The 70468-nt window shown below is 53.3% G+C and overlaps 3 protein-coding genes across 3 annotated transcripts; 2 read left to right on the forward strand and 1 right to left on the reverse strand.

Annotated features, from left to right (window-relative positions):
- Positions 1 to 3411: 3411 nt before the first annotated feature.
- Positions 3412 to 4389, reverse strand: LOC308228531 (olfactory receptor 14A16-like; the record flags this gene model as incomplete). The annotated part of the gene is made up of 1 exon (XM_080631912.1): positions 3412 to 4389. The coding sequence occupies one exon, from the start codon at positions 4387 to 4389 to the stop codon at positions 3412 to 3414; it is 978 nt and encodes a 325-aa protein (XP_080488038.1).
- A 17164-nt stretch (positions 4390 to 21553) lies between these two features.
- LOC308228532 (olfactory receptor 14A16-like) lies at positions 21554 to 22531 on the forward strand (the record flags this gene model as incomplete). Its single annotated transcript, XM_080631913.1, has 1 exon — positions 21554 to 22531. One exon carries the CDS (start codon positions 21554 to 21556, stop codon positions 22529 to 22531), a length of 978 nt encoding a protein of 325 aa, XP_080488039.1.
- Positions 22532 to 67562: 45031 nt separating this feature from the next.
- LOC308228533 (olfactory receptor 14A16-like) lies at positions 67563 to 68540 on the forward strand (the record flags this gene model as incomplete). Its single annotated transcript, XM_080631914.1, has 1 exon — positions 67563 to 68540. One exon carries the CDS (start codon positions 67563 to 67565, stop codon positions 68538 to 68540), a length of 978 nt encoding a protein of 325 aa, XP_080488040.1.
- Between the last annotated feature and the right edge of the window lie 1928 nt (positions 68541 to 70468).

Below are 70468 nucleotides of genomic sequence, written 5' to 3' on the forward strand. Positions count from 1 at the left end.
CATGGGAGAGCAGTGGGAAAAGGGAATGGTCTGGATTGAGAACTTCCTGGCAAGAGCCAGAAGGAAAGGTGGTGTCCTTGGGTGCAAGGTACCCCATGCTGTGGGGACAGGGCACCCCATCTGGGACAGCTTCCTGCCTGTAGCACCCTCTCTGCTGTGCACACCCCTCTCTCTGCCCACACTCACAAGTGTCTCACAGAAGCTTTGCACTTCCCCTGCAGCAGTGACCCCTCACTGCAGGAGGTTCCTGCATTCTCCAGGCTCAGGGATGGATCCTGCATTCCAGGCAAGTTTGGGTAGTGCAGGAGAGGCAGACAGGAAGGTCGGCTCATGGGGCATGAGGAGCAGTGTTCAGGCACCCCCAGCAGTGGGCATTCCCCATGTGCCACGCTGAGGCATGTTCCCATGAGGGAAACTTCTCAGACAGCCTCTGGTTTGTCCAGGCTCTGCAGCCACACTCCAGGAACACCTCCTCCTCCTCCACCTACAGACATCAACTGCTCTCCATTGCTGGGCTCCGTCCTGCTTGTAAGGATTGGTTAAAGCCCTGAACCATCACCTTGCTTCTTGCTGACTTCCCTCCACCCTCCCTCACCTCCCTGCACACTGCTCATTGCCACCAGTAACTCCCTGAAGAGTTAAGAAGCTCTCCAGGCTTTCCTCAGGGGGTGACCATGTTTCTCCATTGACCATTGATGGATCCATGGAGTGCCAGGTGTGAGGTTCCTGCAGAGGCAGAGCTGCCCCTGGGCAGAGCCCTGCTGCCGGGAGGGGTGTGCAGGGCAGAGCTGAGCACACAGCCCATGGGATGGGCTCTGGGAGCACTGAGAGGGAGCAGAGCTGGGCCCAGAGCAGCAGCTCCTGGCAGGGACAGCTCCAGGCAGCAGAGACATGGGCAGGGAGTGGGGGGAAAGGGCAGCCCCGGCCTGGGGAGGGTGCGTTCAGGCAGCTCTCTTGGTGCCTGGCACTGGAGGTGGCTGCTGGCCATGCTCTGCTGGGCACAGTCCTTTGCTTCTCCCCATGAGAGCTCCGTGATCTGCCCTTTGAAACCGTGCTGCCCTGCTCTCAGCACAGGACAGGTGTTTGTGGGGGTTCTTCAGATCAATTTGTGTGTGAAGGCATCTTACAGACACTGCAAGTGAAAGCAGAGGGCAAATGGGAAAGGACTGATGGACACTGCAGCTCTCCTGGCTCTGCACTAATCTGCAAAAAGCTGAGACCTTCTCCCTGTTTCAATACTCTTCAGGTTTTCAGTCATACAGAGAATGTGTTATAACACACCCCCAAAAAAAGAAAACTCATCAGTGTTAAACCAGTAAATAAATAACACAGTCAAAGTGACTCTAAGGCCATGCTGAGCCTCTCTTGTGCAGACCAGACTCACCTGAGTCATGAGTACATGCAGAGAACTTTACGATCAAGTTGGATTTCATCTGACATCCCTTGTGAACATCAGAGCTGGACAAAGCACTGCTTCACACATAAGATGACTCCAAACCAACCTGGCCTTGAACACTGCTGGGAATGGGGCAGCCACAGATCCTCTGGGCACCCTGTGCCAGTGTTCCACCACCCTCAAATAGAAAAAATTCCTCCAAATGCCCAAGCTAAATCTCCCTTTTTTCAGCTTAAATCCATTCTCCCTCCTCCTGTCACTGCACACCCTTCTAAAAAGCCCCTCTCCAGATTTCTCGTAGGCCCTGTTTAGCTATGGGCAGATCCTAAGATGTCTCCCTGGAACCTTCTCTTCTCCAGGCTGAACACCCCCATCTCTCTCAGCCTGCCTTCATCGGAGACGTGCTCCAGCCCTTAGAGCACAGCAGTTAATGGCTGGACTCGATGTTCTCAAGGGTCTTTTCAAATGAAAGGATTCTGGGATTTCCTCTGACATCCCTTGTGAACGTCAGAGCTGGGCAAAGCACAGCTTCAGAGCAAACCTGACTCCCATCCAACCTGGCCTTGAACACGGCCAGCCATGGGGCAGCCACAGCTTCTCTGGGCTCCCTCTGTGAGCACCTCAGCACCCTCACAGGGAAAAACTTCCTCCAAATGTCCAAGCTAAATCTCCCTTTTTTAAGCTAAGGCCATTCCCCCTTGTCCTGTCACTGCACACCCTTGTAGAAAGCCCCTCTCCAGATTTCTTGTAGGCCCTGACTAAGCTTGGGCAGATTGCTAAGATGTCTCCCTGGAGCCTTCTCTTCTCCAGGCTCGGCACCCTCAGCTCTCTCAGCTGTCACGATTGGAGATGTGCTCCAGCCCTTGGAGCATCTTTGTGACCCTTCATAAGCCCATTATTGTAAGATCATAAGAGATCAGAGGTTGGAAGGGACCCCAGGAGGTCTCAAGTCCAACCTGTCAGGAACAGGGTCAGGGAAAGTGGTTCAAGGCTTGATTCAGTCTGAGTTGGAAATCCCCAAGGCCAGAGACTGCACAGCCTCTCTGGGTGCCCTGATGCAGCACTTGCCTGAGCCTATGGGAACAAGGTTTCCTTATGTCCTGGCTCAACCTCTCCTCTGTCACTATCCCCCATTGCCTTTTGTCCTCCCACCAGGCACCATGGTGAGGAGCCTGGCTCTGTATTCTCCATGTCCTCCTTGCCGGTACAGGCAGCCAGTCCCCAACAGCCTTCCCTTCCCAAGATCTCAGGTCCCCATCAGCCTTCCCTTCTCTGGGATGGACAAGCCCAGCTCCCCCAGCCTCTCCCCACAGGCACCGTGCTCCAGTCCCTGCCTGTCCTCAGGGCCCGTTTTTAAACCCACTCCTGCTTGCCAATAGCATTCCTGAATTGGGGATCTGAAACCTGGATGGAGTATTCCAGCGCATCCCTTCCCTTGTTCTCCTGCCGTGCTCCTGGTCATACAGCCCGCCATGCTGCTGTCCTCCCTTGCTGCCAGGGCACACGCTGCCTCCTGTCCAGCTCCTGCCCACCCAGCCCTTTCCCATGGGCTGCTCCCAGCCAGGCAGCCCCAGCCTGGGCCATTGCAGGGGAGTCCCCTGCAGGGACTCCTGTGTCCCCTGCTCTCCTGCCCAGGACACCCTGAGAGCTCTGCAGCCCCCCCATGCCATCCCATCTCCCCACACCAGCACAACAGCCCCGGCCCTTGGGCTCCTCAAGAGCTCTTCCTGCTCCAGGCACACAGCAGCCATCCCAGAGCTGGAGCAGCCAGAAAGCTGATTTCATTCCCCTTCATTCCTGCCATGGGAGCACATAGCACAGAGAGAAGTTGCTGCAGGATCATTTATTGAACTCAAATACTGTGACAGCCCCCTCTGACACAAAGTCTGTGGGTCACACAACACGAGCGGCTACTTAAGCAGGAGGAGATGAAAACTGACATTTCTATGAACACAACATCATCAAAAATTGAAACAGGAAAACAACTGTAAAGCAGCCAAGACAGACTTGGCCTGTCAGGACCTACAATGGAAGCGTTTTGGAGAGGACAGCAGGCAGCGTATGGCTGCTGAAACACATCCAGTCAGCAGCTTCCTCACAGCATCCTTGAGCTCCTGGTTCCTCAGGCTGTAGATGAGGGGGTTCACTGCTGGAGGCACCACCGAGTACAGCACTGACAGCACCAGATCCAGGGATGGGGAGGAGATGGAGGGGGGCTTCCAATAGGCAAAGGTACCAGTGCTGACAAAGAGGGAGAGCATGGCCAGGTGAGGGAGGCACGTGGAAAAGGCTTTGTGGCGTCCCTGCTCAGAGGGGATCCTCAGCACAGCCCTGAAGATCTGCACATAGGACCCCACAATGAACACAAAACAGCCAATAGCAATCAGGGCACTAAGCACAACAAGTCCAACTTCCCCGAGGTAGGAATGTGAGCAGGAGAGCTTGAGGATCTGGGGGATTTCACAGAAGAACTGCTCCACAGCATTGCCTCGGCAGAGGGGCAGTGAAAATGTATTGGCTGTGTGCAGCAGAGCAGTGAGAAACCCAGCGCCCCAGGCAGCTGCTGCCATGTGGACACAAGCTCTGCTGCCCAGGAGGCTCCCGTAGTGCAGGGGCTTGCAGATGGCCACGTAGCGGTCGTAGGACATGGTGGTGAGGAGAAAATACTCTGCTGACATGAAAAAGAGAAAGAAAAAGATCTGTGCAGCACAACCTGGGTAGGAGATGGCCCTGGTGTCCCAGAGGGAATTGGCCATGGATTTGGGGACAGTGGTGGAGATGCAGCCCAGGTCCAGCAGGGAGAGGTTGAGGAGGAAGAAGTACATGGGGGTGTGGAGGTGCTGGTCGCAGGCTGTGCTGGTGATGATGAGGCCGTTGCCCAGGAGCGCAGCCAGGAAGATGCCCAGGAAGAGCCAGAAGTGCCAGAGCTGCAGCTCCCGCCTGGCTGCGAATGGCAGGAGGAGGAAGTGGGTGATGGAGCTGCCGTTGGACATCTGCTGCCTCTGGGCATGGGGCACTGTCACAGGAGAAAAAGGCAGTGACAGGTTAGGACAGGAGGGATGTCAGATATAGAAGTTCAATTTACACACTCACGACTCTGAACACTTCCAGGCTACAGAAGAGAGGCTCAGTGTGAGTTGGTTGTGATTATCTCTGAGGTTGGTTGGTTTGTTTGTTTTCCCAGTGTCACAGCTGACAAGTGACATTTTAGGGATAAATTTGCTAAGAAGTATTTTGAAGGCAACTATGAAGAGTCTGAGCATGGGACAGACAAAAGGGCTCAGCTGTCTGTGGGTTCGTGCCTACTCAAATTGCTGCAGAGTCCATCAGTCTGGTTCTCAGCTGCCCTGCACTTTCTAGAGGGACAGTCAGCTCCTTGCCCAGCAGAGCATGGCCAGCAGCCACCTCCAGTGCCAGACACCAAGAGAGCTGCCTGAACGCACCCTCCCCAGGCCTGGGCTGCCCTTTCCCCCCACTCCCTGCCCATGTCTCTGCCGCCTGGAGCTGTCCCTGCCAGGAGCTGCTGCTCTGGGCCCAGCTCTGCTCCCTCTCAGTGCTCCCAGAGCCCATCCCATGGGCTGTGTGCTCAGCTCTGCCCTGCACACCCCTCCCGGCAGCAGGGCTCTGCCCAGGGGCAGCTCTGCCTCTGCAGGGGCTCAGCAGCAGCTCACACAAGTCCTGACAAGACTCTCGGTGCCTTCTCCAAAGCAGAGAAGGAAATTCCCAGCTCCCACTGCCCAACCTGCCCACCAGGAGTGGAAAACATCAGAGCTCAGGATCCTTCCCTATCAGGCAATCTCTGCCTCAGTGTCTTTCAGAAGGACCCTCTGCAAACGTGCTCAGAGTGATGTGGAGCTGTGAGCAGCCCTGACCCACACAGCACCCTCTCCAGTGCACAAGAACACTTCTACTGCCCTGCCAGGGGTTGTTGCTTACCTCCAGCGCCTCTCCCCCAGCGCCGTGGGGAGCTCCCGGGCAGGCTGAGTGCTGACCCTGGCAGGCAGCAGAGTCCCTGCCCCTGCACACAGCCCCTGGGCTGCAGGCACCCTGCTCGCAAGGACAGCGCTGGGCACCCCTGCCTGCACACCCACATTCACAGCCTGCAGCCAGCCCCGGGACAAGGGACCTGCCTTGTCCTGTCCCTCGCATGGTGCAGAGGGAAGCCCTGCTCTGCAGCACATCCTGCTCCTTATCTGCACAGAGAAACCAAGAGAGTCCTCCTGACAGATCCCATGGACTGTCCGAGGCAGCAGCTTGAGGAGATCCCTCCAGGAACTGCAGCTGCATTGCCCTGCACCCAGACCCTTACCATGCACAGGGCTGGGAAGGTTTCTCCTGCAGGGAGCTCTCAGCATCCTCCACTGCCAAGTGCCTTTAAGCTCTCTGAGGCTCGCAGGTCTCCCCTTGGTCCCAGCTCATCAGGAGAGGCCCAGCCCAAGGTGGCTCTGCCTCTGTCCCACTGGGCTCCCTCCATGGCTCCCTGGAGCTCTAGAGGAACCCCATGGTTAACAGCCTGAAGCAAGCACTGCTGTTCCCTCCCTCAGCTGGCAGACACACTGCCTGCCTGCAGTGTCATTGCTCTGCTGAGAGATGGAGTTTGGTGTAAACAAAGTTTCTCAGAATTACAGAGTCATTTAGATTCAAAAAGACCCGTAAGATCAACTCTTAACTCTATTAACCAAACACTGTCATGTCCACCACTGACCCATGTCAACAAGTGCCACATCTCCATGTCTTTTAAAGGCCTCCAGGAATGGTGACACAACCACTTCTGTGGGCAGCCTGTTTCTTGTCCCATCATTAGGACAGACAGACAAAGACAGGCTGGGATCTCCTTTACCCTTGCTGATGGAGTGGATTCCCCCTGGTTAGCTGAGGCATCTCCTCCTCAGTCTGTAGGCCTGGGACTGGAAGGGGACTCAGCTCCCTCCCACGAACACCACAAACCCACAGGAGGTAGGATTCCTCCTGCCTCTGGTCAGGTCTTCCTTGAAAAGGCACCTACATGAGGGAGCTCTTTGTCTCAGCATTAACATTGACGGGGGCCAGGAGTGAGGTGTCTGGGTGCAAATCTCTGGTGACATTTGGCATTACAGGGCTGGTCAAAGTTACATGCAAGTTATAGAGACAGGCCAAAGATACGTGCAGGCTGATATAGAGACAAGACAATATCGTTGGGAATATTCTTGTAAGTGCTCAGAGGCATCAGGCATCAGTTGCTATCAGTGATGCCAGGTCTGTCCTTTCTGCCACCCTTTAGCTGCAGGCATTGAGTGAACACAAAGTACATCACTGCAGGGTCTTTACTCACTCCCTTGATGATTCAACTAAGGAACAGCCCAAGCATTTTAACTGTGTCCTTGGCTACCTCTGGCTTTCAGAGACAGCATCCTTTATGCACAGCGATGGGTCACAGCAAATCCCAGACAAGCTCAAAGAGGAATTGAAGAGCACCAGGATGAGATGCTCCTACTTCAGGAACAGTTAAAGAAGAAACAAGGTAACACAGGACCACCACTAAATAAAGCAAGAGTACATGCAGGTAGATCTCAGATAGCCTATCTCCTCTTTGCCTCAGTTACCACCAGCAAGATCTCTCAGGACTTTGTGCTTTGAGAAAGGACCCTGGATGGGAAAGGGGAGCAACCAGCACTGGATGGGGATCAAGTCAGGGGTTAGGGTCTTTGCAGACTACACCCTTACCTGTCCATGAGACCAAAGGGGCAGCATCCAAGGTGCTGAGAGAATGTTTTTCACCAGGACCTGCTGGTCTGTTGCTGTCCCAGGAAAAAAATGCACTGGACTCTGTGAGGCATCATTTAAAATGCTGTTCCCTAGATCTAGCTCTGTAAGGAGAGAATTGTACAGGTAGTCTCATGTCCCTTTGACGGCTGGAACCCCAAGAGGTGTAGCATGGAGACAAGAAGGATGAGGAGGGTGGATGCCCCCTGCATGAAGGGGAAACTTGGATTTCTGGAGGTCCTCTGTGTGACAGGGAACAGGTTGGGTTGGCTTTTGTGACTGAGGATCAGAGGAGTGGATAAGAGGGACATTGTGCTCCCAGTTACAAACTACTTGCTCAGGGAGGGGAAACAGAAAAGGAATTTTGTCAGCACCTGAGGAAGCCTCCAGGCTAATGAGCAGGTACCTTGCAAGTAATTGCCCTGGCAGTCCCTGGCCATGCAAAGCAACAGGGTGCAACAGTGTGGAGGGTCTTGGCACAACCGGTTAACACAGGTGCAGGGCAGGCCAGCAAGGGTGATGCTCCCCTGGAAAAGCTGGTCAGGATGTGATCATCAGTGTCAGCCTTGGCTGTCATGAGCATGCAATAGTGGGGACTCAGATGCTAAAGGGCATGAGGAAGGCCAGCAGCAGAGAACAGGCTCTGGACTCACTTGCGGACCATTCCAGGAGTTTCCATGGGAAGCGGCTCTGATGGTGAAGGAGCATGAGCAAGTCTGATAAGGATCCCTGAGCCTGGAATACCTGGAGGGCTTCCAAGGTCCTCCAGGGCTTTTGCCACCTTTCTGAATGCTGGTCAGGCTCCTGAGGGCTTCAGCACAGTTCCAGAGCACCTGCGCATTCTGGAATGGCCGGTGTTATTCCGCAGCCTTGCCAGAGCCTGCTGAGGCCTCTGCCTCCATCTAGAATGCTTGAGGAGATTCTGCAGGGTTGGTGCAGACTGCCAGGGCCCTGCCATGTTCTGCAGTGTTGGGTGTCCTTCCAAGCGTGCTGGTGGAAGCACTTCCATGGGCATTGCTGGAACCTTCCAGTTTCCCAGCAGGGCCTTTGCCGCCTTCCAGCAGCCCCGATGTGCTGCCGCGGTGCCGTGGTTTAAGTCCAGTCAGTAATTCAGAACCACGTAGTCGCTCGCTCACTCCCTCCCCTTCTTCCCCCCTGCTCTTCGAGGGATGGGAAGGAGAATCAAAAAAATGTAACTCCCACAGGTTGAGATAAGAACAGTCCAGTACCTAAGGAATAACACAAACCACCGCCACTACCACCAGTAATAATAATAGAATCATAGAATCGTAGAATCATAGAATAGTTAGTGTTGGAAAGGACCTTAAAATCATCTAGTTCCAACCCCCATGCCACAGGAAGGGACACCTCCCACTAAACCATGCCACCCAAGGCCTCATCCAACCTGGCCTTGAACACCGCCAAGGATGGAGCATTCACAACCTCCCTGGGCAACCCATTCCAGTGCCTCACCACCCTCTCAGTAAAGAATTTCTTCCTTAGAGACAAACTAAATTTCTCTGTTTAAGTTTTAACCCATTGCCTCTTGTCCTATCACTACAGTCCCTAATGAAGAGTCCATCCCCAGCATCCTTATAGCCCTCCTTCAGATACGGGAAGGCCGGGGTAAGATCTGCACACAGCCTTCTCTTCTCCAGGCTGAACAGCCCCAACTTTCTCAGCCTCTCTCCATACGGGAGGTGCTCCAGTCCCCTGATCATCCTCATGGCCCTCCTCTAGACTTGTTCCAACAGTTCCATGTCCTTTTTATGTTGAGGACACCAGAACTGCACACAATATTCCAAGTGAGGTCTCACGAGAGCAGAGTAGAGGGGCAGGATCACCTCCTTCATCCTGCTCGCCACGCTCACCTTGATGCAGCCCAGGATACGCTTGGCTTTCTGGGCTGCAAGCTCAAGCTGAAGCCGGCTCATGTTCATTTTCTCATCAACCAACACCCCCAAGTCTTTCTCCACAGAGCTGCTCTGGATCTCTTCTCTGCCCAACCTGTAGCTGTGCCTGGGATTGATCCCACCCAGGTGTAGGACCTTGCATGGTTAAACTTCATGAGGTTGGCATCAGCCCACCTCACAAGCGTGTCAAGATCGCTCTGGATGGCATCCCTTCCCTCCAGCGTATCAACTGAACCACACAGCTTGGTGTCATTGGCAAGTTTGCTGAGGGCGCACTCAATCCCACTGTCCATGTCATCAACAAAGATGTTGAACAAGGTCGGTCCCAACACCCATCCCTGAGGGACACCACTTGTTACTGGTCTCCAGCCGGACACTGAGACATTGACCACAACTCTTTGCGTGCAACAATCCAGCCAGTTCTTTATCCACCGAGTGGTCCACCTATCAAATTGATGTCTCTGATACAGAGCTTTAGCTTATGTACAGGGGGTTTGTACAGGGGGGTTAAAAGAATTTTGCTTGCTTAACAAAAGTACTGCCTGCTCATACTCATTCATCGAACACCTATCATGCTTACCATGCAGTACCAGAACATAAGGTATATATATATATATATATGTATATACAGATGTACACAGTAATGTCTCCCATAGCTGTTCTTCCTTTAACCCTGAACACAAACTCTCTGTTGACTGCTCACCTGTCTGCAGACAGAGTTCCATGCTCTCTCCAGCCATCACTGGACCCCCACACTGAGCGTGGGCTATTGAAGGAGCCAGAGCCCTGCAGGAACCAGTGCAGAGGAGAGCCCTCCCTCGGGAGGCTGCATCTCCCGTGCCTGCCCTGCGCATCCAGGTACGGGTTCTTTGACTTTGCAATCCTCTTTTAGTGTTGCCTTGAAACACATGGTGGGTGCGTGCTCTAAAGGGAGGAGAAGCTGTCAGGAGATGTGCTGGTGCCATCCCAGCTGTAGGAGCAGGGGCTGGGTGAGGAGGAGGCGCTGGGCTTGTTCCTGTGCTTGGAGCTGAGCTCTGCCTGCAGAGGTGCTGGGGGCGAAGCAGGAGCCTTCTGTGTGCAGGAGCTGCTGGTGTCAGAGGTGCTGAGAAGGTGTCAGGGCAGGAGAACTTCTACCTCCCAGTCAGAGCCTGCTGCCTCGGACAGTCCATGGGATCTGTCAGGGGGACTTTCTTGGGTTCTCTATGTCGATAACGCGGAGGATGATGTTCTGCAGAGCAGGGCTTCCCTCTGCACCATGTGATGGCCATTGTAAGGCAGGCCTTTGTCCCGGGGCTGGCTGCATGGTGTGAATGTGGGTGTGCAGCCAGGGGTGCCCAGCGCTGTCCTTGCGAGCAGGGTCGCTGCAGCCTAGGGGCTGTGTGCAGGGGCAGGGACTCTGCTGCCTGCCAGGGTCAGCGCTCAGCTATGAGGATGAAAGGCACGGACCCAGACGTAGAGTACAAGCTGGATCATTTATTGCAAAGCTTACAGGGTATTTGTATCCTTCCAAGCAATTAGCCAAGCACATCTGTGTTTGCCTTGCGATTACATCAGGCGAAAGGTCTCTCAACATCCTCTTTCCAGTTCCGACGTCCTTGTTCCTTGCCAGTTCCAACATCTTCCAAGTACCAGTCAGGGATGGGTCACTCCTCATTGCCTGCTGTAGTTCCTCCTTCCCATGATCTCTGACAGTTTCGATGCATTCCAACCCCCACACTCAGCCTGCCCGGGAGCTCCCCACAGCGCTGGGGGAGAAGCTCGGGGGGAAGGAACAACACCTGGCAGGAAAGGAAATGTGTTCTTGTGCACTGGAGAAGGTGCTGTGTGAGTCAGGGCTGCTCAGAGCTCCACATCACTCTGAGTTCAGAGGGTCCTTCTGAAAGACACTGAGGCAGCGATTGCCTGATAGGGAAGGATCCTGAGCTCTGATGTTTTCCACTCTTGGTGGGCAGGTTGGGCAGTGGGAGCTGGGAATTTCCTTCTCTGCTTTGGAGAAGGCACCGAGAGTCTTGTCAGGACTTGTGTGAGCTGCTGCTGAGCCCCTGCAGAGGCAGAGCTGCCCCTGGGCAGAGCCCTGCTGCCGGGAGGGGTGTGCAGGGCAGAGCTGAGCACACAGCCCATGGGATGGGCTCTGGGAGCACTGAGAGGGAGCAGAGCTGGGCCCAGAGCAGCAGCTCCTGGCAGGGACAGCTCCAGGCGGCAGAGACATGGGCAGGGAGTGGGGGGAAAGTGCAGCCCAGGCCTGGGGAGGGTGCGTTCAGGCAGCTCTCTTGGTGTCTGGCACTGGAGGTGGCTGCTGGCCATGCTCTGCTGGGCACAGTCCTTTGCTTCTCCCCATGACAGCTCCGTGATCTGCCCTTTGAAACATTGCTCCCTTGCTCTCAGCACAGGATGGTTGGTTGTTCTTAAGATCAATTTGTGTGTGAAGGCAACTTAAAGGCAGTGCAAGTGTAAGCAGTGGTCGAATGGGAAAGGACTCTTAGTGGCTCTGCACTAAGCTAGAAAGAGCTGAGAACTTCCGACTGTATAAATACTCTTCCGATTTTCAGTCATCCGTAGAATATTTTATACACCTAAGGAAAAATATCAGCAGTGTTATACTGGTAAATAAATAACACAGACAAAAGGATTTTTGATGAGAAAATGAACATGAGCCAGCTGTGTGCAGTCGCTTGGAGTATTGTGTGCAGTTCTGGTGTCCTCAACATAAAAAGGACATGGAACTGTTGGAACAAGTCCAGAGGAGTGCCACGAGAATGATCAGAGTACTGGAGCACCTCCTATATAAAGGTAGGCTGAGAAAGTTGGGGCTGTTCAGCCTGGAAAAGAGAAGGCTGCGTGGAGACCTCAGAGCAGCCTTCCAGTATCTGAAGGGGGCCTTAAGTATGCTGGAGAGGGCCTCTTCACTAGGGACTGTAGTGATAGGACAAGGGGTAACATGCTCAAACATAAACAGGGGAAGTTTAGATTGGATCTAAGGAGGAAGTTCTTTACTGTGAGGGTGGTGAGGCACTGGAATGGGTTGCCCAAGGCACACAGTATCACAGTATCACAGTATGTTAGAGATTGGAAGGGACCTCAAAAGATCATCTAGTCCAATCCCCCTGCCAGAGCAGGAACACCTAGATGAGGTTACACAGGAATGTGTCCAGGCGGGTTTTGAATGTCTCCAGAGAAGGAGACTCCACAACCCCCCTGGGCAGCCTGTTCCAGTGTTCTGTCACCCTCACTGAGGAGAAGTTTCTTCTCAAGTTTAAGTGGAACCTCTTGTGTTCCAGTTTGTACCCATTACCCCTTGCCCTATCATTGTTTGCCATTGAGAAGAGCCTGGCTCCATCCTCGTGACACTCCCCCTTTATATATTTATATACACTAATAAGGTCCCCCCGCAGTCTCCTCTTCTCCAAACTATAGAGACCCAGCTCCCTCAGCCTTTCCTCATAAGGGAGATGCTCCACTCCCTTCATCATCTTAGTTGCCCTGCGCTGGACTCTCTCCAGCAGGTCCCTGTCCTTCTTGAACTGAGGGGCCCAGAACTGGACACAATATTCCAGGTGCGGTCTCACCAGGGCAGAGTAGAGGGGAAGGAGGATCTCTCTCGACCTACTGACCACCCCCCTTCTAATACACCACAGGATGCCATTGGCCTTCTTGGCCACAAGGGCACAGTGTTGGCTCATGGTCATCCTGCCATCCACTAGGACCCCCAGGTCCCTCTCCCCTACACTACTCTCTAACAGGTCGTTCCCCAACCTATATTGGAACCTGGGGTTGTTCCTGCCCAGATGCAGGACTCTACACTTTCCCTTGTTATATTTCATCAAGTTTCTCCCTGCCCAACTCTCCAGCCTGTCCAGGTCTCGCTGGATGGCAGCACAGCCTTCTGGCGTGTCAGCCACTCCTCCCAGCTTAGTGTCATCAGCAAACTTGCTGACAGTACACTCAATTCCCTCATCTAAATCATTGATGAATATATTAAATAATACTGGTCCCAGTACTGACCCTTGAGGCACTCCACTAGATACAGGCCTCCAACTAGACCCCGCCCCATAGACTACAACTCTCTGGCTTCTGTCCTTCAGCCAGTTTGCAGTCCACCTCACTACCTGATCATCCAGACCACACTTCCTCAGTTTAGCTATGAGGATGCTGTGGGAGACTGTGTCAAATGCTTTGCTAAAGTCAAGGTAGACCACATCCACCGCTCTGCCATCATCCATCCACCGTATTATTTCCTCATAAAAGGCTATGAGGTTGCTCAAGCATGACTTCCCCTTGGTAAAGCCATGTTGACTGCCCCTCATAACCCTCCTATCCTTGACATGCCTTATGATGGCATCAAGGATAAGGTGTTCCATCACTTTCCCAGGGATGGAGGTGAGGCTGACCGGTTTATAGTTACCCGGGTCCTCCTTCTTGCCCTTTTTGAAGACTGGAGTGACATTTGCTTTCCTCCAGTCCTCAGGCACCTCTCCCGTTTCCCAAGACTTGGTAAAGATGATGGAGAGTGGTCTAGCAATGACTTCCGCCAGTTCCCTCAGCACCCGTGGGTGCATCCCATCTGGACCCATGGATTTATGGATGTCCAGATTGCTCAACTGGTCCCTAACCCATTCCTCATTGACTAATGCAAACTGCTCCAGTGACCTGACTTCATCTGAGGTCTCAGGAGTACAGGGCTCTTCAGGACTGCCTCCGGCAGATTAGACTGAGACAAAGAAGGCATTCAATAACTCTGCCATCTCTGTATCTTCTGTCACCAGGGCACCCATCCCGTTCACCAGTGGGCCTACCTTGCCTCTGGTGTTAGTTTTATCAGCTATGTATTTGAAAAATCTCTTTCTGTTGTCCTTGACCCCTCTGGCCAGATTTAATTCTAAGGAGGCCTTAGCCATCCTAGCTGCCTTCCTACATCCTCTAGCAGCAGCCTTATATTCCTCCCGAGTGGCCAGCCCCTCCTTCCATGACCTATAAACTCTCCTCTTCCACTTGAGCATACCCAGCAGTTCCTTATTTAGCCACGCAGGTCTCCTGGCCCTCTTCCTTGACTTCCTACGTGTCGGGATGCTCTGCTCTTGAGCTCGGAATAAGCAATTCTTGAATGTCAACCAACTATCTTGGGCCCCTTTACCTTCAAGCAGCCTTGCCCATGGGATTTCCCCTAGCAATTGCTTGAAAAGGCCAAAGTTTGCCCTGCTGAAGTCCAGGGTTGCAATTCTACTTGCTATTGTACAGGCCCTACCACACAAGATCCTGAATTCCACCATCTCGTGGTCGCTGCAACCAAGGCAGCCCTCAACCTTTACTGCTTCGACCAGACCCTCCTTGTTAGTGAGGATGAGATCCAGCAGCGCTCCTCTCCTGGTTGGCTCATCCACCATTTGCATGAGGAAGTTATCATCCATACACTGGAGGAACCTCCTGGACTGTGGCTGGGTTGCTGAGTAGTCCTTCCAGCAAACATCAGGGAAATTAAAATCCCCCACGACGACCAGGGCCTGTGACTGTGAGGCCGCTCTCACCTGCCTGTAGAAGGCCTCATCAACTCAATCAAGGGATCTGGTGGCCTGTAACAGACACCCACAACAGTATCGCCCCTGCCAGCCTGCCCCTTAATTCTCACCCACAAACTCTCAACTCGCTCGTCCCCTGTCCCTGGACAGAACTCAGTACATTGCAGCTGCTCTCGCACATAAAGAGCAACCCCACCACCCCGCCTGGCTGGCCTGTCTTTCCTGAAAAGGACATAGCCCTCCATGAGTATATTCCAGTCATGCGAGCTGTCCCACCACGTCTCTGTAATTGCCACCAGATCATAATCTCCTGACTTAACACAGGTCTCCAACTCCTCCTGCTTATTTCCCATGCTGCACGCATTGGTGTACAGGCATTTCAAGGAGGGAGCTGAGCTCACCGATTCCACCCTAGGATTATAGGAGGCCTCCCAGTCTTCATCAATTCTAGAGTGCTGCCCCACTGGGGCAAGCCCAGTTACAACCCCATCCCCCTTCAAATCTAGTTTAAAGCTCTCCAAATGAGCCCTGCTAATTCATGCCCCAGCATCCTTTTGCCTCTGTGAGTTAAACCTTTCCCACGTGCCATCATCCGGACTGGAGCCTTATAAAACCAGCCATTATCAAAGAATCCAAACCCCTGCCTGAAGCACCAGTGTTGAAGCCAATTGTTTACGGACTGAATTTTCCCATTCAGTCCCACATCATCACCGGAAGATGGAAGAAGTGAGGAGAAGATCACTTGAGCCCCAGACTCTTTCACCATCCGCCCCAAGGCCCTGTAGTCTTTCTTCATCCCCCTCAGACTGCGGGAAGCAGCTTCCCCCCCACCTGTCTGGAAGACCAGCAGCAGGTAGTAGTCTGTCGGGTGCACCAGGCTGGGGAGCGCCTTGGTGATATCCCTGATCCGGGCTCCAGGCAGACTACACACTTCCCTATGATGAGGGTCAACTCTGCATAGCGGGCCCTCTGTTCCTCTCAGAAGGGAATCGCCTACAACAATGACCTTTCTTTCTTTCTTGGCAGAGGCAGTCTTGAGGCGCGAAGTCGACCGCCTTTTCCTATGTGACCTTGTAGTCTGGCCTTGCACCACATCCTCACTTACCTCTCCAGCAAGATCCAGGGCCTCAAACCTATTACAGAGGGGCACCTGGGGAAGCAGGGCAGGAAGGGAGGAAGGTTGCCCATGACTCCAAACTGGAACTTGCTTCCAGCCCTCATTGTCTTTTTGGTCCCCTACCTCTGTGCGACAGCTACAGGGCAGGGGCTGTCTCGGGTCATCCCCCTCTGTCTGAGAGGACAGGGGGTCCATCCCCTTTTGGGGGGTATCCCCCTGGAACCGTTCCTGCTGGCACGCCAGGGAGTTACTCCACCAGTCAATCTCCCTTTCACACTCCCCGATGGTCCTCAGCGTCTCGACCTCCTCTAAGTTCTGCCACCAATCTAAGCAGATCTTCTACCTGCTCACACCTCACACAGGTGGAATGCTGGCCTCCCTCCCTCAGCAGCAGCAGGCTCTGGCACTCCCTGCAGCAGTCTGGGACACCAGCAACAGGATCCACAACGCGACCGGCTTGTTCCTCCCTGCGCCCGATGCGCAGCGACCGGTCGCTGCCCTCCCAAAGGCTCTTTCAAGCCAAGGGGCACGGGTGCGGTCGCCATTACCGCGGGAGCGCCCCCTGCGACGTCAGCCGCTCTCTCGCAAGGGCTGCTGGGGCATCGGGAATCGGGAGCTGTCGGGAATCGCGATGTCTCTGCGCTGTCCCCTCTGATTTTCCTGATCTCTTCTGAAGCTCGTGGTCGCTGAAGCGTGCCGGCTCCGGCTCTAGCTGGGCTGGCTCCGATCAGCAGACTGAATGTGCTGAGCTCCCAGTGACAGCACCAGCGGCTGCACTGCCCAGGGGCTGCTCCTGCCCTGACACCTTCTCAGCACCTCTGACACCAGCAGCTCCTGTACACAGAAGGCTCCTGCTTCGCCCCCAGCACCTCTGCAGGCAGAGCTCAGCTCCAAGCACAGGAACAAGCCCAGCGCCTCCTCCTCACCCAGCCCCTGCTCCTACAGCTGGGATGGCACCAGCACATCTCCTGACAGCTTCTCCTCCCTTTAGAGCACGCACCCACCATGTGTTTCAAGCCAGCACTAAAAGAGGATTGCAAAGTCAAAGAACCCGTACCTGGATGCGCAGGGCAGGCACGGGAGATGCAGCCTCCTGAGGGAGGGCTCTCCTCTGCACTGGTTCCTGCAGGGCTCTGGCTCCTTCAATAGCCCACGCTCAGCGTGGGGGCCCCGTCACAATGGGCGTCTCCACAGCGACCACCACGGCTTTGTGATGGCGGCAGCATCGTGCCCATGGCACTGGGCACCCAGGGGTGCTCCGGGAGTCACTGCAGGAGGACCAGCCTCTGCCCAGCCGGCTCGGGGATGTCCCTCACGGGCTGCTCTTCCTCAGTGCCTTTGGTCTGGAGGTGGAGCATGCGAGGGGTCACAGCTCAACCTGGGCAATGGAACAGGGCGTCACGGCCACCTAAGACAAATGGAGAGTGACCGACATTGGCACAGCAGAGAACTGTGGAATCCCAGACTGAGTTGGGCTGGAAGGGACCTCAAAGCTCATCCAGCTCCAACCCACTGTCATGGGCAGGGACAGATTCCACTAGAGCAGGTTGCTCCAAACTCCTGTGTCCAACCTGGCCTTGAGCACTGCCAGGGATGGAGCAGACAGAGCTTCTCTGGGCAAGAGTCTGCCCCTGTCTCACTACCTTGAATGTGAGGAATCTTTTCCTACTATGAAATGAAATTAAATGAGATAAATGAAATTAAATGAACTCCTGTTTCCACTTGGAACCATTATTTGTCCTTAAAAGTTAATCTGGACCTGAAAAAACATTTGACATTTCAGGCAAATAACAGGCTCATCGTTATTTGACTAATGATTATCATTGCAGGGGTTAAATTGAAATAGCACAGCACAGCACAGTACTGCACAGCAGAGCAGAGAACAACACAGCTATGGAGATCCTCCTGCCCTGATAGCTCAGTATCTGCCATTCTTCATTTCTTTTAAAAAGGAAGAAGTCCCAACAACTTGCTTTCTTAGCACAGGGAAAGTTCAACAACAGTTGTGCAAGGGAGCATTTGAAACCGATGGTTTGGGAGTCACAGCAGCAACGTGCTCAGCAGTAAACAACATGAATGTTTTCTGTCCTTTTCCTGCTTTCAAATCCATCTCCTACCAACCCAACCACAATCCCCACATGGCAGCACAGCAGCTGTGACTGACTTCACTGTGCTTGACAGGATTCACTGAATATTGTTGATACGCTGTCAGGAGGTGTGCAAGGATGGCTGCTTATTCTGAGCCAAACCCTTCAGGTGCGCTAAAAGAATCAACTGCCTTGAAAACAGAAGAGATTGGGAAAGAAAACAAACCCTGCTGCTGTTATTTTAAAAGGCAAGAGGAAAAGGATGAGCACCAGACAAAAATCAGGCAGCCCATGCCTTGGTGAAGGTCATCAGCAAATCCACGGCCTGACTGGATTGCAGGAGCAGAACATGGCCTCACAGAGAAGAAGGCAATGCGGCACTGTTTAACCCCCTTTTTCCTCCCGAATGGTCTCTTCCTGTTCACAACGGGCTCCGGTTCAGACAAGCTGCGTAAACCCTGTGCTCACCGGAGCGCAGAGCCAAAGCACCGCTGCTGCTGCTGCAGAGCCACGAGAGCTGATGGGCACTGCCCTTGTGCACAGCCTGCCGGCAGGGGGCAGCAGAGGAAGCTCAGCGCTGCACTGCCATGGGTCTGACAGCCCCGCAGAGCAGGGCTCAGGACAAGAGCAGCAAAAAGCTTTTTGGATGTTCCTGCTGGCGCTGCTCAGGCTGAAATGGAACCAACCGGGAAAGTTTGCTCCCCCCAACCCATCCGTGCCTCCGGGATGCCAGGATTCTCTGACCCCCAACCTGGGGGGCAGTTGTGGGTCTGGGTTCACTTGGGGGTCACTTGAGGGGCAGTTGTGGGTCGGGGGGGGGGTGACTGGCTGGGCAGGTGCAGGTCTGGGGAAGGGTTGTTGTAACGCTGATGGCTCTGCATTTGCAAGCATCTGCAGTAGTTTGGAAACTTCAGTCTGTCCTTCAGATAATTTCACTTCCTCTTAAATCCCCGGTAGGTAGGCATGCCATTTTCTGCCAGTGGGTTTGTGCAGCTTCATCCTGAGGAGCAGTTCCCTTTGGGATACTGTCAAGTCAATTGAATGGATAGAATGGATGGTTTGTACTGTTTGTTTTTGATCAATGTTCTCACTTTGGTTTACTGCTGAAATTAAAGTCAAGAGTCTCTTTTCCCACTCAGAATATGTTGGTTTAGTGTCTTTGAAAGAGGCAACTTGAACATTAAAGTTCTTTTTGGTCCATCAGGGTCAGTTTTTAAATAGTTCACAGGAAGAGCCATGCTCAGCAAAACCCCATTCTGCTATGGAGGGTGGTGGAGGTGTACAGGCCCAAGTGACTGGCACGGTTTTAATTCCTGTATTAGGTATTTCCTGCTTCCTCATGCTCTGGATTCCATTCCCATGGCTTTCCCGTTCGTAACAGTGAGTACAGTGGGTGAGCAATGATAGAGAATCCAGGTCCATGTTTCCTCCAGTATCCTGGAGGACCCATAAGCTGTTGTAATTCCTTCCCAGAGTGGGGCATCTGCCCTTGTTCTGTTTTTCTGCAGGTGTCTGCAGCAATCACTGCACTGCTGCTATCCACCAAGAACCCCCTGATTTGACTGGTTTCTGCTTGGTTTCTGACATTCCTTAGGTGGAACTTCAGCTTCTGCACCATGGAGTGCTTACACACTGCTGTTGCTGCAGTTCTTTGGGGCAAACTCCCCTGATTAAGACATGATCTGTATAATGGTACATTTTCACCTTCTGAGGAAGTGAGACCTCCTGTGGGTTCCTAGTGTTTATGGGACATAGCTGAGTCTCCTTCCAGCCCCAGGGCTACAATCCCAGCAGGAGATGCCTCAACTAACCAGGATAAATCCCTTCCTTTCAGCAGGGGTAAAGGAGATCCCAGCCTGTCCTGGCCTGCCTGTCCTGTCTGGTGATGAGACAAGAAACAGGCTGCCCGCAAAAGTGGTTGTGTCACCATTCCTGCAGGTATTTAAAAGACAGTTAGATGTGGCACTTGTGGATACTGCTTAGTGCTGGACTTGACAGTGTTTGGTTAATGGTTGGACTAGGTCTTAAGCATCTTTTCCAACCTAAATTGTTCCATGATTATACAAAATCTCATTGTTCAGACCAATCTCTGTCTCTCATCAGAGCAATGACACTGCAGGCAGGCAGTGTGTCTGCCAGCTGAGGGAGGGAACATCAGGGCTTGCTTCAGGCTGTTTCCCATGCTGTTCCCCTGGAGCCCCAGGGAGCCCTGGAGGGAGCCCAGCAGGACAGAGGCAGAGCCACCTTGGGCTGGGCCTCTGCTACTGAGCTGGGCCTGGCTCCTGGGACGCAGAGAGATGCTGGCAAGGTGGCAGTGCTGCAGAGAGACAGCTCTGGCCAGGAGCAGGGCTGGGGCACTGCCTGCAGGCACCCAGGGGAGACCTGCGAGCCTCAGAGAGCTTAAAGGCACTTGGCAGTGGAGGATGCTGAGAGCTCCCTGCAGGAGAAACCTTCCCAGCCCTGTGCATGGTAAGGCTCTGGGTGCAGGGCAATGCAGCCGCAGTTCCTGGAGGGATCTCCTCAAGCTGCTGCCTCGCACAGTCCATGGGATCTGTCAGGAGGACTCTCTTGGTTTCTCTGTGTAGATAAGGAGCAGGATGTGCTGCAGAGCAGGGCATCCCTCTGCACCATGCGAGGGACAGGACAAGGCAGGTCCCTTGTCCCGGGGCTGGCTGCAGGCTGTGAATGTGGGTGTGCAGGCAGGGGTGCCCAGCGCTGTCCTTGCGAGCAGGGTGCCTGCAGCCCAGGGGCTGTGTGCAGGGGCAGGGACTCTGCTGCCTGCCAGGGTCAGCACTCAGCCTGCCCGGGAGCTCCCCACGGCGCTGGGGGAGAGGCGCTGGAGGTAAGCAACAACCCCTGGCAGGGCAGTAGAAGTGTTCTTGTGCACTGGAGAGGGTGCTGTGTGGGTCAGGGCTGCTCACAGCTCCACATCTCTCTGAGCACGTTTGCAGAGGGTCCTTCTGAAAGACACTGAGGCAGCGATTGCCTGATAGGGAAGGATCCTGAGCTCTGATGTTTTCCACTCTTGGTGGGCAGGTTGGGCAGTGGGAGCTGGGAATTTCCTTCTCTGCTTTGGAGAAGGCACCGAGAGTCTTGTCAGGACTTGTGTGAGCTGCTGCTGAGCCCCTGCAGAGGCAGAGCTGCCCCTGGGCAGAGCCCTGCTGCCGGGAGGGGTGTGCAGGGCAGAGCTGAGCACACAGCCCATGGGATGGGCTCTGGGAGCACTGAGAGGGAGCAGAGCTGGGCCCAGAGCAGCAGCTCCTGGCAGGGACAGCTCCAGGCAGCAGAGACATGGGCAGGGAGTGGGGGGAAAGTGCAGCCCAGGCCTGGGGAGGGTGCGTTCAGGCAGCTCTCTTGGTGCCTGGCACTGGAGGTGGCTGCTGGCCATGCTCTGCTGGGCAAGGAGCTGACTGTCCCTCTAGAAAGTGCAGGGCAGCTGAGAACCAGACTGATGGACTCTGCAGCAATTTGAGTAGGCACAAACCCACAGACAGTTGTGCCCTTTTTTCTGTCCCATGCTCAGACTCTTCACAGTTGCCTTCAAAATACTTCTTAGCAAATTTATCCCTAAAATGTCACTTGTCAGCTGTGACACCGGGAAAACAAACAAACCAAACAACCTCACAGACAATCACAACCAACTCACACTGAGCCTCTCTTCTGTAGCCTGGAAGTGTTCAGAGTCGTGAGTGTGTAAATTGAACTTCTGTATCTGACATCCCTCCTGTCCTAACCTGTCACTGCCTTTTTCTCCTGTGACAGTGCCCCATGCCCAGAGGCAGCAGATGTCCAACGGCAGCTCCATCACCCACTTCCTCCTCCTGCCATTCGCAGCCAGGCGGGAGCTGCAGCTCTGGCACTTCTGGCTCTTCCTGGGCATCTTCCTGGCTGCGCTCCTGGGCAACGGCCTCATCATCACCAGCACAGCCTGCAACCAGCACCTCCACACCCCCATGTACTTCTTCCTCCTCAACCTCTCCCTGCTGGACCTGGCCTGCATCTCCACCACTGTCCCCAAATCCATGGCCAATTCCCTCTGGGACACCAGGGCCATCTCCTACCCAGGTTGTGCTGCACAGCTCTTTTTCTTTCTCTTTTTCATGTCAGCAGAGTTTTCTCTCCTCACCACCATGTCCTACGACCGCTACGTGGCCATCTGCAAGCCCCTGCACTACGGGAGCCTCCTGGGCAGCAGAGCTTGTGTCCACATGGCAGCAGCTGCCTGGGGCGCTGGGTTTCTCAATGCTCTGCTGCACACAGCCAATACATTTTCACTGCCCCTCTGCCGAGGCAATGCTGTGGAGCAGTTCTTCTGTGAAATCCCCCAGATCCTCAAGCTCTCCTGCTCACATTCCTACCTCAGGGAAGTTGGGCTTCTTGTGCTAAGTTGCTTTCTAGCACTTGGCTGTTTTGTGTTCATTGTGGGGTCCTATGTGCAGATCTTCAGGGCTGTGCTGAGGATCCCCTCTGAGCAGGGACGCCACAAAGCCTTTTCCACGTGCCTCCCTCACCTGGCCGTGCTCTCCCTGCTTCTCAGCACTGGTATCTTTGCCTATTTGAAGCCCCCCTCCATCTCCTCCCCACCCCTGGATCTGGTGCTGTCAGTGCTGTACTCGGTGGTGCCTCCAGCAGTGAACCCCCTCATCTACAGCCTGCGAAACCAGGAGCTCAAGGATGCTGTGAGGAAGCTGCTGACTGGATGTGTTTCAGCACCCATACACTGCCTGCTTTCCTCTAAAAAGAGCTTCCATTGTAGGTCATGACAGGCCAAATCTATCTTTCCTGCTTTACAGTTGTTTTCCTGTTTCAATTTTTGATGATGTTGTGTTCATAGAAATGTCAGTTTTCATCTCCTCCTTCTTAAGTAGCCGCTCGTGTTGTCTGACCCACAGACTATGTGTCAGTGAAGGTCTCTCACAGTATTTAAGGGAAATAAATGATCCTGCAGCAACTTCTTCTCTGTGCTATTTCCTCCCATGGCAGGAATGAAGGGGAATGAAATCAGCTTTCTGGCTGCTCCAGCTCTGGGATGGCTGCTCTGTGCCTGAAGCAGGAAGAGCTCTTGAGGAGCCCAAGGGCTGGGGCTGTTGTGCTGGTGTGGGGAGATGGGATGGCATGGGGGGGCTGCAGAGCTCTCAGGGTGTCCTGGGCAGGAGAGCAGGGGACACAGGGGTCCCTGCAGGGGACTCCCCTGCAATGGCCCAGGCTGGGGCTGCCTGGCTGGGAGCAGCCCATGGGAAAGGGCTGGGTGGGCAGGAGCTGGACAGGAGGCAGCGTGTGCCCTGGCAGCAAGGGAGGACAGCAGCATGGCGGGCTGTATGACCAGGAGCACGGCAGGAGAACAAGGGAAGGGATGCTCTGGAATACTCCATCCAGGTTTCAGATCCCCAATTCAGGAACGCTATTGGTAAGCAGGAGGTTGTTTATCAGTAGGCCCTGAGGACAGGCAGGGACTGGAGCACGGTGCCTGTGGAGAGAGGCTGGGGGAGCTGGGCTTGTCCATCCCAGAGAAGGGAAGGCTGATGGGGACCTGAGATCTTGGGAAGGGAAGGCTGTCGGGGACTGGCTGCCTGTACCGGCAAGGAGGTCATGGAGAATACAGAGCCAGGCTCCTGAACATGGTGCCTGGTGGGAGGACAAAAGGCAATGGGGGATAGTGACAGAGGAGAGGTTCAGCCAGGACATCAGGAAACCTTGTTCCCATAGGCTCAGGCAAGTGCTGCATCAGGGCACCCAGAGAGGCTGTGCAGTCTCTGGCTTTGGGGATTTCCAACTCAGACTGAATCAAGCCTTGAACCACTTTCCCTGACCCTGTTCCTGACGGGTTGGACATGAGACCTCCTGGGGTCCCTTCCAACCTCTGATCTCTTATGATCTTACAATAATGGGCTTATGAAGGGTCACAAAGATGCTCTAAGTGCTGGAGCACATCTCCAATGATGACAGCTGAGAGAGCTGAGGGTGCTGAGCCTGGAGAAGAGAAGGCTCCAGGGAGACATCTTAGCAATCTGCCCAAGCTTAGTCAGGGCCTACAAGAAATCTGGAGAGGGGCTTTCTACAAGGGTGTGCAGTGACAGGACAAGGGGGAATGGCCTTAGCTGAAAAAAGGGAGATTTAGCTTGGACATTAGGAGGAAGTTTTTCCCTGTGAGGGTGCTGAGGTGCTCACAGAGGGAGCCCAGAGAAGCTGTGGCTGCCCCATGGCTGGCCGTGTTCAAGGCCAGGTTGGATGGCAGTCAGGTTTGCTCTGAAGCTGTGCTTTGCCCAGCTCTGACGTTCACAAGGGATGTCAGAGGAAATCCCAGAATCCTTTCATTTGAAAAGACCCTTGAGAACATCGAGTCCAGCCATTAACTGCTGTGCTCTAAGGGCTGGAGCACGTCTCCCATGAAGACAGGCTGAGAGAGATGGGGGTGTTCAGCCTGGAGAAGAGAAGGTTCCAGGGAGACATCTTAGGATCTGCCCATAGCTAAACAGGGCCTACGAGAAATCTGGAGAGGGGCTTTTTAGAAGGGTGTGCAGTGACAGGAGGAGGGGGAATGGATTTAAGCTGAAAAAAGGGAGATTTAGATTGGACATTTGGAGGAATTTTTTCTGTTTGAGGGTGGTGGGACACTGGCACAGGGTGCCCAGAGGATCTGTGGCTGCCCCATTCCCGGCAGTGTTCAAGGCCAGGTTGGTTTGGAGTCATCTTATGTGTGAAGCAGTGCTTTGTCCAGCTCTGATGTTCACAAGGGATGTCAGATGAAATCCAACTTGATTGTAAAGTTCTCTGCATGTACTCATGACTCAGGTGAGTCTGGTCTGCACAAGAGAGGCTCAGCATGGCCTTAGAGTCACTTTGACTGTGTTATTTATTTACTGGTTTAACACTGATGAGTTTTCTTTTTTTGGGGGTGTGTTATAACACATTCTCTGTATGACTGAAAACCTGAAGAGTATTGAAACAGGGAGAAGTTCTCAGCTTTTTGCAGATTAGTGCAGAGCCAGGAGAGCTGCAGTGTCCATCAGTCCTTTCCCATTTGCCCTCTGCTTTCACTTGCAGTGTCTGTAAGATGCCTTCACAGACAAATTGATCTGAAGAACCCCCACAAACACCTGTCCTGTGCTGAGAGCAGGGCAGCACGGTTTCAAAGGGCAGATCACGGAGCTCTCATGGGGAGAAGCAAAGGACTGTGCCCAGCAGAGCATGGCCAGCAGCCACCTCCAGTGCCAGACACCAAGAGAGCTGCCTGAACGCACCCTCCCCAGGCCTGGGCTGCACTTTCCCCCCACTCCCTGCCCATGTCTCTGCTGCCTGGAGCTGTCCCTGCCAGGAGCTGCTGCTCTGGGCCCAGCTCTGCTCCCTCTCAGTGCTCCCAGAGCCCATCCCATGGGCTGTGTGCTCAGCTCTGCCCTGCACACCCCTCCCGGCAGCAGGGCTCTGCCCAGGGGCAGCTCTGCCTCTGCAGGAACCTCACACCTGGCACTCCATGGATCCATCAATGGTCAATGGAGAAACATGGTCACCCCCTGAGGAAAGCCTGGAGAGCTCCTTAACTCTTCAGGGAGTTACTGGTGGCAATGAGCAGTGTGCAGGGAGGTGAGGGAGGGTGGAGGGAAGTCAGCAAGAAGCAACGTGATGGTTCAGGGCTTTAACCAATCCTTACAAGCAGGACGGAGCCCAGCAATGGAGAGCAGTTGATGTCTGTAGGTGGAGGAGGAGGAGGTGTTCCTGGAGTGTGGCTGCAGAGCCTGGGCAAACCAGAGGCTGTCTGAGAAGTTTCCCTCATGGGAACATGCCTCAGCGTGGCACATGGGGAATGCCCACTGCTGGGGGTGCCTGAACACTGCTCCTCATGCCCCATGAGCCGACCTTCCTGTCTGCCTCTCCTGCACTGCCCAAACTTGCCTGGAATGCAGGATCCATCCCTGAGCCTGGAGAATGCAGGAACCTCCTGCAATGAGGGATCACTGCTGCAGGGGAAGTGCAAAGCTTCTGTGAGACACCTGTGAGTGTGGGCAGAGAGAGGGGTGTGCACAGCAGAGAGGGTGCTACAGGCAGGAAGCTGTCCCAGATGGGGTGCCCTGTCCCCACAGCATGGGGTACCTTGCACCCAAGGACACCACCTTTCCTTCTGGCTCTTGCCAGGAAGTTCTCAATCCAGACCATTCCCTTTTCCCCCTGCTCTCCCATGGTGCTTAGTTCTCTATCCTGATGGCACCACCCATTCCTCTAGAAGCCTCCTGTAGATGGCCTTGCTGAGGGATATTCACTCCACCTGCTGAATTGACACTATAGTAGCAGCCTACAACTACTTGAAATGTGGCTTCAGAGATGATGGAGATTTTCTTGCTAGCAGGAAGAGAAGGAAACCTCTGCAAAGTGCAGCTTGGAAGGTTCAGACTCAAAGTTAGGAAAGAGAAATGTCTCTCGAAAGGTGGAGTTGTGGTGCAAGAGGTCACCCAGAGGGAGTCTGGCTCAGCCCATGGCTTTGTGTTTCAAGGAGCAGACAGGGATGGTTGCAGAGATGTGACTGAAGGTACAGAAATGCCAGGTGAGAGCCAGGTGGGAAAGCAAGATGGGTGTCAAGAGCCTGAAGGGAAAGAGGTGCAGGCATGGGCCAGTGCAGGACAGCCTCCAGCAGAGATGAGTGAGGATTCTGGCAAGGCTGAAAGGCCCAAAAGAACAAAAGGTCTCTGTGCCCTGGGCTATGGCAGTTGCCTCTTTCATCAAGGCCTATGAGGAGAACTTTCATTCTCAGGATTTCAGGCTCTACTTCTCCAAGGGCTGTGGTCAGGGCTTGGCCTTTCTGCTTCATCAAACAAACCAAGGGGTTTTCTCACCATCAGACACCTGCATTTTGCCTTTGTCTCCCAGTAGTCACAGCCTGCAGTTACTTGCTTTAACGAGTCCCTGGGGAGGCTTTGTCAGTAACAGCCCTCAGTGGGGCCCATTAATGCTGAAGGGACTTGGGGCTTTGTTTCTGACTTGGACTTCTTGAGAGGTTTCCTCAGCCTCCTCTCAGCACCTGAGGTTCATGGACTCAGCCCAAATACACCATGGGGCTCATTAAATCCTTTGGGTTTTGTCAAGCATTGCAGATTGCACAGCACATTGGAGGATTCCCAGTGCAGGAAGATTGCAAAGAGCAACTGATAAAAGTTATTTTGAGGGTTTATTTTCTTACTTTTCAGTTTAGAAATTTCTGTGACTTCTGCAGTGCCTGGCACAGGGATCACTGGAACCTGCCAGGGCCCTGCCGCCTTCCGCAATGCCCGGGGGGCTTGTGCGGGCCTTGCCAGAGCCAGGCAGGTCCCCTTGTGCTGAGCTCCCAGGGACAGCACCAGCAGCTGCACTGCCCAGGGGCTGCTCCTGCCCTGACACCTTCTCAGCACCTCTGACACCAGCAGCTCCTGCCATTCGCAGCCAGGCGGGAGCTGCAGCTCTGGCACTTCTGGCTCTTCCTGGGCATCTTCCAGATGGGTTGGACTCGAGACCTTGTGGGTTCCCTTCCAACCTCTGTTGTTTCATGGTCCTATAATGATGGGCTTATGAAGAGTCACAGAGATTCTCTAAGGGCTGGAGTGCATCTCCAATGATGACAGGCTGTGAGAGCTGCAGTTGTTAAGCCTGAAGAAGAGAAGGCTCCAAGGAGACATCTTAGCAAGCTGCTCATACCTAGACAGGGCCTACAGGAAATCTGGAGAGGGGCATTTTAAAAGGCTGTGCAGTGAGAGGACAAGTGGGAATGGCTTTAAGCTGAAAAAAGGAAGATTTACCTTGGATATTAAGACGAAGTACTTCCCTGTGAGGGTGCTGAGGTGCAGGCACTGAGTGCCCAGAGAAGCTGTGGCTGCCCCATCCTTCGCAGTGTTCAAGGCCAGGTTGGATGGGAGTCAGGTTTGCTCTGAAGCAGTGCTTTGTCCAGCTCTGATAATCACAAGGGATAGCAGATAAAATCCAACTTGATTGTAAAGTTCACTACTTGTACTTATGACTCAGATGAGTCTGAGGTGCACAAGAGAGGCTCGGCATGGCCTTAGAATTGTAGAATCATAGAATAGTTAGGGTTGGAAAGGACCTTAAGATCATCTAGTTCCAACCCCCCTGCCATGGGCAGGGACACCCCACACTAAACCATGTCACCCAAGGCTCTGTCCAAAACGGCCTTGAACACCTCCAGGGACGGAGCATTCACAACCTCCCTGGGCAACCCATTCCAGTGCCTCACCACCCTCACAGTAAAGAATTTCTTCCTTAGAACCAATATAAACTTCCCCTGTTTATGTTTGAGCATATTACCCCTTGTCCTATCACTACAGTTCCTAGTGAAGAGGCCCTCTCCAGCATACTTAAGGCCCCCTTCAGATACTGGAAGGCTGCTCTGAGGTCTCCACGCAGCCTTCTCTTCTCCAGGCTGCACAGCCCCAACTTTCTCAGCCTCTCTTCATATGGGAGGTGCTCCAGTCCCCTGATCATCCTTGTGGCTCTCCTCTGGACTTGTTCCAACAGTTCCATGTCCTTTTTATGTTGAGGACACCAGAACTGCACACAATACTCCAAGCGACTGCACACAGCCGGCTCATGTTCATTTTCTCATCAAAAACCATTTTGTCTGTGTTATTTATTTACCTGTATAACACTGCTGACATTTTTCCTTAGGTGTATAAAATATTCTACGGATGACTGAAAATCGGAAGAGTATTTATACAGTTGGAAGTTCTCAGCTCTTTCTAGCTTAGTCCAGAGCCACTAAGAGTCCTTTCCCATTCGACCACTGCTTACACTTGCACTGCCTTTAAGTTGCCTTCAAACACAGATTGATCTTAAGAACAACCAACCATCCCGTGCTGAGAGCAAGGGAGCAATGATTCAAAGGGCAGATCACGGAGGTCTCATGGGGAGAAGCAAAGGACTGTGCCCAGCAGAGCATGGCCAGCAGCCACCTCCAGTGCCAGGCACCAAGAGAGCTGCCTGAACGCAGCCTCCCCAGGCCTGGGCTGCACTTTCCCCCCACTCCCTGCCCATGTCTCTGCCGCCTGGAGCTGTCCCTGCCAGCAGCTGCTGCTCTGGGCCCAGCTCTGCTCCCTCTCAGTGCTCCCAGAGCCCATCCCATGGGCTGTGTGCTCAGCTCTGCCCTGCACACCCCTCCCGGCAGCAGGGCTCTGCCCAGGGGCAGCTCTGCCTCTGCAGGGGCTCAGCAGCAGCTCACACAAGTCCTGACAAGACTCTCGGTGCCTTCTCCAAAGCAGAGAAGGAAATTCCCAGCTCCCACTGCCCAACCTGCCCACCAAGAGTGGAAAACATCAGAGCTCAGAATCCTTCCTTTGAAGGCAATCGCTGCCTCAGTGTCTTTCAGAAGGACCCTCTGAACTCAGAGTGATGTGGAGCTCTGAGCAGCCCTGACTCACACAGCACCCTCTCCAGTGCACAAGAACACTTTTCCTTCCCTGCCAGGTGTTGTTCCTTCCCCCCGAGCTTCTCCCCCAGCACTGTGGGGAGCTCCCGGGCAGGCTGAGTGTGGGGGTTGGAATGCATCGAAACTGTCAGAGATCATGGGAAGGAGGAACTACAGCAGGCAATGAGGAGTGACCCGTCCCTGACTGGTACTTGGAAGATGTTGGAACTGGCAAGGAACAAGGACGTCGGAACTGGAAAGAGGATGTTGAGAGACCTTTCGCCTGATGTAATCGCAAGGCAAACACAGATGTGCTTGGCTAATTGCTTGGAAGGATACAAATACCCTGTAAGCTTTGCAATAAATGATCCAGCTTGTACTCTACCTCTGGGTCCGTGCCTTTCATCCTCATAGCTGAGCGCTGACCCTGGCAGGCAGCAGAGTCCCTGCCCCTGCACACAGCCCCTAGGCTGCAGCGACCCTGCTCGCAAGGACAGCGCTGGGCACCCCTGGCTGCACACCCACATTCACACCATGCAGCCAGCCCCGGGACAAAGGCCTGCCTTGCAATGGCCACCATATGGTGCAGAGTGAAGCCCTGCTCTGCAGAACATCATCCTCCGCGTTATCGACATAGAGAACCCAAGAAAGTCCCCCTGACAGATCCCATGGACTGTCCGAGGCAGCAGGCTCTGACAGGGAGGTAGAAGTTCTCCTGCCCTGACACCTTCTCAGCACCTCTGACACCAGCAGCTCCTGCACACAGAAGGCTCCTGCTTCGCCCCCAGCACCTCTGCAGGCAGAGCTCAGCTCCAAGCACATGAACAAGCCCAGCACCTCCTCCTCACCCAGCCCCTGCTCCTACAGCTGGGATGGCACCAGCACATCTCCTGACAGCTTCTCCTCCCTTTAGAGCACGCACCCACCATGTGTTTCAAGGCAACACTAGAAGAGGATTGCAAAGTCAAAGAACATGTACCTGGATGCGCAGGGCAGGCACGGGAGATGCAGCCTCCCGAGGGAGGGCTCTCCTCTGCACTGGTTCCTGCAGGGCTCTGGCTCCTTCAATAGCCCACGCTCAGCGTGGGGGCCCCGTCACAATGGGCGTCTCCGCAGCGACCACCACGGCTTTGTGATGGCGGCAGCATCGTGCCCATGGCACTGGGCACCCAGGGGTGCTCCGGGAAGTCACTGCAGGGGGACCAGCCTCTGCCCAGATGGCTCGGGGAGGTCCCTCATGGGCTGCTCTTCCTCAGTGCCTTTGGTCTGTTGGTGGAGCATGCGAGGGGTCACAGCTCAACCTGGGCAATGGAACAGGGCATCACGGCCACCTAAGACAAGTGGAGAGTGACCGACATTGGCACAGCAGAGAATCATGGAATCCCAGACTGGGGTGGGCTGGAAGGGACCTTAAAGCTCATCCAGCTCCAACCCGTGCCACTGTCAGGGGCATCTTCCACTAGAGCAGCTTGCTCCAAGCTGCTCTGTCCAACCTGCCCTGTCCAACCTGCCCTTGAACACTGCCCAGAATGGAGCAGCCAAAGCTTCTCTGGGCAAGAGTCTGCCACTGTCTCTCTATCCTCAACATGAGGAATATTTTCTTAATATGAAATGAAATTTAGTTAGGGACTTCGACACGCTTGTGAGGTGGGCTGATGCCAACCTTATGAGGTTTAACCATGCCAAGTGCAAGGTCCTACACCTGATTCGAAGAAATCCCAGGCACAGCTACAGGTTGGGCAGACAGGAGATTCAGAGCAGCCCTGTGGAGAAGGACTTGGGGGTCTTGGTCGATGGACTATTCATTAGGGACTGTAGTGATAGGACCACGGGTAACTGGTTAAAACTTAAACAGGGGAAGTGTAAATTGGATCTAAGGAAGAAGTTCTTTACTGTGAGGGTGGTGAGGCACTGGAACGGGTTGCCGAGGAAAGTTGTGAATGCTCCATCCTTGGCGGTGTTCAAGGCCAGGCTGGACAGAGCCTTGGGTGACATGGTTTAGCGTGAAGTGTCCCTGCCCATAGCAGGGGGGGTGGAACTAGATGATCTTAAGGTCCTTTCCAACCCTAACTATTCTATGATTCTATTATTTTCCACACATACTTGGTCAGAAGCTGTCTTTCTGCAGCTTTCTCTCTGCATCCACTGAGGTGCGGGTACCACCAACGCAGCTTCCTCACGAGCGACCCAACCACTCAGGCAGCTCTTCCATCATGACCCAGACACAGGGACGGCCCCGCTTTTATGCCTGGCTTTGTTACATAAGCGCCGGAGCTTTGTGACATCATAAGTGATGGGTGACATCACACCAAGGCAGCTTTGGGAGCTCAGGTGCCCTGACGAGGGAATGTGAGCAGGAGAGCTTGAGCATCTTCCTGCATTTACTCTGCTTTGATGGATCCATCCCTGCAAGCAGCCCCAGAGCTCTTTATTATGGATTTCGGGGTGGACCTTGGCAGCTGAGGAGCCTCCAGCCCCTTTGCCATGGGAAGCCCATCCCCTTATGGATACCGTTAGTGGAGGAGCTGCCTCTGCTGCTCCATCCTCCTCCTGCTGTTCTCAGTGATGTTCTTGAAGATGTTCCTCGGTGCTTGGAACAGCTCCACCCTCCTGAGGACCTGGGCAGCTCGTGAGGAAAGGCAGCTGCAACACAGGGAAGCATCATCCTTTGGCTGTGGAGCTGACCCAGGACATCCCAGGCTGCTCCTCTGCAGCCCCAGCATGCAGGGATGGGGCTGCCCAACAGGCAGTGTCCACACTTACTCAGGCTGGGCTCTCTCCAGCGGGGCTGCTGCTGCCGTCTCCTCTGCTGGCAAAGGGATTTCAGCCTTTCTCCACCTCTCCTTTCTCCTGGGCTGGGTTGGAGGGTGGGAAACCCAAAGGCCTCCGATCCCAAGAGCTCGGCATGGAGGAGATGATCTCAGCAAGCCTCATGGTGCCGCATCCCAGAGGACCTCATGGCAGGGGGATTGGACTAGATGATCTTTTGAGGTCCCTTCCAATCTCTAACATACTGTGATACTGTGAAGGAGCCTGCAGCAGGCGAGGGTCAATCCCTATCCCCATCCCTGGGGAGGATGCTGGTCCTCCCCTGCAGCCCAACCTTCCCACACCACCCATTCTGCCTTCACTTTCTCCTGCCCTCCTGCCAATGGGTCTTCCCTTGCTCCCACTCTGCAGCCAGCTGCCAGACCTCCTGGAGGGGATGGGGATCCAGCAGGGTCAGGCTCAGCTCCCTGCGGTCTCACCCACGGTGCTGCCCCTTTGCCTCAGCACGTACCTGCAGCGCTCACTTGCAGGCTTCATCTAATGGGGGGGCAGAGATGGGCTGGGATGGAGGAGCTGTCTCCAGCCCATCTGCACCCATGGTCCTGGGGCAGCAGAGCAGTCAGATAACTGTGGGGCACTTGATGTCCCACTGTCACCCACTACTGTCACCCAGCTGTCTGAAAAGCGTAAGCCCACAGACACATTCATCCAGATGACAGAACCTGGTGCTCACCCTTCCTATTCTGGAGTGAAACAACAGGAGGAGGAAGATTTTTCCTAGGGATTTGGCTGTATAGGAAGGCGAGCACACTACTGCACAGCTACTGAGCACTGCTATGCCTTAAGGGATACCATTCAAAAACAACCATAAAGGAAAGCAGAAATCTAACTTTTTGCTGGCCAAAAAATTATGAAGGAAACACAATTCTGAACCGGTTCACCTCTTGTAAAAATTACAGTCGAACAAAAGAAGCTGTTTCTTATCTCCTGGATAACAGCACTGGAACCAGATCCATATTCAGGTCAAACAGTTCACATGGAAGTTCTGCACCATTCTTCATTTCTTTTAAAAAGGAAGAAGTCCCAACAACTTGCTTTCTTAGCACAGGGAAAGTTCAACAACAGTTGTGCAAGGGAGCATTTGAAACCGATGGTTTGAGAGTCACAGCAGCAACGTGCTCAGCAGTAAACAACATGAATGCTTTCTGTCCTTTTCCTGCTTTCAAATCCATCTCCTACCAACCAAACCACAATCCCCACATGGCAGCACAGCAGCTGTGACTGACTTCACTGTGCTTGACAGGATTCACTGAATATTGTTGATACGCTGTCAGGAGGTGTGCAAGGATGGCTGCTTATTCTGAGCCAAACCCTTCAGGTGCGCTAAAAGAATCAACTGCCTTGAAAACAGAAGAGATTGGGAAAGAAAACAAACCCTGCTGCTGTTATTTTAAAAGGCAAGAGGAAAAGGATGAGCACCAGACAAAAATCAGGCAGCCCATGCCTTGGTGAAGGTCATCAGCACAACCACGGCCTGACTGGATTGCAGGAGCAGAACATGGCCTCACAGAAAAGAAGGCAATGCGGGCACTGTTTAACCCCCTTTTTCCTCCCGAATGGTCTCTTCCTGTTCACAACGGGCTCCGGTTCAGATAAGCTGCGTAAACCCTGTGCTCACCGGAGCGCAGAGCCAAAGCACCGCTGCTGCTGCTGCAGAGCCACGAGAGCTGATGGGCACTGCCCTTGTGCACAGCCTGCCGGCAGGGGGCAGCAGAGGAAGCTCAGCGCTGCACTGCCATGGCTCTGACAGCCCCGCAGAGCAGGGCTCAGGACAAGAGGAGCAAAAAGCTTTTTGGATGTTCCTGCTGGCGCTGCTCAGGCTGAAATGGAACCAACCGGGAAAGTTTGCTCCCCCCAACCCATCCGTGCCTCCGGGATGCCAGGATTCTCTGACCCCCAACCTGGGGGGCAGTTGTGGGTCTGGGGAGTCATTTGGGGGGCAGGAGTGGGTTTGGGGGTGACTGGGAGGTCACTGGAGGTGGAGCTGTAGGTCTGACGTGCCACTTGGGGGTCACTTGGGTTTGTGTGCGTCTGGGTGGACACCTGGGGGTCACTTGAATGACAGTTGTGGGTCTGCGGGTTTACTCAGGGGTCACTTAGGGGGCAGTTGTGAGTCTAGGGTGTCACTTGGGAGGCAGTTTTGAGTCTGGGGAGTCACTTGGGGGGGCAGTTGTTTGCCTGGGTGGTCACTTGGCGGGAGATGTGGGTCTGGGGAGTCAATTTGGGGTCACTTGGGGGGCAGTTTTTGGCTCTATGGGGATATCTTTAGGGTCACTTGGGGGCAGTTGTGGTTCTGGAAGTCACTGGGGGGTCACTTGAGGGGCAGTTTTTGGTCTATGGAGTCAATTTGGAGTCACTTGGGGGGGCATTTGTGGGTCTGGAGGGTCACATGCGGGGCAGTTGTGGGTCTGGGTGCTCACTTGGGGTAACTTGTGGGGCAGTTGTGGGTCTGGGGAGTCAATTTGGGGTCACTTGGGGAGCAGTTGTGGGACTGGGTGGTCACTTCAGGTCTCTTGGGGGACAGTTGTGGGTCTGGGTGGTCACTTGGGGTCACTTGTGAGGCAGTTGTGGGTCTGGGGAGTCAATTTGGGGTCACTTGGGGGACAGCTGTGGCTCGATGGGGGTCACGTGGGGGTCAATTTGGGGACAGTTGGGGGTCTAGGTGGTTGCTTGGTGGTCATTTGGGGGCAGTTGTAGGTATGGGTGGTCCCTTGGGGGTCACTTTGGAGATAGTTGTGGGTCTGGAGGGTCACTTCAGGGTCACTTGGGTCGCAGTGGTTGGTCTGGGGAGTCAATTTGGGGTCACATGAGGGGCAGTTGTGTGTCTGGGCGTCTCTGGGGGGTCACTTGGCAGGCAGATGTGGCTCGATGGGGGTCACTTGGGGGGTATTTGTGGGTCTGGGGAGTGTCATGGTTTAGCCCAGCCGGTAACTGAGAACCACGCAGCCGCTCGCTCACTCTCCTTCCTCTCCCCCCACCTCCCTCTGACCTCCATCCCCCCCCCCCCCCCCAGGCTCCAGAGGGAAGGGGAGGAGAATGGAAAGAATGTAACTGCCATGGGCTGAGATAAGAGCAGTCCAGTAACTAACGGATAACTGAAACCCACTGCTGCTACCACCAGGAACAATAATGGTGAGGGGAAGAACAAGGGGGGAGAATACAATTGCTCACCACTCACCGACCAATACCCAGCCTGCCCCGAGGAGGGATCTGGGCCTCCCGGGTGACTCCCCCCATTTTCCCCCTGGAGCAGCTGCGGGGTCTCTCTGCCCCCCTGCGGGATGGAGGGATGTGGGCAGGGAAGGGAAGGGCAGCACAAGGGACGTGACCACGTTTGATGCCTACGAGAAAGCTGGAGGGGGATTCTTTACAAGGGCGTGTAGTGATCAGACAAGTGGGAACGGCTTTAAGTAGACAGAGGGGGAGGAATAAGATGAGACCTTAGGAGGAAGTTCTTCCCTGTGAGCGTGGTGGGACACGGTCACAGGCTGCCCAGAACGATATCCATCCGGCAGCGGGTCTTTCGTAGTTCAAGGCAAGCAGAGAGGCAGCTTCTCCTGGATTTACCACAGATTTAATAGAGATTGGATGAGAGGGAGAGAAATTCTATTGAATAAGGGTCAGGATGGAGAAAGTGCTCCCTGCTCATGGCAAGGTTGGAGTAAAAAAACCAATGAACCCCAGGTTTGCCAGATTTGGGAGGGATTTGGTCTGTGGTGACACCTAAAGCACCCCCAGAGCATCCTCAGGATGCCCAGAGCAACCCAGGGATGCCCCTAGAGATTCCCAGAGAGTGCCTGGAGCAAATCCAGAGCACCCCATGGACCCAGTCAGGGTTCATGCATCACAATGACCTTGGGGACATGGGGACCACAGGGGTGGCTGATTCTGGAACTCTCTGTATTGAGGTGTGCAAGGCCACGGAACCCCACGGAACCCTTCAGGAAGCCCCCCTGGGTGCCCAGTGCCATGGGCACGATGCTGCCGCCATCACAAAGCCGTGGTGGTCGCTGTGGAGACGCCCATTGTGACGGGGCCCCCACGCTGAGTGTGGGCTATTGAAGGAGCCAGAGCCCTGCAGGAACCAGTGCAGAGGAGAGCCCTCCCTCGGGAGGCTGCATCTCCCGTGCCTGCCCTGCGCATCCAGCAGCACGAGGCCGAGTGAAGCTGCTGCAGGAGCAACGCCGGGACCTGAAGGAGCAGCACAAGAAGCACCTCAAGAGGCTCTTGGCTCTGCACAAGCACCTGCAGCCAGGTGGGACCCCAGAACCCGGCACCCCAGGACCCAGCCCTGTTGCCTTCGCGTAGGCTTAGCGACCTGGTTCAGGAACGTCACGGCGACCAGCCCTGGGCCGCTCGGGCCATAAGCTCACTAACACCAATGTGGTGGACGGCAAATGGCGTTTATTGCTTGATGGCACGGTGTTATATAGCTTTGGTTTACAACGTCACATCCGTCTGCTAACATCATAAATCAAGTGCAATTGGCTACTAGGAGAGGGGCCCTATCTTTCCATACAGCGCGATATCTTCCGACCGTCAGACCCTGGCTACCCACATTTCCCCCCTCCCTATGCATAATTATATAACCTAAACAATAAGCTTAAAAAACACTAAGAACACTATACCCAAAAGGGATCTTATTTAGATTGCACACCTTAAAATAAGTCTACGCTATAAAGCACACTCCTGAGTAAAGACAGAAGGCACATTAGGTAGTAGATAATTAAGAGGTATACTGAAAGAACGAGGTAGAGTTAAAGGTAACTAAAAAGACAAGATCTCTGTGAGGTGATAAAGTTGAACTTGAACCTATATGCTCTGGGAAGACCGTCAGTAAAGTAGCTCCGAAAGGCATCACTGCTGTGTGAGGTGACAGACTCAACCCTAGCGGGCGTCCCCGCACAGGTAACGTTGACCTGACTGTGATGAGCTTATGTTCCCTTCACTCAGCGTGAGGTTCGGGTGTTTCAATTGTTTTAAAAAGTGCACACCTGTTACCACGTAGGGGGCCAGTCTACGCGGTAAGAGGAAATGACAATGACTAAAAAGGTCTCCCAGAGGTTCGGATTTGTCCGAACAGCTAAAGTGAAACATAATAACTTGAGGTATCATTAACTAAAAATAGTACTAAAGTAATTGTCGACGTTCTACGAGCATAATATTAACCGTTTCTAACCGGCTCTTAACAAACGATACAAGCTTATTCAATATACAGGGTCCAAAGATCAGAGCTAGGAGAATTATTATGATTGGTCCCATCAGGGTAGATATTAAGGAAGTCAACCATGGCGATTGGGTAAACCAGGATGTAAACCAACTTTGGAGTGCTTCTCGTTCCCGTCTTCGTTTTTCCAAACCCTCTCGTAACTTTGCCATGGTGTCTCTTACCACTCCAGTATGGTCCGCATATATGCAACATTCTTCTTTCAATGCAGCACACACTCCTCCCTGTTGTAGAAACATCAGATCCAGACCTCTACGGTTCTGTAGCACTACTTCAGGTAATGATCTAACTGATTGCTCTAATGCAGTTATTGATTGTTCGATTCTGGCTAGATCCTCATCGACGGCCATTCTCAAAGCGTGAAATTCTGAACTCTGTTGCACTAAGGATGTTACGCCTCTACCTAATCCTGCACCTCCCACTAATAGTAGGGTGGCTATTGTTATAGCTGTAAGGGGTTCTCGTTTTAACAAATGGTGCTCTGGGGTAAGATGTGAGCGATAAACAAATTCTTCAGGATGATAAATTATCTTGGGAATTATAGACACCTGGACACAGTATTCCGCCAATTTGTTAAAGTTGCCTAAGGATAAACAAGGTGTGACCCCGATAATAGAACAGATCCATTTAGCATTGGTGACTGGTATTAACCATTTTGCCGTGATATTATCCTGTATCTTACTAACACATAATTCTTGTTTATTGCCTGGGACAGCACCCAGACATACACCACTTCCTACCACGTGTGCTAGTGATATGCTTTGTTTTTCCATGTTCCATGTACATTGGGGCAGATTTGTACCATTTGCCAGAATAGGTATGTCACTTACTCCTACAGCCTCATAAAGGGGTGGTTTTATTCCATAGCATAGCCAGCAATGCTCTGTAAAGTTTGGATGGGTCTTGTTTAATACTCGATAGCTGGCCTGCATCATTCCCCAGAGAGGATCTTCATAAGGAATTGTATTGGTGTGTGTCCTCACTGTGGTACGTATTACTGTGGGTGCGGTGCTATATTTTGCTATAGGTACATCAGGTTCAGTTAGTTTTCTGACTCTTTTCCTGTTTGATAATATCGAACTCTCCACATCTTTCCCAAGAGCCAACTCGGATGTTGAGGATTACTTACATTCAAATAGAGGTGCTTACAATATTTTGTACCATAAAATGCCGGTACGGCGTAAGAAGAGTGAAGTTCTTCACCTCTATTTATAGGTGGGGGTTTACACCCATAAGGAGCCCAGGATACCCGCAGAAAGGGGTCTTTCCCTGGCTCTGGAATCCACGCATTTGCAATCATCTCACAGCCCCAATAAGCGCAATAATAGTGTCCAGGGTAGTTGCAGTAACTCTTTCCTGGATTGGAACTGGGGCAAAAATAGTATGCTCCTCGTTCTAAGAAGAACATTGTAGGTATCAGTTGGCAAAGGGTGGCCATAAAACTAGGAGCCCCTGGCGTTGTTATGGTTTGTATAACTGTACCAGAATCAAATTGATATAGTGTCCAATTGAAAGGTTGATGAGGATAATGAGAATTCGATTCTGCCCTCCCTACAGTGAGAAGCCCCAAAAACACGATCGCACAAAGGTACCGTAGCCCCTTTTTGGGAGGGGCCTTTTGACGATGCTGTTGCTCTGACGACGTGGGGTGTCCAGTTGTTGGAGGGCTCTTTGGGGCAGGTAAGGATTTGGCTGGTTCATCGTCCCCTTGTGGTAGTGGGAAGTACCGGTCACGAGGGTGTCCAATGAATCGGTCCTGTAAACAAAAACTCACAATTTTCATCAGTTTTGTCCTTCAAATCTGGTTTGATTGATTTAATCGGGCACCATTTAATCCGGTTATCTTTTTTGACTGCAGCGTACCCCCGTCCTGTTAGGACTAATCTCCACCCGTGTTCCCATTCTCCCAATTCATTTCTGACTATGACCAATGGGCCATCATCTAATACTCGAGTGGACCAATGTTTTTTGGGCAGGGCTATTTGCTTCCTCTCCCCTGGGAAACTGATTCAATGCTAAGAGAGTGGTTGCTAGTAGGCGGGCTTGGTCTCCTGTGGGGATGGTGTTGTTAAACCCTTCTGTCTTTGCTAATACCTCTAATTTGGATTTCAAGGTTTGGTTTGCTCGCTCGACTATGGCCTGCCCTGTGCTGTTATATGGAATGCCGTGTGTTAGAGTGATGCCCCATTTTAAAGCAAATGCCTGAACTGATTTAGAGATAAAATTTGGGCCATTGTCTGTTTTGATTTGTTTTGGAATGCCAAGCCATGCCATGACCGTCAACCAGTGTTGAATAGTTGCTTTAGAGCTCGTTTTAAGATGTTGGGTGGCGGCGATTACTCCGCTGTATGTGTCCACGGTCACTGCTAGCCACGCTCGAGGCTTCAGTAATTGGCAAAGTGTAAAATCTGTCTGCCATATTTCGGAGGCTTTAAGGCCTCTGGGGTTGACTCCGCAGGGCCACAGTGGTGCTTTTTGACAATGAGGGCACGTTGCCACTATGTGTTTTGCATCGGTAACTGAAAGTCCGCATTTCTTTGCTAACGCTTTGGCTCCGATATGGAGGGACTCATGTAACTGACGGGCTTCTCTTAGTGTCCACAGGCCTTTCGCGGCAGCATCTGCTTTGTCATTGCCGATTTGAAAAAATCCCTTAACTGGGTCATGACTATTGACGTGAACAACTGATATGGTACCTTCTCGGGAGGAAAGCGCTTCTTCCAGCATAAGAGCTGTTGAAGATGTTGACACACCGGGCCCCGACATGGCTAGGCAGAGTTTGGCTACAAACATTGAATCAGTGACTATGTTAAGATGCTCCGTTGGGAACAGTCCACATGCTAGCACTACGGCCGCTGCTTCTAACTGTTGAACCGAAAGTGTGTGGTCGGTCATTTTTATGCAGTGCCACTCTTCCTTTGATTGCCATACCGCCGCTGCGGTTGAAGTCGCTGAGGACGCGTCTGTAAAAACTGTAGGTCCCTGTTGAGGCCGATCCAGGATTTTCTGTGGAAGGTCGATGTCGATGATCGCCAGCATTTGAGTCTAGGGGGGCTTTGCAGCATATCAGACTTCTCCGCCGAATCCGACAAGGGCTATAGCTAGATGCTCTGACATCGCCACCGATTGCGTCGGGAGCTGTTTACGAAAGGGTAGGAATATCTTGGCAGGTTCGATGCCTAGGTGTCTTAAAGCGAGTTTTCTACCTTTCATGATAAGGTTACCAAGGCACTCGACTCCGGGGGAAAATGCACGTGACGGTTTTCCGAGGACTACCCACTGTATTGGGTGTGCTTTGTCAGGGGGTCCCTGAGCCAGTGCTCCCACTCCCCCTCCTTTGATGAAATGCACATACAGGTCAAGCGTCATATCTGGATTCCATCTGGCGAGTGTGCTTGACGACGCCTGTTTTTCAATGAAGTCAAGACTGTCCATTGCTTCTGGTGTTAGTACCTTCTGTTCCCATGGGTGTTTTCCTTTCAAAAGGTCATACAGCGGGGCCATGATATTCGGAGGGATCAGGACAATGTTGCGGAGCCATTGTAGGGACCCCACTAACTGTTGCATATCGTGGAGTGTTTTGACGTGTCGGTGAATCTTTACTTGGGGTGGAGTTATATAGGAACTCGTGATTTCTACTCCCAAGAAGCTCACGCATGGTCCCCTTTTCATTTTCACACTCGCAATTTCGAACCCATTTGTTTTTAAAGTTTCAGAAACCAGTGATATTAACTGGTCCACCTGCTCTCCTGATGGTGCGGCGATTAAAATATCGTCCATATATTGAATGATGGTTGCAGTTGGGTCGCTATGCCGGATCGGTGCCAAGGCTCGATCCACTGTAATCTGACAGATGGTGGGTGAATTGACCATCCCTTGAGGCAGTACTTTCCACTGGAAACGTAAACTAGGACGTTGGCTATTTGGGAATACGACAGAAAAAGCAAACCGTTCTTTGTCCTCTTCATGTAAGGGTATGGAGAAAAAACAGTCCTTAATATCAAGAACGGCACAAGGTTGTCCTTTTGGTATCATAGAGTTCATGGGTAACAGCGTTTGAACGGGACCCATAGGCTGGATAGTCTTATTTACCTCACGTAGGTCATGAAGTAGGCGAAATCCTTCGCCCTTTCGTTTAGGTATGACAAAAACTGGTGTGTTCCATGGGCTAGTAGAGGGCTCTATATGTCCTCGTTGTAGTTCACGGTCAAGTAATTCAAGGAGAGCATCCATTAGAGGCTTTGACAAGGGCCACTGCTCGACCCATACTGGATCAGATGATTTCCAAGTTAATTTAATTGGTGGAAGTGGGTGTATGGCAGTGGCCCTTACGGTAATTTGTCACCCTGGCATTCAATAGGGTTAGGGCGTCTCTTCCCAGCAGGGGTGGAACTCCAGACATAACATACGGAGAGAGGGTGATAGTTTTTTCTGGCCCTTTCTCAGTATGGAGAGTGATTGCTATTAATTGAGCGCTCCTTCGAGCCCGAGATAGTCCTCCAACTCCACCCACCATGGGGGCGTTTTCCAGCATCCAGTGCGGGGGCCAGCTCGTCTCAGGAATGACTGTAACATCTGCTCCAGTATCGATCAAAAAGGGGACACTAATAGTGGTGTTGTCTTTGGCATTGAGAAGGGAGCAGATCCCCCATATCACTGGTGGATTATCGCATTTTAGTGCCAGGGCCACCCTGGGGTCCCGCTCCCAGAGGGTGGTCCTTGTTGTTCCTGAGATAGAGGCGGGTTCGTTAGGGCTGTCGGTTGAATTGCAAAGTTGGTTACGCCTTGAGAAGGTAACGGGTTTGGGGGTACTTCGCCCAATCTGAAGTTGGCATAATGGGGCCGCCTCACATTCAAAGTGGGAGAGGGCTGTGTGCGGCCCGAGTGCCCCCTCCCCTTCGCGTTTCCCTGTTTAGATCTACAGTCTTTAGCAAAATGTCCTTCTTTCCACAGGCCCAACACGGTCCCCTGGGCCTGTTCTGGCGCGGGGGGGGCAGTGAGCAACTAGTTATAACATGGCCTGTCTGGCCGCATCTAAAACATACCATCATATTGGTGACTGCGGTGCAAACTGCCGCTTGAATTGGTGTTAAATGCTCTTCCTTTGCAACGTGCTTGATCATATCTGCAATGCTTGATCCCACTGGGAGTGACCGCAGAATCTCTTTGGTTATCGAATTACACTGCTGGCGTAGACACTCTGCCACAACCGGGCCCTTCGCTTCCACAGGCAGATTTGAAGAGTCGACCGCGGCCTGGAGACGATCCACAAACTGTGTAAAGCTTTCACTTTCGTTTTGTTTTATTGTGGACCATGGTGATGGCTTAGCAACAACTCTAGAAGCTGTGCGAATGGCTTCTCTGGCTGCACGAGTGGTTGTCATTACCTCGTGAGCCCGCAGGCCCTGGGCCTGCGCTTGCGGGGTAATCATTGTTGGGTCTGTGCCCATCAGCCGCTGCAAACTGGAGCCGTGCAGCTCCATGATGATCGGCCCCGACTGCTTGGGCTAACTGCCTCGCACAATTTTCTTCCCATTCCTGTTTAAAAACAATCATCCCCGCTCCATCAAAAATCAATCTACAAGTTTGTTTTATATCGAATGGGAGCATATCGTCTGCCCCAAAGATACTATCCATAAGGGTAGAGACCATGGCAGAATTAAGACCTTTATCTGCAGTTGCTTTAACAATTGTTTGTATATCCTTAGGATTTATTGGTGAGTGGACCCTCTGTCCCGCGTCCGTCACTCAGACTGGAAATGCCAATGGGAACGATGGGGTCCAGTCGGCACAATCAATCATTATTTTCCTCCAGTCTATGAGAGGGACCTCCTCCCCCTGCGAGTCCTTTTTAATTTGGGCAGGGATAACTGAACCCTTAGTTCTGTTTATTTCTGTTTGTGGCCACTCTAAATTTGAACCTGTCGAGAGCCGCTCCTCCCGACTATTGTCTGATCCCCAGCTAGTGTCTGATTCAGAATCAGAACTCGATTGAGTGGTTGTATCTGCTGTCCGGTATCTTTTTGTCGGGCTGCGGCCGCGGCCGCTTCCCTTGTGGGGGGGGTAGTCCTTCCCCTTGTGGGCGGGTCGCTCCTGCCCCTTGCGCCCGCCCCTCCTCCCCATTGGTTCGTCCCGCCCACCAATCGAGGGGGAACTGGCCCTACGGCGGCCGCTCTGATTGGCTGCCCGCTTTTCTCTCGCTCTCCGCCCTTCGCCTTTGTGCTCGTTCGCGTTCTCCTCCCCCTCCCATTCCTGCTTGCTTGTTAAGGCTGGCTTTTCCTCCCCGTTCCCGCCAAAGATGTCCTCGCCCCGCCCCCCGCCTTTGAGCTCGGCGCCATCTTGGGGCGCATAGGGTGGAGGCCCAGCCCAGCCTGCTGTGGCCTCAGCATTCCTTGCAGCGTTTCTTGCTTCCTCGGCCAGCCCACCCCAAAAAGATTCTGCAGTTGCCTGCTGGTTAGAAAACGTGTCGGGGTTCGAGAGTTGGGGGGGCGTGTCGCCCTCCTGAGATACAGCAGGCTCAGGAGAGCTGGGAATGTCAGAGGGGTGTGGAGTCTGCGTGGCTGCTCCGATCCCCAGTTTTGGGGTGTCTCGAAGGCAGGATTTCGCAGCCTGCCAGGTTTCCTGCTCATGTATGGCTTTCCGCAGGGCCTGCATAACTTTCCCCCATGATTTAAGGCTCTTGCCACAGCCCGAGGATATGGTCTCATCGGCTAAGGCTTTGGTGCATTTGTCCCACACCTCCAGGTGGAGAATATCCACCGGCTGATCAATGACCCCGAGTTGTAAAAGCCTCGCTACTGCGAGAGTAAAATCTCCAGGCTTACAATCAATACCCCATTGTCTATGTATTTCGGATACGACCTTCACAATGGATTCCATCCTCCTTGTGGGTCCGGGAGTGTCCTCCCCGCCGGGCTGCTCTCGCTGCTCCGGCCGTCGTTCACCCGTCCAGGCGATTCCCGGGTTTCGGCACCACTTGTTGCCTTCGCGTAGGCGTAGCGACCTGTTTCAGGAACGTCACGGCGACCAACCCCAGGCCGCTCGGACCATCAGCTCACTTGACACCAATGTGGTGGACGGCAAATGGCGTTTTACTGCTTAATGGCACGGTGTTATATAGCTTTGGTTTACAACGTCACATCCGTCTGCTTACATCATAAACTAAGTGTTATTGGCTATTAGGAGAGGGGCCCTATCTTTCCGTACAGCGCGATATCTTCCGACCGTCAGACCCTGGCTACCCACACGGGCGTCCCCGCAGAGGCTCTGCCTCCCCCACATTGCACGAGCCTTTGGCTTTTACACTGACCAAAATGCACACTCATTCCGATGCAGGTGGCCAGCCTACATGGGAAGAAGTCGTCAGCAATATCCATAAAAAATCTCCAAGGGCTAACAGAAACATGGATATACATGGATATATATTTGGCAACTTCTAGTACATGTGGATCACAGAGAGACTATCAAATGAGTTGTATATGGGGTCCCAAGTCCACAGCCTGCCACAGTACTCATATAACATGCTCAAGAGGCTATAAGGGTACATTAAATTGCTGTGTTCTTTTTTTTGGTTTTTTTGTTTGTTTGGTTTTTTTTTTAAGAAAATCAAAACCAAACTGAACACTCCGGCCTGGTAGCCAAGGATAAAGACAATGTTGTTAGTAGGGAGGATTCCCCCAGGGTAGGCTTTGAGGGTTGCTGTCGCTCATTGTGGGGAACCCCCCTGTCCCCTGCCCTGTCGCACAAAGGGGAGTGTTGCCAGGGCTCACAACGCTCCACTTCGCGTTTTCCTGCGGCTGCCGTTGTTGCTGTTGCCGCGGCCGCGGTTTCTGGCAGTGGCGCTGCAGCTCCAGCGCTGCCTTCTCGACCGTGCGGCCCGGGGGCTCCGGCCGCGCTTCCCGGGGCACCTTCCTCCACAGCTCCCATGCAAAGCTCTGCACCCGCGGCTCCTCCACTCGCAGCGCCTCCGTGTCCCGCAGCCGCTCCAGCAGCTCCTCTCCTGGAGACAACTTTCTCGATAGCACCCCACGTCTCCTTCCATAATCAAAGAGGGCACTAAGCCCTTTTCCTAGATCCCGCTTCTCTAAGAAGCACTTAAATAAATCAAAGACCGCTTGTCTTTCCATTTTTCACTACTCTCTCTTTTTTAAGTTTTGGTACCAATGCAGCTCACCAGCAAGCAGGCCAACTCAGCGGGCGGCGGAGGCTCCCTCTTCGTCCTCCAGGCTCAGAGGCTCCTATTCTTTTTCAGGATTGACCTCTGTCTCTTCTCTGGGCTTTACCTTAGGACTACTTAGTAGTCCGATTCTTTTTTTTTTTTATCATAGGCTCCTCTTCTCTTTCAGGATTGGCCTCTTTTTTCTTCTTTCACTGCCCGTTCTCTGCCCGGCATCTTCAACCAGCAAAACCGAGCATTTTTTCTTCTTTCAGCCCTCCGGATGCTGCTTCTCCGGTGCTTTCCCGCTCCGTGCGCAATTCTCCCAGCCACTACGGGTACCCGGGTTCCTCTGTTGGTCGCTGTTCGGGCGCCAATATCTCGTCGCGCACGGAGGGAACACATGCACAATCAATATGATTGATAAAAGTGATCCGTTTATTGTGCTCAAATAATGGGTATATATAGTGTCAAACTGCCACGTACACACAGCTTCCCGTAGTGATTAGTTGGTACACACAGTATTGGGTACATTCCAGGTGCATTTCGGTGATTTTCCCCTGCTCATATACACATCCTCCTCTCAAGGTCTCTGCTCCTAGTTCACAGACAATTTTTAGCTACAAGGTAGGCCAGCTGGTCTTCTATCTCTATTGGTTAACTTCCAGGGTTTTTCCACTGCTGGCAACTGTACACAACTGGTGTTTTTTCTCACTTTCACAGAATCTGTGCTTAATTAAGCTCAGACATGGGAACATGACCTTTGCTTGCTAACCATGTCTCCACAACAAAACCCCTCGGGGGTCCACCACTTTGTTCCGAAGTCTCCCCAGTGACCGAACCACCCAGAGGTTCACTGATTTGTTTCCGGTGTTGTGAAATGCAACCCAATGGGGATTTCTTCAACCCCCCCTGTGGAGGCAGTGGTCCTCTGATCTCCACCCAGATTGTTGCAAAATGCAACCCAATGGGGACCTTTTCAGGATCCCCCCTTTGGAGGCAGTGGTACCCATGATCCTGACCTCCACCAAATACCAAAGTCCAGACAACCAAAACTAAACTGCCTTTTACCCACCGCGCAGGGCGTCCCTCTGTGCCTTACATGGAAAGGGACCAAAAAGAATGCCTTTTTAAAGAAATTAAATCGGGGTCTCACTGAGGTCCCGAGATTGGTTCTGGGAGCTGGGGTTCCTTTCAGGCAAATTCCCCTGATGCTGGCGTGAAGGTCCCAGAGACTCCCCGGATCTGTGGAAAACACGGCTGAGTGTCCCTGTTCAGGCACCAAATTGTTACCATCAAAGTCAGTCAGAGAAACTCTCTAAGGCTCAATTTGGAGTTTCAGAAAGCAGCATTCTTTATTGCAGCGCTGGGAGCACACGCGAATCGTTTCACAAAGGTGAGCACACCCGTACTTGCCAACAGCAGCTCTATATTTAGCATACTCATGCATATTCACAGCTTTTTCAGGAACTAGTTATAATATTTGCATCCTAGTTACGCATGCGCTTTCTTGCTGAGTGGGGGTCTTTGGTGGGCACCGATAGTCTTCCTCACTGTGTTTACTGAATGACCTCAGTGCTTGTCCGAGTGCCCAGTTAGCAGTCGGTATGTCCTTGCTTCTGCTGTGTTCCAGTCTCGCTCCACGCTGGGCACCACTCTGCTGTCTTGAAGGCTGGCATCCTTGGTCTTATTTACTGCCTCCTTAGTTGTTATCAGTCCCATGATGTTCCTTCCCCCATCAGCCAAACATTCCTTTCTCTCTACGTGTTAATAAGTTAGAACAGTTTGGCCTATTCTACTATGCTAAAGGCACACACACTATTGTTAGTTTAAGAGTTAAGGTTCCAACACAGTGAGCACAGGGATGTGCTGGGGACACGGGGACCATAGGGACATGGTGGGTCACATGGGGCCCATGGGGACACAGACATCACAGTGACCATAGAGACATGGGACCACAGGGGTGGCTGATTCTGGAACACCCCATGTTCAGGTGTGCGAGGCCACGGAACCCCACAGAACCCTTCACCAGAGGCACCAGGAGATGACAACTGCTCCTTGGAACACAAGCTACAGGTGGAGGAGGCAAGAGCAGCTCCTCTGGTGGTTCTCGTCTTGGTGCGTGGTCAGGCAGTGGGGCTGGTGCTGGCCTCAGGGCTGAGCTACCATCCCCTGGGCAGGCAGTGGGGCTCGTGCTGATATCGGGGTTGAGCTCCCAGCTCCCTGGGTGGTGTTTTGGCTGGGACAGATTTAATTCTCTTTCCTGTAGCTGGTGCAGTGCTGTGTTCTGGCTTTATTCTGGCAATAACGCTGGTAACACACTGGAATTTTCAGTCTCTCATGCTCAGCAGTGAGGAGGGGCACAAGAAGCCAGGAGGAAGCAGACAGGACACCTGACCCAAACTAGCCAAAGAGGTATTCCATCCCACAGCACGTCCTGCCCAGGATAGAAACTGGGGGAGTCACCCTGAAGGGATGGGATTGGCTCAGGCTGGGTATCGCTCAGTGGGTACTGAGCAATTGCATTGGGCATCACTGCTGGTTAGCATTATCCTCTCTCCTGTCTAGTTTTATGCTCTGTCCCTTTTAAACCACAACAGCTCTACAGGAGCAAAGTTTGCTGTACAGCTCTTCATTGTGATTTTAGTGATAGAAGATTTCACCTTTTCTGTTGTTGTTGCTCCAGGTTTGGTTTTTCACTTCTTTTCATGACTTTGTTCTTGTATTTTGAAAGAGCTCTGGCTGGTGGGGAGTTATTTCTCTCTCTAATTCCTGCGGGTTTCTGACCCGTGCCTTGCTCCTTCAGCTGCTGATTGCCAGGTTTTCCATGTGGGTCCTTCCCTCCGTGTGTGTCCCGTACCTCTCCCGGGTCCGTAGCATTCCCGTCAGGAGCCTGGCGGAGGTGCAGAGCGGCTCCTGCTCCCCAGCTCCCTGTGGCCATGGTTGTGGTCGCTGCCGTTTCCCTGGCACGGGCAGATTCTCAGTCTGCAGCTGAGGGTTGCTTTTCCGCGGGGGGGGTCTTGTCTGGGGCTGGGGCAGGGTGGGGGCTGGCCCCGGCAGTCTGCGCTGTCGAGTCTGGCCGTGGAACCGCGTGTTGAGTCGGTGGGATTTGTGCTCACAGTTAATAGTGCACAGTGTAGGGAACGCAGGAATCTGGTTTATTTTCCACGCGGATTGAAGTAAAAGCAAGCACTTGATGGCATGAAGCCATCCCTTTCTTGTGGGGTTGCGGGATGAAGGATGCTGCGAGCGTGAGGGCTACAAGGGAGCTCAGCGTGGCTGCTGTGGGAAAAGAGGTTTGTCTCTTACTGAGACTGACTCTGCGGCTCTGGCAGCAGAGGGCAGAGGCTGGTCCCTCCGTGGCCAATCCCGGAGCACCCCTGGGTGCCCAGTGCCATGGGCACGATGCTGCCGCCATCACAAAGCCGTGGTGGTCGCTGTGGAGACGCCCATTGTGACGGGGCCCCCATGCTGAGCGTGGGCTATTGAAGGAGCCAGAGCCCTGCAGGAACCAGTGCAGAGGAGAGCCCTCCCTCGGGAGGCTGCATCTCCCGTGCCTGCCCTGCGCATCCAGGTACGGGTTCTTTGACTTTGCAATCCTCTTTTAGTGCTGGCTTGAAACACATGGTGGGTGCGTGCTGCTTCCAGCTGTGTGCACATACAAGGAGCCCAGCTCCAAGAGTGCAAACGTCCAGCCCCTGCTGCCATAGCAAAGGAGCCAGGACAGGGGCAGTGTTGAAACCCAGCCGGGAACTCAGCACCAGCAGCCGTTCGCTCAGCACCCGGGTGGGATGGGGAGGAGAATGGGAACAGTGTGAAACCCACGGGTGGAGATGAGAACAGGTCAGGAACTGAAATCCAGCACAATATTGTAATATTCATAATAATACCAACAACATGAATAATAATAATAATAATGGGTCACCCCAGATCTCCAGTTCCTCCCTCCCCAATGATCTGTGGGGCGCTTTCTGGTGGCTTTAGCCCCTGTTTGAGAGCTCTGTTGGTCCCCCAAATTACTCTGATGCACCCTCCCCCCAGAGTTCAGGGACCTTCCCATGAGCCCCCAGATTCTCCCCATTTACCTCCATGGGCCAACATGGGGCACCAAAGAGAGACACAGGGTGCCCTGGGACAGATGTACCCCTATTTTGGGACATGGGGGTCCCCCAGATTCCTGCCCCCGCAGAGCTTTGGCCCCTGCACCCCCCCCACCCCCCCGCAGAGGTGTCCCCGCAGTCGCTGCAGGAGCAGCAGCGCTGGGACCTGAAGGAGCAGCACAAGAAGCACCTCAAGAGGCTCTTGGCTCTGCACAAGCACCTGCAGCCAGGTGGGACCCCAGAACCCGGGACCCCCGAACCCAGCCCCCCCAGCACCTCAAAATCCCAGCGGGGAGCCCCGAATCTCCCCAAACCCAAACCCTGCAGCTCCAAATCCGCCCTGGCTCAGTGCAGTGGCCAGGAGGTCCCTGAAAAAGGGGTGGTCTGAAAAGTAGGGTCCCCCCAGCACCTTCCCTAGGGTCCCCAAAGATGCTGTGGGAGCTCAAATCCACTGGGTGGACCCCAACATTGCTTTGGATTCCGTAGTGAATTCCGGGGGTCAGAGGGGATGGACCCTCCAAAAATGGTACCCCAATACAGGGACACCCCAAAACCACGCTTCCTCACCCAAAAGGCCCTCGAGGCACCCAAAGCAATTGTGGTGCCCCCTAACATCCTGGGGTAACCCCAAATCTCCTTGAAGAAACACACGAGCAGGCAAAACTCCCAAATGGGGGGCCTAGGGCAGCCCAAAAGTGAACTGCACCCCGCCATCACCACAGGCCCCCCAAATGAACTCGGGACCCAAAATCCTGGAGGCGCCCCACCAAACAGCCCTGCCCCCAACTGCGGGTGCCCCAAACAAGCTGCTCCCCCCCAAAAAAACCCGATGCAGCCCCAAATTGCTCCTTGTTGCCACCAAACCGCACCCCACAGGGCACCCCAACTCCCCCCCTCTGGTATCAGGGAGCTGACGAGAGGGTGGCTCCAAAGTGGGGGGTACCCAATTTGTGGGGTCCCCCCCCAAAAGATCACCAGCAAGGAGGTTGTGTGGGGGATGAGCAGGAGCACCGGTGGCAGCAACTGAGAGCTCTGGGAGTGACTGGGGAGGACTGAGAGGGATTGGGAGCACCTGCAGCAGGTAGTGGGAGCATTGGGAGGGATTGGGAGTTGAGCATAGCTGCAAGGGGAAGACCTGCAGCAGGGACTGGGAGCACTGGATATTGAAACCCCAGCAGTATCTGGGGCCATAGTGGCCTATATTGGTCTGTACTGGTGCAAACTGGTCCGTACTGCTCCATACTGGGATGTGTAAATTTGTGGATGACACCAAATTGCGTGGGAGCGTTGATCTATTGGTTTCCATTTGGTTTCAGACGTTGCTCAGGTGAAACTTTGACATCATGTAGTGCTTCCCACACTGCTGTTGCTGCTTCCCCTGTCTCTGTGGGGCAATCTCCTCTGATTAAGACATCATCTCTATAATGGTACATTTCACCTTCTGAGGAAGTAAGACCTCCTCCAGGCTGAATCCCTTCCTTCAGCAGGGGTAAAGGAGATCCCAGCCTGTCCTGGCCTGCCTGTCCTGTCTGATGATGGGACAAGAAACAGGCTGCCCACAGAAGTGGTTGTGTCACCATCCCTGGAGGTATATAAAAGACATGTTCTAATGGACATGGTTAACGTGTTGACTTGCCAGTGTTTGGTTAATGTTGCCTCTAGAGGGCGTGGCGACCTGGTTCAGGAACGGTGCAACGGCCCACCCCTGGCCGACTGGGCCATCAGCTCGCAGACACCAATGTGGTGGACGGCAAATGGCGTTTATTGGCACGTGACATGGCATTATATACCCGAGATACGTAACGTCACCTCCGTCCGCTTACATCATAAACTAAACGCTATTGGCTATCAGGAGAGGGGCCCTATCTTTCCGTACAGCGCGATATCTTCCGGCCGCCAGACCCTGGCTACCCACAGGTTCATGTGTTGACTTGCCACTGTTCGGTTAATGGTGGATTCGATGTTCTTAAGGGTCTTTTCCAACCTAAATGATTCCCTGATTCTACAAAATCTTGTTGCTCAGATCAAGCTCTGTCTCTCATCAGAGAAATGACACTGCAGGCAGGCAGTGTGTCTGCCAGCTGAGGGAGGGAACATCAGGGCTTGCTTCAGGCTGTTTCCCATGGTGTTTCCCTGGAGCCCCAGGGAGCCCAAGAATGCTCTGAGTTAGCTGCTGACTGGATGTGTTTCAGCAGCCATACACTGCCTTCTTTCCTCTGCAAAGAGCTCCAGGTGTAGGTCGTGACAGGCCACGTCTTTCTTTCCTGATTTACAGTTGGGTTTTTTTCCACTTGTGATGTTTCTGTCTTCAAAGACATGTCAGTTTTCATCGCCTACTACTTACATATCCATGCACCTTGTCTTACCCACAGACTTTGTTTCAATGGGGCTCTGGCATTGTATCTGAGCTGTGGGTGTTCAGGCTGGAGAAAAGGAGGCTCCAGGGAGACCTTACTAAGCCCATACCTAAACAGGGCCTACAAGAAATCTGGAGAGAGCCTTTATACTTTGTTGGTGACCATCCAGACAGGGTATCCCACAGGGATGATGTCATGGTCAGCATGTGGACTTGTTAGGGACAGGTTAATGGTTGAACTCGATGTTCTCAAAGGTCTTTTCAAATGCAATGATTCTGTGATTCTAAGAAAAGTTGATTTTTAGCCTTAACTCTGTCTCTCATCAGAGCAATGACACTGCAGGCAGGCAGTGTATCTGCCACCTGAGGGAGGGAACATCAGGGCTTGCTTCAGGGTGTTTCACTTTTGGGTTGTTTTATTCTCCCCTCTCAGGAGACTGATCCCCCTGGGACAGCATCTTGGCTGCCTCTCGTCACCCTGTCACTGGCGTTTGGGACGCTGGTTGGTGGGACCCACAAGGCATGTGATGAAAATTCTCTTCCCTCTAACTACTAGATCAACCAGTCTCTCATGTATTAACAGGTCTTTTATATATACATGTGTCTCTATATATTTATATGTACACTCTAATGTGATGAGGTAGTGGATTTTTCCTGGAAGCTTCATCCCAGCCCTGGAACTAGGACTTTTCTTTAGGGTATCTTAGAGCTGTCTGTGAAGGAGAAGGGGCATTGCAGCCCAGCAGAAATAATGGCAGAATCCCAGCCCCTCCAGCATGTCTTTGAAACCCTCCCACTGTCCTGCACACCATTAATCAGTATCTCTTGCAGGACTGGCTCCGGGGACATCTGCCTCCATAGACAAGAGCAGGACTGCAGCAGAAGTAGCATGAGCCCCTGGCAGAGTTTGCCTAGGACTAGTAATTGGTAGTGAGGAAGCTAGTGCTCAGTCCAAGTGTGTGGTACGTGACCGTTTGAAGGTTGTGAGATCCCTGTGTAAAACCACATTTGGGTTTCCCCATGTGTCTGGGACACCCTTGTAATTCTCTGCTTTGCATCCCAGTCTCTGGGCGCAGTGGGCACGGGCCACTTGCGGATTGTGGTGGCAGTTTGACAAGGGAGATGGGACACAGGCGACTGCGTGAGCCAGCGTCTCCCTAGAACCTGGGCCCAGATGATCAGTACTGTGGGATGGGGGTGAGTTCACTTGCAGATACTGAGCTATCAGGGCAGTAGGATCTCCATAGCTATGCTATGCTCTGCTGTTCTATATGCTGTGCCTTGCTATATGCTGTATGCTGTGCTCGGACCTCTCCAAGCCGGCTGGGCAGAGGCTTGTCCCCTTGTGGCCACTCCCGGAGCACCCCTGGGTGCCCAGTGCCATGGGCACGATGCTGCCGCCATCACAAAGCCGTGGTGGTCGCTGTGGAGACGCCCATTGTGACGGGGCCCCCACGCTGAGCGTGGGCTATTGAAGGAGCCAGAGCCCTGCAGGAACCAGTGCAGAGGAGAGCCCTCCCTCGGGAGGCTGCATCTCCCGTGCCTGCCCTGCGCATCCAGGTACGGGTTCTTTGACTTTGCAATCCTCTTTTAGTGTTAGCATGAAACACATCTTTGGTACAAAGCAGGAGCCTCCTGTGTGCAGGAGGCATGCGTGTAACCCACCATCCTCCATCGTGCTTCTTGGCTCCTAAGAATAGGTAATTTCCCATCCTCCGTTTGATAACTTGGAACTTCATTATCCAAGCTCTGATACTGATGAGGCAATAGTAATGAAAGCTCCCCACCCACAGCTTCTTCGGCTGCTTTGTCAGCAACGTGATTACCAATATTCTCTGCAGTGTTATCAAACTGATGTGCCTTAAAAGCAAATTTTGACTTTCTGACACTTTCAGAAGTCTCAGTAGCACCATCAGCTCAGCTTTCTGTGCTCATGTGGTGGGGGAGGAGGAATGCAGGGCTTTAGCCTCTATTATGTTTGGTTTAGCTCTGTTATGTTATGGTCTGTAAACAGTTGTGAGTCAGCTCTCCTGCTTCTGGATCTGTTGTCAAAACCTGTTGTGCTGGCTCAAAAGGTTAGTTACTTTAAGTCTACCTCCTATTGTCATAGAAGCACAGCCTGCTTGGGGAAAGCCAGTGACTGCTTTTCTGTTCCAGAATGGTTGTTAGCATGTGAAGTACAAATACGGTCCATTTTTGTCCCAAAGTATTTGACAATTTTTCTATTAGAGTCTCTAGTCCTTTCCTTGCTTCCAGTTTTATAAGATCCTGTTTCTGTCTTAGCGGTGTGATATTTGGTTTCAGAGGAATAGTTACTTCTTCTGCAGCTCGTGATGGTCCCGAAGCTCCAGCAGCCCATACTTGTGGATATACCCACTTCCTCGGGGATATCCGGCTCAGTGCCTGCTTTCTGTAACATAAAAACTCAGGCCTCCATAGCTTTTTTTTTCATTAGGAACATGGACCTGAAATTTCTTCCTTTAACCCTAATTGATGCATGGAATTTACTCAGTATATCTCTACCAATACCAGCATGGGGCACTCAGACATGCAAAGAACTTGATGGCTCAACATCTGTTTGCCAGTTTCTGAAATGTAAAGGAAGGCCGGGTTCCTGTCCACCTGTGGCACCAATGCCTGAAGCTTTTTGTTTGCTTGATTGCCCTTTACAAGTATTTATAATAGAATAAGTAGCTTCTGTTTCTAGAAGGAATTTTACCTTCCCATTCCCCAACCTAACTGTAGCCAGGGGCTCTGCTGGGGAGGGATTTGAATCTTCCCCTGCTCCTCCTCAATCTTCATTTAAAAGAATCATTCTCTCTTCCTGTCCTGACGTTCCATTTAATCTCCGGTGTTTCTTTTGATTCTGAGGGCATTTTCCCCTCTGCGCTGTCGTGTCTGGCCGTGGGACCGCGTGTTGAGTCGGTGGGATTTGTGCTCACAGTAAATAGTGCACAGTGTAGGGAACGCAGGAATCTGGTTTGTTTTCCACGCGGATTGAAGTAAAAGGAAGCACTTGGTGGGATGGAGCCATCCCTTTCTTGTGAGGTTGCGGGATGAAGGATGCTGCGAGCGTGAGGGCTACAAGGGAGCTCAGCGTGGCTGCTGTGGGAAAAGAGGTTTGTCTCTTACTGAGACTGACTCTGCGGCTCTGGCAGCAGAGGGCAGAGGCTGGTCCCTCCGTGGCCACTCCTGGAGCACCCCTGGGTGCCCAGTGCCATGGGCACGATGCTGCCGCCATCACAAAGCCGTGGTGGTCGCTGTGGAGACGCCCATTGTGACGGGGCCCCCACGCTGAGCGTGGGCTATTGAAGGAGCCAGAGCCCTGCAGGAACCAGTGCAGAGGAGAGCCCTCCCTCGGGAGGCTGCATCTCCCGTGCCTGCCCTGCGCATCCAGGTACGGGTTCTTTGACTTTGCCATCCTCTTTTAGTGTTGGCTTGAAACACATGGTGGGTGCGTGCTCTAAAGGGAGGAGAAGCTGTCAGGAGATGTGCTGGTGCCATCCCAGCTGTAGGAGCAGGGGCTGGGTGAGGAGGAGGCACTGGGCTTGTTCCTGTGCTTGGAGCTGAGCTCTGCCTGCAGAGGTGCTGGGGGCGAAGCAGGAGCCTTCTGTGTGCAGGAGCTGCTGGTGTCAGAGGTGCTGAGAAGGTGTCAGGGCAGGAGAACTTCTCCCTTGTCAGAGCCTGCAGGAGTGCAAGGGTCACCCCAGCTCCCAGGAGCCCCCCCTTGGTTGCATTCCCTGCCCCGGGCAGTGGGATGAGCTCATCGCCAGCATCCTCACAGGAAAGATTAAGGGAAATCCCCCAGCTGCACCCTCAAAACCTGGCAGGATCCCCCCATATCTCCAGTTCCTGCCTCCCCAATGATCTGTGGGGTGGTCTCTGGTGGCTGTAGCTACTCTTTGAGGGCTCCATTGGTCCCCCAAATTACTCTGCCCCCTGCAGTGCTTGGGGACATTGCCACGAGCTTCCACATCCCCCAAAACCTCCAGTTTCTTTCTGAACCCCAAATCCCCCCCATTTACTGTCATGGGCAAACAGGGGCACTGAAGAGTCAGGGTACCCTGGGACAAATGGAACCCCTAGTTTTGGGACACTGGGTGTTCCCCAAATCACGGCACCACCCTGGGGAGCTTTGGGGATCCCCCTGAATGCCCAAATCCCCTCTGAACCCCCAAACTCTTCTCCTGAACACATCTTCACCCTAGGGGAACGTTGCTCACCCAAGAGTGACTCAGGGTGCCCTGGGACCCAGGTAGCCCCTGTTTTCGGCACATGGGAGATCCCCAATATAACGTGCTTCCTACAGCGAGTTATGGGGAATCCTCCCGAACCCCCAAATGTTCCTTGAACCCCCAAATCCCTCCAACCCCCCCCAATCCCTCCCATTGATGGGAACAGGGCTCCCTAGGGCATCCAATGAGATTCGGATGCCCTGGGATTAATAGACTCCCATTTCTGGGGGAGAAGGAGTCCCCCAAATAACTGAGCCACCTCAAGGAGTTCTGAATCCCCAAATTCCCCCTGGGATCCCCCCAAATCTCCTCAAACCCAAAGCCCGCAGCTCCAAAGCCCTCCCCCAGCTCAGCGCAGTGGCACAAACCGCTAAAATGGGGTGTCCTGAAAAGTGGGGTCCCCCCAGCACCTCCCCCGGGGGTCCCATAAGGTGCTCTGGGACCTCAAATCCACTGGGGGGACCCCAACTTTGCTTTGGGTTTCAGTAGTGAATTCACGGGGTCAGAGGCAGTGGATCCCCCAAAACAGGCACCCCAATAAAGGGGTATCCCAAAACCACGCTGCCCCCAAAGGGCCCTGGAAGCATCCAAAACAATCGTGGTGCCCCCCTAAATTCTGGGGTACCCCAAATCTCCCTGTAGCAACACAAGAGCTGGCAGGAAACCCAAATGGGGGCCCTGGGGCAGCCCAAAAGTGACCTGCACCTTCCCATAGCCCTGAGGCCTCCAACCGCAAATGAGCCCAGGGGACACAAAGTCCAGGAGGGGCCCCAAAAGGCTGCTCCCCCCCCCCCGAAAGACATCAGCACCAAAACACTCCTTGTTGCCCCCGAACCACACTCCATGGGGCATTCCAGCCCCCACTCCCCGGGTGTCAGGGAGCTGGGGGGCAGCCCCATATTAGGGGGTGCCTAATTTGGGGTGTCCCCCCAAAAAGACCAAGGAGGTCGTGCGGGGGATGAGTAGGAGCGCCTTTGGCAGCGACTGGGAGCACTGGGATATTGAAACCTGTTGTGGTTTAAGCCCAGCCGGCAACCCAGAACCACGCAGCCGCTCGCTCACTCCCCTCCTTCCTTCCCCCGCTCTCAGAGGGATGGGGATGAGAATCGAAAGAATGTGACTCCCACGGCTTGAGATAAGAGCAGTCCAGTAACTAAGGTATAACACAAACCACTGCTGCTACCACCAATAATAATAATGATCTATAATAACAAGGAGAGAGAATACAACCGCTCACCACACGCCGACCAATACTCAGTCTGACCCCAGCCGTGATCACACCCTTCCAGGTAACTGCCCCCAGATTATAGTCTGTGCATGACGTGCTGTGGTATGGAATACCTCCCTGGCTAGTTTGGGTCAGGTGTCCTGTGTCTGCTTCCTCCCGGCTTCCCCTCTTCCCTGGCAGTGCATGAGACTCAGAAAGTCCTTGGTCAGAGTGAACATTACTGAGCAGCAACTAAAAACATGGGTGTTATCAGTGCTGTTCCCAGGCTGAAAGTCAAAACTACAGCACGGCACCAGCTACTAAGAAGGAGAAAAATGACTGCTACTGCTGAACCCAGGACAAAACCCCAGCAGTATCTGGGCCCCCCTCCATCTCCTCCCCATCCCCGACTTTTATCCCCCAGAGGTTGCCCGAGCACAGTCACTGTATCTCACAAGCGAGATTCCACCAGAGCTGAGAATCATGAGTCTGCTGTTTTGTTGGGTGCCACCAAATAGTTCAGGACTGCCTTTGCACCTGCATCAGGACTGCCAGAAAACACCCAGTGTGGGGCAGTGTCTATAATCTACCAATTGTGGACATGCAGTATCGGTTTGCTCCTTCTCACACCCTTTCCCCTGACCGAAGGGGTTGAGGACGGCTTCTACCTGGGTCCCCATACCCTTAGGTAGAGAGTATTCTGGAGGGTAGATTTTGTCTAGTTAAGCCCACCAGCACTTTTGGATCACTGACTAATGCTGCGCTTGAGCATTTTGGGCATCTCCCCACTGCCCCAGTCCTGCCAGCCCATCTGTGCCAAGCACTTACAATCAACTGAGGGAAGCAGAGTAATGAGGACGTATTTAATAAACTTAAAGTGCTCAGTTTCTTAAAATCCACAGCTTCTCTGGGCACCCTGTGCCACTGTCTCACCACTCTCACAGGAAAGAACTTCTGCCTAAGAGCTTATCTCGGTCTCCCCTCTGGCAGGTTAAAGCCATTCCCCTTGTCCTGTCCCTACAGGCCCTGTTCCAAAGCCTCTCTCCAGGTTTCCTGTAGCCCCTTTAGGCTCTGGGAACTGCTTGAAATTCTCCCCTTAAGGAGCCTTCTCTTCTCATAGCTGTGCTGAGGATCCCCTCTGAGCAGGGACAACACAAAGCCTTTTCCATGTGCCTCCCTCACTTAGCTGTGCTCTCCCTGCTTGTCAGCACTGGCATTTGTCCCCCCACCATCTCCTCCCCATCCCTTGATCTGGTGCTGTCAGTGCAGTACAGGGTTGGGCCTCCAGCAGTGAACACCCTCATCTGCAGCTTGGGGAACCAGGAGCTCAAGGATGCTGTGAGGAAGCTGGTGTCTGGATGTGTTTCAGCAGCCATACACTGCTTGCTTTACCCTGGAAAGGGCTTCCAGTGCATGTCATGACAGGCCACGTCTGTCTTGGCTGCTTTACAGTTGTTTTCTTTTTTCCACTTGTGATGTTGCTATCTTCAAAGCCATGTCAGTTTTCATCCCCTGCTACTTCAGTATCTGCCCACCTTGTCTGACCCACAGACGTTGTGTCGATGGGGACTCTCACTGTATTTGAGTAAAAGAAATGATCCTGCAGCAACTTCTTCTCTGTGCTATGTGCTCACAGGGCAGGAATGAAGGGGAATGAAATCAGCTTTCTGGCTGCTCCAGCTCTGGGATGGCTGCTCTGTGCCTGGAGCAGGAAGAGCTCTTGAGGAGCCCAAGGGCCGGGGCTGTTGTGCTGGTGTGGGGAGATGGGATGGCATGGGGGGGCTGCAGAGCTCTCAGGGTGTCCTGGGCAGGAGAGCAGGGGACACAGGGGTCCCTGCAGGGGACTCCCCTGCAATGGCCCAGGCTGGGGCTGCCTGGCTGGGAGCAGCCCATGGGAAAGGGCTGGGTGGGCAGGAGCTGGACAGGAGGCAGCGTGTGCCCTGGCAGCAAGGGAGGACAGCAGCATGGCGGGCTGTATGACCAGGAGCACGGCAGGAGAACAAGGGAAGGGATGCTCTGGAATACTCCATCCAGGTTTCAGATCCCCAATTCAGGAATGCTATTGGAAAGCAGGAGTGGGTTTGAAAACTGGCCCTAAGGACAGGCAGGGACTGGAGGACGGTGCCTGTGAGGAGAGGCTGGGGGAGCTGGGCTCTTCCAGCCTGGAGAAGGGAAGGCTGATGGGGACCTGAGATCTTGGGAAGGGAAGGCTGTCGGGGACTGGCTGCCTGTACCACCAAGGAGGCCATGGAGAATACAGAGCCAGGCTCCTGAACATGGTGCCTGGTGGGAGGACAAAAGGCAATGGGAGATAGTGACAGAGGAGAGGTTCAGCCAGGACATAAGGAAACCTTTTTCCCATAGGCTCAGGCAAGTGCTGCATCAGGTCACCCAGAGAGGGTGTGCAGTCTCTGGCTTTGGGGATTTCCAGTTCAGACTGAATCAAGCCTTGTACAATTTGCTCTGATCCTGCTCCTGATGGGTTGGACTTGAGAACTCCTGGGGTCCTTTCCAACCTCTGTTCTCTTATGATCCAACAATGATGGGCTTATGAAGGGTCACAAAAATGGTCCGAGGGCTGGAGCACATCTCTGATGAAGACAGGCTGAGAGAGCTGGGAGTGTTCAGCCTGGAGCAGAGAAGGCTCCAGGGAGGCCTTACTAAACCCATACCTAAACAGGGCCTACAAGAAAACTGGAGAGGGTTTTTTTTAAGATCTTACAATGACGGGCTTATGAAGGGCTACAAAAAGATGCTCCGAGGGTTGGAGCTTGTGTCCAGACAACTTCACCTGCAGATGAAGACAGGCTGAGGGAGCTGGGGATGTTCAGCCTGGAGAAGACAAGGTTACAGGGATACATCTTAGCAATCTGCCCATTTCTGAACACAGCCTACAAGAAATCTGGAAAGGGGCTTTTTACAAGTGTGTGCAATGACAGGAGAAGGGGAAATGGCTTTGAGCTGAAAGAGGGGGATTTAGATCAGACATTAGGAAGGAATTCTTCCCTGTGACAGTGGTGGGACACTGGCACAGGGTGCCCAGAGAAGCTGTGGCTGCCCCGTCCCCGGCAATGTTCAAGGCCAGGTTGGACACAGGGGCTTGCAGCAACCTGCTCTAGTGGACCACCATAAAACACCTCCATAACACCCAGAAACACCTGTGACACACCTCAAAAATAACCCCAAACCACTCCTACAACTGCCGAAGGACACCTTGAAGCATCCCCAGAGCCCCCAAAACACCATTGGCATCCCCCAAACCATTCAGGTCCTTGTCTTCCCCCTGCTGTGATGCCGTGGCATAAATCAAACCCTAGACACGAAATCCCTGTTCTTGACCTTAATTTTAACCCTCACTGATTTTTATAATGTTATAATATTGTAATAGAATGTAAGTAATTTATCTATTATAATAATAGAAATGCTTGTCTGTCTATATTACTATTATAAATTATACACTAATATAAATGCTTTTCAGTCCAGTGGGCCCATGACACCTCAGGCCATAGAAACTGGCCTGAAGGGATGCGTTGCTGCTTGGGTCGGGCTGGGTGTTGCTCAGAACATGCTGAACAATTGCATTGGGCATCACTGTCGCTATAGGTCCTTTCTTTCCCCTTTTGGTTCTGTATCTCTCCCCTTGTTGTTTCCATTCTTATTAATAACAAGAACACTAATATTACATTGTGCTTGATTTCAGTTCCTGACCTGTTCTCATCTCCACCCCTGGGTTTCACACTGTTCCCATTCTCCTCCCCATCCCACCCGGGTGCTGAGCTAGCGGCTGCTGGTGCTGAGTTCCCGGCTGGGGTTCAACACTGCCCCTGTCCTGGCCCCTTTGCTGTGGCAGCAGAGGCTGGACGTTTGCACTCTTGGAGCTGGGCTCTTTGTATGGGCACGCAGCTGGAAGCAGCATTCCTTGGCTCAGGAAGCGCAGCTCCCGAGGGTTGCTGGGGCTGGGGCAGTGCTTGCCAAGGGCAGGGGAGGCCCAGCAACAGCTCCTGTCCTGGCCCTGCTGCTGGGGGAGCAGAGGGGCTCCCGCGGGCATTGCCGCAGTCAGGATTGCGCAGGTGTGCCCAGAGCCCACCAGCTCCTTCCCACCTTGCGCAGTGCCCGCTGGGCTTCTGGGCTGTGCCTGCGCCTGCCAGGGCCTTTGTCACCTTCCCGAATGCATTGGCAGAGCCCAGCAGAGCACTGGAGCCTTGTGCAATGCCCGGCGCTGGCCTGGCCTTTACCAGAGCCCAGCGGCACCCCTCCTGCCTTCCGCAATGCCCGGGGGGCTTGCGCGGGCCTTGCCGGAGCCAGGCAGGTCCCCTTGTGCTGAGCTCCCAGGGACAGCACCAGCAGCTGCACTGCCCAGGGGCTGCTCCTGCCCTGACACCTTCTCAGCACCTCTGACACCAGCAGCTCCTGCACACAGAAGGCTCCTGCTTTGCCCCCAGCACCTCTGCAGGCAGAGCTGAGCTCCAAGCACATGAACAAGCCCAGCGCCTCCTCCTCACCCAGCCCCTGCTCCTACAGCTGGGATGGCACCAGCACATCTCCTGACAGCTTCTCCTCCCTTTAGAGCACGCACCCACCATGTGTTTCAAGCCAACACTAAAAGAGGATTGCAAAGTCAAAGAACCCGTACCTGGATGCGCAGGGCAGGCACGGGAGATGCAGCCTCCCGAGGGAGGGCTCTCCTCTGCACTGGTTCCTGCAGGGCTCTGGCTCCTTCAATAGCCCACGCTCAGCGTGGGGGCCCCGTCACAATGGGCGTCTCCACAGCGACCACCACGGCTTTGTGATGGCTGGAGAGCATGGAACTCTGTCTGCGGACAGGTGAGCAGTCAACAGAGAGTTTATGGGTCAGGGTTAAAGGGAGAACAGCGATGGGAGACATTGCTGTGTGCATCTGCTACAGACCGCCTGATCAAGAGGACTCCCTGGATGGAGCACTCTACAGACAGATAGGAACAGCCTCACGCTCACAGTCCCTTGTTCTCATGGGGGACTTCAACCACCCTGATACCTGTTAGAGGGACAGTACGGCCCAGCACAAGCAATCCAGGCGGTTCCTCAATTGTGTGGAAGACAACTTCCTTCTGCAAGTGATAGAGGAGCCAAAAAGGAGAGGTGCCATGCTTGACCTCGTACTCACCAGCAGGGAAGGGCTGGTTAGAAATGTGACACTCCAGAGCAGCCTTGGTTGCAGCGATCATGAGATGGTCGAATTTGATATCCTCAGGACAGTGAGAAGAGCGTGCAGCAAGCTCACTGCCCTGGACTTCAAGAGAGCAGAGTTTGGCCTCTTCAGGAACCTGCTTAGTAAGGTTCCATGGGACACAGCCCTAGAGGGCAGGGGGGCCCAAGGCTGTTGGTTGATATTCAAGTATCACCTGCTCCAAGCTCAGGAGTGTTGTATCCCAACTAGAAGGAAGTGCAGCAGAAAGGCCAGGAGACCTCCTTGGATGGATAAGGAGCTGCTGATGAAATTTTGAAGGAAAAAAAGAGGCTTATAAAAGGTGGAAGCAAGGACAGGCAGCCTGGGAAGAATACAGGGATTTTGTCCGGGAAGCCAGGGACCAGGTTAGGAAAGCTAAGGTCCTGTTAGAATTAAACATGGCTAGGGATGTGAAAGATAGCAGGAAGGGTTTCTATAGGTACATAGAAAATGAAAGACAGACTAGGGACAACGTAGGCCCCCTCTGGAATCTATCAGGAGAACTGGCTACCCAGGATTTGGAGAAGGCTGAGGTTCTTAATTACTTCTTTGCCTCAGTCTTCACTGGCAAAGGCTCTGACCGCACCACCCTAGTCTTGGAAGGCAGACGCAGGGACTGTGAGAATGAAGACCTTGGGCCCACTAAAGAAGAGGATCTGATTCGAAACCATCTTAAGAACCTGAACGTGCACAAGTCCATGGGACCTGATGAAATCCATCTGTGGGTCTTGAAGGAGCCAGCAAATGAAGTTGCTAAGCCACTTGTCTATTTGAAAGAACATGGCAGTCAGGCGAAGATCCCAGTGACTGGGAAAAGGGAAATATAACCCCCATTTTCAAGAAGGGGAAAATAGGTGACCCAGGGAATTACAGAGCAGTCAGTCTCACCTCTGTGCCTGGCAAAATCTTGGAGCGGATTCTCCTGCAAGGCATGCTAAGGCACATGAAAAAGAAGGAGGTGGTTGGTGACAGCCAGCATGGCTTCACTAAGGGGAAATCCTGTCTGACCAATTTGGTGGCCTTCTATGATGGAGCTATGGAACTGATGGACAGGGGTAGAGCTGTTGATGTCATCTACCTGGACTTGTGCAAAGCGTTCGACACTGTCCGACATGACATCCTTGTCTCTAACTATTCTATGATTCTATGATTCTATTATTATTACAGGTGGTAGCGGCGGTGGTTTGTGTTATTCCTTAGGTACTGGACTGTTCTTATCTCAACCCGTGGGAGTTACATTTTTTCGATTCTCCTTCCCATCCCTCTGGGAGGGGGAGTGAGCGAGCAACTACGTGGTTCTGAATTACTGACTGGACTTAAACCACGGCACCGCGGCAGCACATCGGGGCTGCTGGAAGGCGGCAAAGGCCCTGCTGGGAAACTGGGGAGTTCCAGCAATGCCCATGGAAGTGCTTCCACCAGCACACTTGGAAGGACACCCAACATTGCAGAACATGGCAGGGACCTGGCAGTCTGCACCAACCCTGCAGAATCTCCTCAAACATTCCAGATGGAGGCAGAGGCCTCAGCAGGCTCTGGCAAGGCTGCGGAATAACACCGGCCATTCCAGAATGCGCAGGTGCTCTGCAACTGTGCTAAAGCCCTCAGGAGCCTGACCGCCATTCAGAAAGGTGGCAAAAGCCCTGGAGGACCTTGGAAGCCCTCCAGGTATTCCAGGCTCAGGGATCCTTATCAGACTTGCTCATGCTCCTTCACCATCAGAGCCACTTCCCATGGAAACTCCTGGAATGGTCCCCAAGTGATTCCAGAGTCTGTTCTCTGCTGCTGGCCTTCCTCATGCCCTTTAGCATCTGAGTCCCCACTATTGCATGCTCATGACAGCCAAGGCTGACACTGATGGTCACATCCTGACCAGCTTTTCGAGGGCAGCATCACCCTTGCTGGCCTGCCCTGCACCTGTGTTAACCGGTTGTGCCAAGACCCTCCACACTGTTGCACCCAGTTGCTTTGCATGGCCAGGGAATGCCAGGGCAATTACCTGCAAGGTACCTGCTCATTAGCCTGGAGGCTTCCTCAGGTGCTGACAAAATTCCTTTTCTGTTTCCCCTCCCTGAGCAAGTAGTTTGTAACTGGGAGCACAATGTCCCTCTTATCCACTCCTCTGATCCTCAGTCACAAAAGCCAACCCAACCTGTTCCCTGTCACACAGAGGACCTCCAGAAATCCAAGTTTCCCCTTCATGCAGGGGGCATCCACCCTCCTCATCTTTCTTGTCTCCATGCTACATCTCTTGGGCTTCCAGCCATCAAAGGGACATGAGACTACCTGTACAATTCTCTCCTTACAGAGCTAGATCTAGGGAACAGCATTTAAATGATGCCTCACAGAGTCCAGTGCATTTTTTCCTGGGACAGCAACAGACCAGGAGGTCCGGGTGAAAAACATTCTCTCAGCACCTTGGATGCTGCCCCTTTGGTCTCATGGACAGGTAAGGGTGTAGTCTGCAAAGACCCTAACCCCTGACTTGATCCCCATCCAGTGCCGGTTGTTCCCCTTTCCCATCCAGGGTCCTTTCTCAAAGCACACAGTCCTGAGAGATCTTGCTGGTGGTAACTGAGGCAAAGAGGAGATAGGCTATCTGAGATCTACCTGCATGTACTCTTGCTTTATTTAGTGGTGGTCCTGTGTTACCTTGTTTCTTCTTTAACTGTTCCTGAAGTAGGAGCATCTCATCCTGGTGCTCTTCAATTCCTGTTTGAGCTTGTCTGAGATTTGCTATGACCCATCGCTGTGCATAAAGGATGCTGTCTCTGAAAGCCAGATGTAGCCAAGCACACAGTTAAAATGCTTGGGCTGTTCCTTAGCTGAATCATCAAGGGAGTGAGTAAAGACCCTGCAGTGATGTACTTTGTGTTCACTCACTGCCTGCAGCTAAAGGGTGGCAGAAAGGACAGACCTGGCATCACTGATAGCAACTGATGCCTGATGCCTCTGAGCGCTTACAAGAATATTCCCAACGATATTGCCTTGTCTCTATATCAGCCTGCACGTATCTTTGGCCTGTCTCTATAACTTGCATGTAACTTTGACCAGCCCTGTAATGCCAACTGTCACCAGAGATTTGCACCCAGACACCTCACTCCTGGCCCCCATCAATGTTAATGCTGAGACAAAGAGCTCCCTCATGTAGGTGCCTTTTCAAGGAAGACCTGACCAGAGGCAGGAGGAATCCTACCTCCTGTGGGTTTGTGGTGTTCATGGGAGGGAGCTGAGTCCCCTTCCAGTCCCAGGCCTACAGACTGAGGAGGACATGCCTCAGCTAACCAGGGGGAATCCACTCCATCAGCAAGGGTAAAGGAGATCCCAGCCTGTCTTTGTCTGTCTGTCCTAATGATGGGACAAGAAACAGGCTGCCCACAGAAGTGGTTGTGTCACCATTTCTGGAGGCCTTTAAAAGACATGGAGATGTGGCACTTGTTGACATGGGTCAGTGGTGGACTTGACAGTGCTTGGTTAATAGAGTTAAGAGTTGATCTTACGGGTCTTTTTGAATCTAAATGATTCTGTAATTGTGAGAAACTTTGTTTACACCAAACTCCATCTCTCAGCAGAGAAATGACACTGCAGGCAGGCAGTGTGTCTGCCAGCTGAGGGAGGGAACATCAGTGCATGCTTCATGCTGTTTCCCATGGGGTTCCTCTAGAGCTCCAGGGAGCCCTGGAGGGAGCCCAGAGGGGCAGAGGCAGAGCCACTTTGGGCTGGGCCTCTCCTGATGAGCTGGGACCAAGGGGAGACCTGTGAGCCTCAGAGAGCTTAAAGGCACTTGGCAGTGGAGGATGCTGAGAGCTCCCTGCAGGAGAAACCTTCCCAGCCCTGTGCATGGTAAGGCTCTGGGTGCAGGGCAATGCAGCTGCAGTTCCTGGAGGGATCTGCTCAAGCTGCTGCCTGGGACAGTCCATGGGATCTGTCAGGAGGACTCTTTTGGTTTCTCTGTGTAGATAAGGAGCAGGATGTGCTGCAGAGCAGGGCTTCCCTCTGCACCATGCGAGGGACAGGACAAGGCAGGTCCCTTGTCCCGGGGCTGGCTGCAGGCTGTGAATGTGGGTGTGCAGGCAGGGGTGCCCAGCGCTGTCCTTGGGAGCAGGGTGCCTGCAGCCCAGGGGCTGTGTGCAGGGGCAGGGACTCTGCTGCCTGCCAGGGTCAGCACTCAGCCTGCCCCGGAGCTCCCCACGGCGCTGGGGGAGAGGCGCTGGAGGTAAGCAACAACCCCTGGCAGGGCAGTAGAAGTGTTCTTGTGCACTGGAGAGGGTGCTGTGTGGGTCAGGGCTGCTCAGAGAGATGTGGATCTCATCTCTCTGAGCACGTTTGCAGAGGGTCCTTCTGAAAGACACTGAGGCAGCGATTGGAATTTCCTTCTCTGCTTTGGAGAAGGCACCGAGAGTCTTGTCAGGACTTGTGTGAGCTGCTGCTGAGCCCCTGCAGAGGCAGAGCTGCCCCTGGGCAGAGCCCTGCTGCCGGGAGGGGTGTGCAGGGCAGAGCTGAGCACACAGCCCATGGGATGGGCTCTGGGAGCACTGAGAGGGAGCAGAGCTGGGCCCAGAGCAGCAGCTCCTGGCAGGGACAGCTCCAGGCAGCAGAGACATGGGCAGGGAGTGGGGGGAAAGTGCAGCCCAGGCCTGGGGAGGGTGCGTTCAGGCAGCTCTCTTGGTGCCTGGCACTGGAGGTGGCTGCTGGCCATGCTCTGCTGGGCAAGGAGCTGACTGTCCCTCTGGAAAGTGCAGGGCAGCTGAGAACCAGACTGATGGACTCTGCAGCAACCTTGAGTAGGCACGAACCCACAGACAGCTGAGCCCTTTTTTCTGTCCCATGCTCAGACTCTTCAAAGTCGCCTTCAAAAATTTATTTAGGAATTTTGTCCCTAAAAGAGTAACTCTTCAGCTGTGACACTGGGAAAAGCAAAGAAACCAAACAACCTCAGAGACAATCATGAGCAAGTCACGCTGAGCCTCTCCTATGCAGATCGAAAGTGTTGACAGTTGTGAGTGTGTAAATTGAACTTCTGTATCTGACATCCCTCCTGTCCTAACCTGTCACTGCCTTTTTCTCCTGTGAGAGTGCCCCATGCCCAGAGGCAGCAGATGTCCAACGGCAGCTCCATCACCCACTTCCTCCTCCTGCCATTCGCAGCCAGGCGGGAGCTGCAGCTCTGGCACTTCTGGCTCTTCCTGGGCATCTTCCTGGCTGCGCTCCTGGGCAACGGCCTCATCATCACCAGCACAGCCTGCGACCAGCACCTCCACACCCCCATGTACTTCTTCCTCCTCAACCTCTCCCTGCTGGACCTGGCCTGCATCTCCACCACTGTCCCCAAATCCATGGCCAATTCCCTGTGGGACACCAGGGCCATCTCCTACACAGGTTGTGCTGCACAGCTCTTTTTCTTTCTCTTTTTCATTTCAGCAGAGTTTTCTCTCCTCACCACCATGTCCTACGACCGCTACGTGGCCATCTGCAAGCCCCTGCACTACGGGAGCCTCCTGGGCAGCAGAGCTTGTGTCCACATGGCAGCAGCTGCCTGGGGCGCTGGGTTTCTCACTGCTCTGCTGCACACAGCCAATACATTTTCACTGCCCCTCTGCCGAGGCAATGCTGTGGAGCAGTTCTTCTGTGAAATCCCCCAGATCCTCAAGCTCTCCTGCTCACATTCCTACCTCAGGCAAGTTGGGCTTCTTGTGCTAAGTTTCTGTTTGGGACTTGGCTGTTTTGTGTTCATTGTGGGGTCCTATGTGCAGATCTTCAGGGCTGTGCTGAGGATCCCCTCTGAGCAGGGACGCCACAAAGCCTTTTCCACGTGCCTCCCTCACCTGGCCGTGCTCTCCCTCTTTGTCAGCACTGGTACCTTTACCTATTTGAAGCCCCCCTCCATCTCCTCCCCATCCCTGGATCTGGTGCTGTCAGTGCTGTACTCGGTGGTGCCTCCAGCAGTGAACCCCCTCATCTACAGCCTGAGGAACCAGGAGCTCAAGGATGCTGTGAGGAAGCTGCTGACTGGATGTGTTTCAGCAGCCATACGCTGCCTGCTGTCCTCTCCAAAAGGCTTCCATTGTAGGTCCTGACAGGCCAAGTCTGTCTTTGCTGCTTTAGATTTGTTTTCCTGTTTCAATTTTTGATGATGTTGTGTTCATAGAAATGTCAGTTTTCATCTCCTCCTGCTTAAGTAGCCGCTCGTGTTGTGTGACCCACAGACTATGTGTCAGAGGGGGCTCTCACAGTATTTGAGTTCAATAAATGATCCTGCAGCAACTTCCTCTCTGTGCTATGTCCTCCCATGGCAGGAATGAAGGGGAATGAAATCAGCTTTCTGGGTGCTCCAGCTCCGGGATGGCTGCTCTGTGCCTGGAGCAGGAAGAGCTCTTGAGGAGCCCAAGGGCCAGGGCTGTTGTGCTGGTGTGGGGAGATGGGATGGCATGGGGGGGCTGCAGAGCTCTCAGGGTGTCCTGGGCAGGAGAGCAGGGGACACAGGGGTCCCTGCAGGGGACTCCCCTGCAATGGCCCAGGCTGGGGCTGCCTGGCTGGGAGCAGCCCATGGGAAAGGGCTGGGTGGGCAGGAGCTGGACAGGAGGCAGCGTGTGCCCTGGCAGCAAGGGAGGACAGCAGCATGGCGGGCTGTATGACCAGGAGCACGGCAGGAGAACAAGGGAAGGGATGCTCTGGAATACTCCATCCAGGTTTCAGATCCCAAATTCAGGAACGCTATTGACAAGCAGGAGTGGGTATAGCAACGGATCCTCAAGACAGGTGGGGAGACTGGAGTATAGTGGTTGTTGGGAGATGCTGGGGGAGCTGGACTTGTCCATCCCAGAGAAGGGAAGGCTGATGGGGACCTGAGATCTTGGGAAGGGAAGGCTGTTGGGGACTGGCTGCCTGTACCGCCAAGGACGACATGGAGAATACAGAGCCAGGCTCCTCACCATGGTGCCTGGTGGGAGGACAAAAGGCAATGGGGGATAGTGACAGAGGAGAGGTTGAGCCAGGACATAAGGAAACCTTGTTCCCATAGGCTCAGGCAAGTGCTGCATCAGGTCACCCAGAGAGGCTGTGCAGTCTCTGGCCTTGGGGATTTCCAACTCAGACTGAATCAAGCCTTGAACCACTTTCTCTGACCCTGTTCCTGATGGCTTGGTCTTGAGACCTCCTGGGGTCCTTTCCAACCTCTGTTCTCTTATGATCCTACAATGATGGGGTTGTAAAAGGCCACAGAGATGCCACGAGGGCTGAAACAATTCTGTGATGAAGACATGTTGAGAGATTTGAGTGTTCAACCTGGAAAAGAGAAGGTTCTAGGGAGACATCTTAGCAATCTGCCCATAGCTAACCAGGGCCTACAAGAAATCCGGAGAGGGGCTTTTTACAAGGGTCTGCAGTGACACGACGAGGGGGAATGGATTTAAGGTGGAAAAAGGGTGATTTAGCTTGGACATTCAGAGGAAGCTGTTCCCTCTGAGGATGGTGGGACACTGGCACAGGGTGCCCAGAGAAGATGTGGCTGCCCCATCCCTGGCAGAATTCAAGGCCAGGTTGGATGTGACTCATCTCTGAAGAAGTGCTTTGCCCAGCTCTGAAGTTCACAAGCGATGTCAGATGAAATCCAATGTAATTGTAAAGTTCTCTACATGTACTCATGACTCAGATGAGTCTGGGTTGCAGGAGAGAGGCTCAGCATGGCTTTAGAGTCATTTGAATGGTGTTATTTATTTACTGGCATAACACTGCTGAGGTTTTCTTTTGGGGGGGATAAAACATTCTCTGTATGACTGAAAATCAGAAAAGTATTGAAACAGGGAGAAGTTCTCAGCTCTTTGTAGCTTAGTGCAGAGCCAGGAGAGCTGCAGTGTCCATCAGTCCTTTCCCATTTGCCCTCTGCTCAAACTTCCACTGCCTGTAAGATGCCTTCACACACACATGGATTTCAAGAACCCCCACAAACACCTGTCCTGTGCTGAGAGCAGGGCAGCACGGTTTCAAAGGGCAGATCACGGAGCTC

Source organism: Psittacula echo, assembly GCF_963264785.1.
Source record: "Psittacula echo genome assembly, chromosome: 19".
NCBI lineage: Eukaryota > Metazoa > Chordata > Aves > Psittaciformes > Psittacidae > Psittacula > Psittacula echo.